Source organism: Haemaphysalis longicornis, unplaced genomic scaffold (assembly GCF_048455015.1).
Source record: "Haemaphysalis longicornis isolate Haplotype H1 unplaced genomic scaffold, Haemaphysalis longicornis Haplotype H1 scaffold_1, whole genome shotgun sequence".
In the NCBI taxonomy this organism is placed as follows: domain Eukaryota; kingdom Metazoa; phylum Arthropoda; class Arachnida; order Ixodida; family Ixodidae; genus Haemaphysalis; species Haemaphysalis longicornis.
Window position 1 is genome coordinate 106966299 of NW_027526203.1, and position 72089 is coordinate 107038387.

At 48.2% G+C, this 72089-nt stretch overlaps 1 protein-coding gene across 1 annotated transcript; it reads right to left on the minus strand.

The window, feature by feature from the left end:
- Positions 1–5788: 5788 nt before the first annotated feature.
- LOC144165204 (uncharacterized) lies at positions 5789–49928 on the minus strand. Its single transcript, XM_077695326.1, has 6 exons — positions 49871–49928; positions 44123–44225; positions 41809–41974; positions 28355–28653; positions 20666–21033; positions 5789–6111 (listed from the first exon to the last, which is right to left on the minus strand). Exons 3-6 carry the CDS (start codon positions 41953–41955, stop codon positions 5894–5896), a joined length of 1032 nt encoding a protein of 343 aa, XP_077551452.1. The 5' UTR covers positions 41956–41974; positions 44123–44225; positions 49871–49928; the 3' UTR covers positions 5789–5893.
- Positions 49929–72089: the final 22161 nt, after the last annotated feature.

A 72089-nucleotide genomic window follows, 5' to 3' on the forward strand; every position in this document is an offset into this window, starting at 1 on the left:
CTTTCCGAGGTTTTCGTGACTGCCAATCCTTATTTCTGTCTTATTTCAACGAGTCTCTCATTTCCTATTCTGATTCGCTACATGCATAGCGAGGGCCTCTGCTCTGGCAGTCTTGGTGCCATAGAGAGCTTAAGAGGGTTCAACACTGGTAGACCACTCTCGACATGCAGACACTCGAGTCACGGCCCGGAAGTTAAAAAAAAGGTCCCCTTCACCCCGAGTAGTCCTAGTTGCACAGGCTACCACCCCCAAGCGCAGGAACCAGATGTACTTTAACATAAATACCCGAGAAAGTGGAGGGGAAAAATAGCCTCGCCGGTAGCGTAGTGGTCATCGCACCAGACCGGTATTCTGGACGTCGTGGGTTTGGATCTCACCCGGCGGGCATTTTTTTCTCCTCTTTCCTTCTTTCTTTCCAAATTCTTTATCTGTTTCAATGACCTGCCACATTCTCCCATTTGGTTTCCGAGGTTTTCTGGACTGTCAATCCTTATTTCTGTCTTATTTCAACGAGTCCCTGATTTCCTATTCTGATTCGCTATATGCATAGCGAGGGCCTCTGTTCTGGCAGTCTTGGTGCCATAGGGAGCTTAAGAGGGTTCAACGCTGGTCGACCACTCTCGACATGTCGTAGACACTCGAGTCACGGCCCGGGGGTTAAAAAGAATGTCCCCTTCACCCCGAGTAGTCCGAGTGGCGCTGGCTACCACCCCGAATCACAGGAAACAAAAATACTTAAAACATAAATACCCCAGAAAGTGGAGGGGAAAATCGCCCTGCCGGTAGCGTAGTGGTCATCGCACCAAACCGGTATTCTGGAGGTCGTGGGTTCGGATCACACACCAAACTGGTATTCTGGAGGTCGTGGGTTCGGATCACACCCGGTGGGCATTTTTTCTCTCCACTTTCTTACTTTCCAAATTCTTTATTTGTTTCAATGACCTACCGCATTCCCCCCTTTGCTTTCCGAGGTTTTCTTGACTGCCAACCCTTATTTTGTCTGAATCTATCGAGCCCCTCATTTCCCATCTCTGATTCGCTACATGCATAGCGAGGGCCTCTGCTCTGGCAGTCTTGGTGCCATAGGGAGCTTAAGAGGGTTCAACGCTGGTCGACCACTCTCGACATGTCGTAGACACTCGAGTCACGGCGCGGGGGCTAAAAAGAAGGTCCCCTTCACCCCGAGTAGTCCGAGTGGTGCTGGCTACCACCCCCAATCACAGGAAACAAAAATACTTAAAACATAAATACCCCAGAAAGTGGAGGGGAAAATCGCCCCGCCGGTAGCGTAGTGGTTATCGCACCAGATTGGTATTCTGGAGGTCGTGGGTTCGGATCCCACCTGGGCATTTTTCCTCCACTTTCTTTCTTTCTTTCCAAATTCTTTATCTGTTTCAATGACCTACCACATCCTCCCCTTTGCTTTCCGAGGTTTTCTTGATTGCCAACTTTTATTGCTGTGTTATATATATATATATATATATATATATATATATATATATATATATATATATATATATATATATATATATATATATATATATATATATATATAAAGCGAAATACTTATAAAATACAATAAAAAATGTTTTGTAGTTCGAAGCGACCGAAAGAACTATATACCATTTTCTGGCTCATTCAAAATACTGCTCTATACCAATAAACGTTGGGGAATTTTAATTATAACTTAAGCAATTAAGCCACTTTCCCGCCCAGCCATTTGGTTGTCCTAGAGACTACGTAAAGCAACCACCAAGGGTCATGACTGTCTGTGGGATATATACTTTCTCCCGCTTCCCTGTTTTGTTGTTGAAATCGCAGCCCCATCTCTGAGATCGTCCATCAACCTCAACGCTATAGCCCTAGAATTAGGCCTGCACTCCCGCGAGTTACCCGTGTACATAAGGCGATGATGTGTTCGAATACCCCGGTGGTGTGTTTTTCATCAGTTGTAGCATAAGGAAAAATCCTACAGCAGCCACGTAAATGCTACTTCGATTGTTTTGCCTCCTAGGATAATTTACCAGTCACTTCCTCGAGGGTGTCAGCCACAATTTTGTTAAATGTGAGCTTTACTTAACGCAGAATCACTTACTGTTCTGATGACTGGAATGCATCTTGCGATAGCGATTACGGATGTGCGCGTCACCATGAATACCTCTCCGTTCTGTGTGACGACCTCCCTCATTCCTTTCACTAAACTGCAGAACCTTATAATGATGCGACTACAAACTGAAAGGGTGATTCGACACGTGAAGCACAATATGAAACGTTTTTCGAAAGACGTTTAATTTGTCGACAGCACTCTCCCCCTCCGGAACCAGTAGCAGTAACAGCACAGTAGCGAGCTAGACTAGACAGTGAAGCCCACAACAAAAAATAACGCAGCTCTTAAAGAGACAAAACAGCAGAACAAGCGCAGAGTATACCCGCTAGATAGATGGGGTAGGGCTGGACCGACCTATCGTTCTGCATGTGTCATCTACTTCTTATAGCTTCGTTTTTACTGCGAGGCACTGTATGTTAATCTCTGGTAATCACGTTTGCATGCAGCATAAAAAGGGTTTCCCGCCAGTTTCCCGCTCGTGACAGGCTGTAGATGTTCGAGTCACGCCCCGAGGATGTAAAGGGTCTCCTTATACCCGTATAGTCAAAGTGGTGCTGGCTAGCCTCAAGCGTCAGATACTGCTGTAGTAAATATAAGTACCCCAGAAAGTGAAGGAAAACACAGTCGCCCAGATGGCCTAATTGGTAAGGCATTCGGGGTCAAATCGATTATAACACCGACGCAGGCATAAGGGACGTTGCTCGAAACTTTTTGTGTGGAAATAAGACTTGTGCAACGTCTGGAAGGAAGTGGTGAGAAGCGTGGTCCTCACATGTCTAAGCGTATCCTTGCGTGAGTTTGCAACCGGGTGTATGTGTGTCTGCGTTTATCTACAAATATTGCTTCCCACAACGTCCACTCTACCCGATGCCGGAGGCGTTTATCGTGATTGTCACCCTGCCGTGGTTGTTGAACACCATAAAGTTCATTCCCTGTCTGGAACACGCTCTTTCCTTTGGTTCATTCGATGCTTTCACTTTTGGAAATGGTTCCAAGTAGAAGGAGGAAACGGTGGCACCTTCCGCAATTTCCCATTTGATCAGAACACCATCTGCCGTAGTCAATCTAACTTGCTTCCTTGCCCTCAAAAGGTCAAATGCCTAGCTGCTGGGAACTAGTCCACTCGTCACAAGCCCGCTCATCACCGGAGAACTCTTCAGAGGCGAACTCGTCACACCGGCCTTTTGGTACAATGCCATCTCGATATAGGAACTGTCGGGCAAGGCGCCTTGTCGTGGAATGGATTTCGTTGCACCCGGACCGTGTGAACAAAAGTCTTGAAGCGCTGACCAGAAATTGACATTTAAAGGGTGTCTGAGGATGGTTTCAACAATGGTGAACTCGTTACAGATGTTGTTTAGGAGTGTGTTGGGAGCCCCGTGCGACCTACACCCATGTATACGGCCTGAAGCGCTGGTGTTTTTTTTTATTTTGGGAAAGGGTAGAGAAGTGAGCTTGACCTGCACTTCTTTGAGAGGCTGATCATACAGAGGCGTTGAGGTGGGATACTTATCTTGTACGGACACTGGTACTCTAGTTACAGCCGTAGTTCGGGAGGGTGGCGGAGAGGTCTGTGTGACAACGTGTTGGTGTGACCTGCACATGTGTTTGAACCCTTTAAACGCAGCTGAAGTGCTGCTCAGGGGGAAGGGAGAGGGTAACGGCCAGAAACACCGCGCCCCACACTTGTGTTTTGAAAAGGCGGCTGATACCAGAGCAATTTCGCCATTAATATATGGGCAGAGAAAATATGACCAGGAAGAGTGCCTTTTCGTCGCTTGGACTTCGTTGCTCCGGGGACATTTTAAACAAAGCACTGGCTTAAAAAGGCCAGGAAGAATGGTTTACGTTCAAATCACGTGACCCCAAACAAAATAATATCAGGCTATGAAAGCATGCCATGTAATACAAATTTGATTCCAGTTATCATTTCAATATAATTAGCGTGGTGGGTCGGAATATTAACGAAACCTCCTCCGCAAAAAACCGACGCACATGCGCCTATATGTACCTGTTTTTAAAAGGCGGCCCCCCATAGCAGGCGGAAACATCACTCTGACGTTCCAAAACAAGCTTTTAATGCTCGTTGTCCGTGTGGCGAATATTCCGCTACCACCAGCAATCCTCGCAAGAAATTCCGTATGAAAAGTTGGCATTCCTGACCAGTTTGCCTGGGACGAGTGCCCTTGTGACGAGTGGGCCTAGACCCCTAGCTGCTCAACTCCGCATGCTAAAGTAGTTTTACAGTTGGTATTTGATTTAGGCCATCGCTTTTGGACACATCGTTACGTAGATGCGGTCGCGTCAAAATGCGAAAAACCGATATAAGATCAATATTATGCTTGCGATTAAAAGCATCCGCAAAGAAATTAAGGACAGAAAGTTGGGCTACTTACTTGGTTTAATGATACTGGGTGCATTGTACTAGCGCAAGGGCGAAACACAAGAGGGTGGATCGTTCTTTAGCATTCGTCCTGTGGTTTTCTTCCTCTTGTGTTCTGCCCTTGCACTAGTACAATGTACCCAGTAACGTAAAGGAGTACTCACGATGTTTACCACTGAAACTGCCACAAGGAGCAGAAGCGTTGCTGCCCTTCAATAATTATGATGGCGGTGTTCTGTTGCACTAACCTGCTTTATTCTTTCTTGCCGGAAGAGCTGAGCGACAAGTGCGACAGCCAGTTCTGTGTGAGCGCATGCCAGAGCACGGGGAAGGCATCTGGCAGCTGCGGAAATGGAGACATGTGCACTTGCACATGACCAGACCTCATGTTTTCGGGGTGCTGATTGCGACTGGATGCATCAACGCCAACAGAGTACACAACTCCTGAAACCTGCCACCATTCGTGTTTGCTAAAGATTACGGATGTACCAACAGCTGAATAAAATGTCACTTGTGCAGGGCCACGGTCAACTGGATGACTAAACGTGATAAAGCACAAAATTCTGCTTACATCCACTACTTCCTTTGGGTTAGTTTTAGAGCAGCGATATTGTCTTGCACTTCTGTCGCTTCAGATCAACTAGAAAACAAAAAATTACAAAATATTCCAACACGTTTAAGTAGAACCACGTGCTTTCGGGAAAGGACCTTAAGTGATAAGACAAGTGCCAAAATACTTAGCCGAGGGATGTAAACGACAAAGACATGCGCTACTTCCAACTGGAATTTTATTTTTAAAACGGCGCGAATACAGGCAACAGCACTGCCCAAAACTAAACAAAGTAACGGCGCAGTGTACAGGCGCGAACTCTTTCCTCATCTCCTATGTGAAGGCAACCCCTTTAGTGGTCAAAGATAAATTAGTCATTGTGACGCAATCTTCGACGTCGCGATGCAATTCTGCGGCTTCTACAATCTCCCGAAGATTGCGTCAGCATGACCTCCTTATTTCTGACAGCCAAGCAGCTGGCCTTCCTGGGTGCAGGCGCGAAATAGAGGGGGTGAGGAATGAGTGCGCGCATCTACACTGCGCAGCTACTTTTCTTAGTTCTTGTTAGTGTTGTTGCCTATGTGTGTGTCACTTTGAAAATGAGAATGCAGTTGGAAGTAGCGTATACGTCTCTGTCCTTTACGTCCTTCGTATACATATTTTGGGGCTTGGAAGTCTTATCACGGTATACCAGCTAGCTCGTACCCACACGTTGTGAATTATTCACGTTTTATTGAAAGAACCTGAGACAAAATCGACAAAAAGGAGAGGTGTTGGTACGAAAAACTTGAAGGTCACTGGTGCCGTATTTCGTTGAAACGGTGAAACGGCGAAAGGCGACAGTTGCCCTCATTCACGGCATCTTCGATGATTCTGGAAGCGACTTGCTCCCCGTGTCGGCACAGATTCCACCTGAGTTAGGTTGGTTGGGTCGTGGTGTGCGCCGAAGAATGTTTGGCAGGAAGATTATTACAGGCGGCCGGGGCTGCCGAGCTGCAGGGGTGCTTCCCCGGCCAGCACCTACGAGCACCGACGGCTGCACAGCAGCGGGAGTCATTCCTCGGCCAGCACCTGCGAGCAGCGACGCAAGAACCGCATGCAGGTTAAACTCAGAAACGGAAACTCAGAAAAGGAAATATTGTATCCTAGCACGAAATACCATCAACAGTGCTGGAAGAGAGCAAAGAAGAGGAGAAAATGAAACGGTTAGAACGGTGACCCTTCAGATTTTTAATCACGTTACACACAGGATGAATTGATTGATTGATTGTAGGGTTTAACGCGCCGACGCAACGCAGGCGATGAGGCGTTTTGTAGTGGAGGGCTCCGGATTAATTTTGACCACCTGGGGATCTTTAGCGTGCGCCGAAGTCTCCTACACACGGCGTTTTTGCTTTTCGCCTATATCAGAAAAGCGGCAGCGGCGGCCGGGAATCGAACCCACGTCCTCGTGCTCAGCAGCACAACGCTTTAGCCACTGAGCCACCGCGGCGGGTACATTGAATGAATCAACACTGTTCGCCAACAAAGCAGCTAACTCCACTAAAGCTAGGCCAACTGCAACGAAATTTTGTGCACCCTAAATGTACCGTTTCCTGGTAGTATTGCTTTAAAAGGTGCTACGTGCAAACTTTTGAGGCCCAAATTTGCGTCGCTGCATTGTAAACCAAGGTAAAAAATGCTCTTTTACCGAAACCGAAAGAAAGGGTGGCCATTACTGCCGGCCAGAAGTGACGTTACACTCAGGAATCGTGCGGGCGAGGCCGGCGGATTTGCCCAGGGCTGCCTGGGAGAAGAGCACGCGCATTCGATGTGTTTCGGGCCGTCCGTTTCTTCAAAAACTCAAAACATGCGCAAAAAAATTCCCCCGCATTTCCCCGAGGGGGAGAATGTGAAAGTGCGAATGCACGGTTGTCGGCCCGCTTGCGGCGCTTGCGCTCGGCCCCCGCAGCCCACCGCCTCGCCGCCTTCTCTTCCATCTCTTCCATCGGGTTTGTAGTATCACGTGTACACCACGCAGTTATCAAGCCGCTATAACGCCGCTGAGTCGCCAACGCACGCCCCTGACGACGTAGTTTGAATGCGTTAAAGATATAAGGCGCGTCACTGACAATGATATCAGCGTCGCGTCCGTGGCTTGGTCGGTAGAGCGTCGCGCTGCGGCCGCAAAGTCCTCGGATCGAAACCTGGCGCCGGATGCTGTTTCTTTTTTAAATATAGAGGAGCACTGCGGACGCCGCCGCCGCCGCCGCCGGCGGTGGTGGATGGTTTGGGGTCGCTTATAAAGTGCATTCGCACTTAAAAGGAATTGGAAAGTTCCTGCAACCATTATTTCTTCGCTGTGTGCGGCTGAGACGCGCCTATAGTCCTCCGGTAAAAGGTAAACACAGGCATCCCGAGGCGTCGTGGTGAAGCTATGAGCTTAGGAAATAGGTACGCAAAAGGCAGTATTGAGCGCTAGATGGGCGATGGCCCAGGGAATATTCGCTCTGCTACTCGAACCACCCTGCGTTTGTGAGAGAAGTAAACAAAAATAGCTATCTCGGGCGAAAAGCGCCGAAACATGCCGGCTGCAGCGTGTAAGAACTCGGTATCAGCGCATATAATCACAGTTCAAATCCAGAATTTTGTTATTATTTTTGTTTACACGGGCAGTCAGGAGGATGGCCGCACTAAATATTTAGATAATGATGCCCGCCGGCATAAAAAAACCATGCAGCGAGGAAAGCACACCAGTGTCTTCACTGCCGTCGTGAAAAAAACCTCCTTACCGGAGACTGGGTGTTGCCAACCTTGGAATTGCCCATTCCGCCATGTGGCAAGCCTTTTTTCTTTAGTATTCTGATCGGTGAGCAAAATGTTGCCAACAGCGGCTCGTTTTCATTTATTTTTTGACGAAGTTGTTTGAACTGAATCGATTCCGCACACTGCACCGCGAAGCTGCTGTACTTCTTCGTGCCACGATCGGCCGTGACAACGGCATAAGCGTATCGCCAGTATCGCCTCGCGTCGGCCGAACTCGCACATCGCGCTCTGGTATAGTCGGTAGGGCCGACCGGCCGCGATCGTGCAGTGCGTCGAACAGGTGCCGTACCCGTTCGCGCCCCCACCAGCCGCGACAATAGCGTATTGTCTCGTGCCGGCCGTTCGTAGAGCCGCCCGGCCACGAGTACGGCAGTGGGTAGCACACCTGCCGTACTCGCTGGCGCGCCGACGCACCGAACAGCCGTGCAAACAGCGTATCGTCTCGCATACGGTGTAGTCGGCGCTCCCGGGTTTGTAGTGTCGACCGGGAGCGTGCTGCCCCCGTAGCGACCACGAAATCAGCCGTTGTGCAACCGCCGCACTCGCTCGCCGACGGCGTATCGCCTCGCGTCGACCGTCATCGCACTCTTCGAATTTGCTATTTTTGCCTCGGCAACCCAGTGCTTCTGCAGCTTCTGGCATTAGGAAACGCGTGAAAGTAATTAATCATGCAAGAGGCTCGAATTACGCTGCGCACTCGCGTGAGGCCGCACGTAAGAGAGCTACTGAGGAGAGACGACGGCAGCACGGTAGTCTTGAGTGAAGCGTCACAGCAGGAAGTTCGCCGCATATGGCGGTCAGCTGGGGCGAGGTGCTGAAGTTGCGTGTTCTTAAACGGTATTAATAAATACACTTCGCGCGTGTGGAATTTAAAATTAAAATCACAAGATACTTTAGTGGTGTATACCACACGTTGAGACAGCATTTGGGGCAGGTAAATTTTTATTCCAGTCGGCCTTCAAGGTTGTGCGCATAAAACTACCCACACAGTTTAGGAAGATGTCAAAATGATCTGTTAGAAAAAATTGAAGAGAAAGAGTGGTATTTTTAACAGCGATGGTGTTTAAGCTGGTGGTTGGGCCGGCGAACCGGCGCAGAAAAACCTCGCCGAGCGATGACGTAATCGCGCGCGCCGGCACCACTGTAGATTTGCCTCGCTGCGCTCAGGCGGGACTCATGTCGCCACTTGTCGACGGCGCCACACAACTGGTACATGCACAGCTTTGGAAAGGTGTCAAGGGGACACGCGATACAGCTGGTATACAAGCATGGCTTTCGAAAGGCATCACGGAGTGGCTCGCTTTACCGCTTGTTGCGACGAGAGGTGCAGTTTTGATGGTAAAAAGAGAATTGATGCCAAAATGAAATAAGCCAAAAGGTAGAGAACCGATAACCTTAATCAACTTTTTAATAAGCGTCCCACATGCCAGACCTGGCCACCGAATGAGTTCAAAAACTTTAAGCAAACGCTCGTCCCGCTGCGCCCTCCGCTACTCTTGGAGATGCACCGAAAAGCCAGTGGGCACGCGTACCTTGTACACCCGGCAGCAAAATAAATCGTGGAATGCGAGCGCGTGGCAAAATGAACCACCCCGTTACCTGACGTTGCACTTCTCGTATCGAGACACCGCTGTGCGCGTCTCGAAAGTAGCGAATGACAGCCCGTAACACGACTTTTCACCACAATGTGTCCCCCTCTCTCGAATGTGGATCTTTGTATCCACGGTAATTGCTATTTAAGCGGTCGACGATCACGATACCTGCCACGGCCTCTGCCTATTCTTACGCGCAGGTACCGCCATCCTTCGGCCACCGCGTTAATGTAGACCCCGGCAGTATCTGAGCAAAGCTTTGAAAACCACAGGTGATGAAAGTACCAAATACAATTTTTAACCACACAAACATGCACTTTCGCGAATGTGGAACTTGGTTTCCGTGATCAGTGGGAATTTAAACAGCGGCGACAAAGTGCTGCTGTCGTTACAAGCCGCTTCGTGAGCCGTGCGGGCAAGCACGGCGGGCCTGTGTGCGGAGCGTTTCAGCGAGCAGCAAATGCTTCCTGATTTGCTGCTTTACCCATTTCTTGCGAACGACAAGCCAAATCTAGAAATTTAGCTCGGAGATCGTCATAGCACACAATTTTGATGGGGGAACCAAGCCGAAGCTTACACTTATTCCAGGTTCGGTCGCATACGTCCGCATACGCCACCATGCTCAAGTTATTTTCGGCACTGTATACAAGTGACGTCAAAACGATCGCAGCGCCGGCCTTCCCAGTGGTGGCCTTCGCGGTAAATACCGGTTCGGTTAGGGTTCGGTTACGGTTAGGGTTCCGGAGAATTCATTTCGTTCCGGCTCAGTTCCGGTTCGGCAAAATCACAGCCCGAACCGCTTCGGGAACCGGTTCGGTGATTCCAATTAGTATCGGATTGCGAAAAAATGTTTGTAGTTTGAAGCAACCATGACTAAATAAAATTTTGGTGCATTCAAAATTTTGCTTTTTCTGGATACAAGCTACAAAACCTTAAAGGGAAAAGTTACTAATTAAGCCAGATGTCAAGGAAAAGAGATGAAGTAGTGAAGATTTACCAGCTAGTATCCCACCCAACCCATATGTTCTCCTGCAGGTACTACTTAATGTAGCCAACAAGGATCAACAAGGATCAGGAAAACGCTTCGTTTTTGTTGTTGTTGTTGTTTTTGTTGTTGAAAAAGCAATCTTGTCTCTGGAATCACCAACCCCCGTGAACATTCAACCCCTAGAGTTAGGCCTGCGTGCCCGCTAGTCCTTCCGTACATTAGCAAGAGACTATAAATACGAGCGGTGTACTATTTCTCATCATTTGTAGCATAAGAAACAAATCCTACCGCGACCACATAAATGCTGTCTCTGACGGTTTGGTCACTTAGGGCAATTTGTTAGCAGCCACCTTCCCCAGGGTGTGAGCTAAAATCTTGTTAAAAGTGAGCTGTAGTTAACGCTCATTCACTGTACATTTCTCTGATCATTCGAATGTCTTTTGAGGTATCTATTACGGATTTGTGCGTCACCCTGAATACGTTCCCGTTATGTCTGACCAGCGCCCTCATTCCATCTGTTAATTTCAGGAATCTTACATTACATTATGCGATTGCAAATTGAAAAACTGATTGGACGCATAAATCACGAAATAAAACTCTTGGAAAGACGCTCTCTAATTTGCGGCAGCAGTACCCCTCCCCTCGCCTCCTTTGGAACATGTAGCAGAAACAGAAGAGTAGCAAGTTAGACCAGCAAGTGAAAGTGTATCCTAAAAAAACAAAGCAGCCTGAAAGAGACGCATAGAAAGCAGAAAGTATAAGCGCTGAGCCAATGGGACTGAACGGGACGGGCATCTACTTTAGTGCTGTATTTTCTTCCAAGACAAAGTACGTAGTGCCTGCAAGGTTGGCGGATACAGTTTTTTGCAAAAGTGTCTACGATGCGCTAACAGTTTTCTTTGTTATATCTATTATGTTTATTTGGATATGTTAAACATACGCGAACTTGTCCGCTCTACTGCAGTGTGCAGCAGTCTGCCCATTACGGGTGTTGACCCCAACCATTGAGCAGTGCAGCTATCTTGCCGCACTATTGTCCTTACGCAGTCTCGTCGAGGGAAGGGCAAAGACGATGTTTCATATCGCCTGGCAGGTTTCCGAGAGTTCGACATTTCGTTTGCTCAGCTGTGCATACTGCTCGCGACAGCAGCAGTAGTATGCCATTGCAACATTGGCGCGCATACCTTTCGTCATGTTATGACGACGAACAAAGCGTTGATAGTGTTGACCGATCCGAAGGGGAAAGTGTCTGAGAAGTTACTAAACCGATGGTTCGAAAGAAAAGCACCAAATAGCGTTGACTACGCATTATCGACGGCTGATGGTCGAACCATTTCGTCGTGAACCAGTAGCCGTTATTTCTTTTTTCGGTTCCGCTCCGGTCCGGATTCAGCGGGCTCAAAAACTAACGGTTGGGAGTCGGGTTCAGTTCCCGCAAAAATACCGGTTCGATTCCGGTTTTCGGTTGGACACCCTTGTCGTAACTGCCGTGTAGTAGATCACCAAGGCAGCAATTTTCGTGAACCTTAAGCGGTACACACTTTAGTGCGAAAGCAATAAGTGGCCCATTCAGCAGAACAGGAACAGCCATCGGCGTCTGTAGCAGCTAAATGGCCCCTCAAATGACCGACGGACCTAAGAGAACAAAACAAAGTCATTAAGTCTGAACGTAATTAGAAAAAATTTGAGACTGCATGGGCGTCGGGCCCAAAGCCCCCAGAAAGAGAGTTAAGCTTGCATCCAAGCCATCACTGAGGCTTTTTGATTTCTTTCCCAAAACCGCACCGCAAGGATTTACCAGACTAAAGGTTACCTCATTGAATACGTTCTGGTTTTCCGATTAGGAGTACACAAGGATACAGGAAGAAAGACGAGTAATGAGTTTCACGTTCTAAGCCCGCCTTAACCTCCAACATTAAGGCATCGAAGCGTTGAGGCTAAATACCGACATAACAACATCCCAATTAACTCATGAGAATTCACCAGTGGCAGTGACAGCAGTAGTCAGAAGCTCACGTCCCAATTTAGGCACTTGAGAAGCCCCCTGTAACGTTTTTCTTTAAGGTAATTTTCTGGCAGCGCGCCTGTTCGTCCTGTCGTGCAGAGATGGGCACAAAAAGGATGATCAAGATCACGGATTTGCTCAGTAAAAATTGTGGGTCATCCTCGCATGGCCCACAATGCTCCCTGAAAGTGTTTTTTTCCAAAAACGTTTTGTTCTTTTTCTAGCGCCCCTTTTACCTCCAGGGTTCAGAGCAAACTTACGTCTGTGAAAACATTAATGAAAAAGTAACTTCTCTTACAATGGCCACCATTTTTTGTGAACATCATGTTGAGGCCCTCGGCTGCTCTATGCCACATTTTAAAATATTTTTCCTTTTTTTCGCTGTGATTACGCCATTCAGAAAATACACGATGTGGAGCATTTTCAAACATTTTTAAGCAAATACGACCACATTCTCTCAGCCAATGAAGCATTTGTACCTGTATCTCAGCATTATGGAAAATTGGTGAAAACTATACTTACACTGAAAAAAGGTGAAATGTGCGACAAAACGTTTCTAAAACTTGGAAAAATCTCCTGTCTGGCCCATATTCACCTTGAAATTGCGCGTTGTTGTGCTCGTAGTAAAAATTTCAAATACAAGCCATTCACTAGTACAAATGATCGCAGTTTGTTTGAGGAAGTTTAATGAGAACAGTTTTGGTTTTAGCAGAGAAAAAAAAACTTTTCTATTTGTACAGCGACACTACTTCACCCCGTTGTTCCACAGAGCGTCTTCTCTGCACGGCCTGCACCTGCCTGCATGAAAGAGCCGCGAGCCAGCGGGTTTGCGCTACGAGAATACCTTTCGCCGCAATTGTATTTGTAACGTCAGTACATGAAAGAGGAATAATTTGCGTGTTAGTGGGAAAAGTACAACTTGGAGCTAGCGGTGGTGCGCCCATTCCATGAGTACGGGTAACTCAACGGCTGGACATCAGATGTGCATTTAAAGCATCGGGTTATGCAATTCGCGCTAACGCATACAAATAAATCCGTTTAACTCGATGACTCCACCGCTGTTCCTTTCGTAATTTTCGGCATACTTAAAAGATACCACGTATAACATACCCTTCTTCTTTAAATGCACGTCCATGTCCAGCCAGCCGTTGAGTTACCCGTTCACATGGAATGGGCGCGCCTCCGCTAGCTCGACGTTGTACTTTTCCCACTCACACGCGAATTATTCCTCTTTCCTGTACTGACGCTACAAATACCATTGCGGCGAAAGGTATTCTTGTAGCGCGAACCCGGCCTGTTTCATGCAGGCAGGTGCATGCCGTGCAGAGAAGACGCTCTGTGGAACAACGGGGTGAAGTAGCGTGACTGTACAAATTGAACAATTTTTTTCTTTGCTAAAACAAAAACTGTTCTGATTAAACTTTCTGAAATAAACTGCGATCATTTGTAGAAGTGAATGGCTTGTATTTGATATTTTTACTACGAGCACAACAATGCGCAATTTCAAGATGAATATGGGCCAGAAAGGAGATTTTTTCAAGTTTGACAAACATTTTATCGCACATTTCGCCTTTTTTCAGTGTAAATATAGTTTTTACCAATTTTCCACAATGCTGAGATACAGGTAGAAATGCTTCATTGGCTGAGAGAATGTGGTCGTATTTGCTAAAAATGTTTGAAATTGGCTGAGAGAATGTGGTCGTATTTGCTAAAAATGTTTGAAAATGCTCGACATTGCGTACTTTATGAATGGCGTAATCACAGCAAAGAAAAGGAAAAATATTTTAAAAATGCGGCATACAGCAGCCCAGGGCTTCAACGCGATGTTCACAAAAAATGGTTGCCATTGTAAGAGAAGTTACTTTTTATGAATTTTTTCACAGACGTAAGTTTGATTTAAACCCTGGAGGTAAAGGGGCCGCTAGAAAAAGAAATTTTTTTCGGACCAAAACACTTTCAGGGAGCATTGTGGGTCATGCGAGGATGACCCACAATTATTACTGAGCAAATCCGTGATGGTGGATTTTACGGCTCCGACATTTGGCATGGAATGACCCAAGAGTTATTCAATATTCCAGGGTGTCGAACCAAAACCGAACCGAACCGAAAACAGGAACGGAACCGGTATTTTTTCCGGAACTGAACCCGAACCCAAACCGTTATTTTTTGAGCACGCTGAACCCGAACCGGAACTGAACCGCAAAAAGAAATAACGGCTACCGGTTGATGCCGAAACGGTTCGACCCTCCGTTGTTGATATAGCACAGTCAATGTAATTCAGGCCTTTTTTTCTTTCACGTACCCTCAACGTCGTACCCGCTCGCGCACTTTCCCCTCCAGATAATTGAACACTATTACGCTCCATGATTGACTGATTGATTGTAGGGATTAACGCGCCGACGCAACGCAGGCGATGAGGCGCGGCGTAGTGGAGGGCTACGGATTAATTTTGACTACCCGGGGATCTCTAACGTGCGCCGAAATCTCGTACACACGGGCGTTTTTGCTTTTCGCCTCCATTAAAAAAAGTGGCCACCGCGGCCAGGAATCGAACCCGCGACCTCGTGCTCAGTAGCGCAACGCCTTAGCCACTGAGCCACCGCGGCGAACATCACGCTCTATGTAACAACAGGGGAAAATGAATGAGCACCAATGTAGCAATGGTCTGTTTCTGCTGGAAGCGCGAGCGTAGTGCAAGCTGACCAAACGAAATGCATTCTCGGCAGCATTCAGGGGGTATAAAACGACTTTGCCCTTCCCTAGCTGCGACTTTATTGGAGCAATCAGGCTGCAGGAGTGGTCCACTGCACAACAGCGAAAGCGCAAGACCACTCCGCCCTCTATCGGTCGGTGTGGGATTCAGTCTCTCCGAGGTTACCTTCGTGACGCACGAACTACAGCAGACTTACGAAACAGCTTGACTTACAAGAGCTCCGCTTAAAAGCTCCTCCTGGGTTGGAACTACCGACCTTCACGGTAACTTTCCCGTATGTTTACCAGTCACCCGTTTCAGCAACGAAAGAGGCTCCAAAAGATCGTTGTACAAAGCCATAGTGTCAACGAGTATCTTTATGTGCGCCCAATGTTTGTCGTATTTAAATAATTCTGGCACTGATAACACCTGTTTTCACAAACCAAGTTGCGGCAGGCGTGCCGCAACTTGGCGGGAAAGGTGCCGCTGAGTCTGTTCTCCCTTTCCCATCGCGACCCAGCAAACACGCAGAGAGTAGCGCCTGGAGACGGCGCCGCTGAGTCGCCTTCCCTTTCCTTGTCGGGCGGCTCGGCAGACGCAATCGCTTCGCCTCCATTCACCGGATTCAAACTGCTGCCAGTGATAGTCCCGATTGGAGGGATTCGAACTGCAGGCGGCTGCAACGGTACCCCGGGGGTATAACACCAACCCCGAAGCAGCGGTGGTGCGTCGGCATATCATCGGAGGCACTGAGTTGAGAAGTGCTATCGCATTTGTCCGAGCAATGTAACGCTCTTGCTACCTTTGTGTATATTGTATATAAGTCCAGCTTCAAATCACCGTCGGCTCGACTACTTCGGCGCTCTGCTCTGCGCCGCGTCGATAGCGGACTGAGCAGGGTAACGTCGCAACAGTGGTGACAGCTGAAATGGCCCAGTCCCAACAGTGCGTGCGTATATATATATATATATATATATATATATATATATATATATATATATATATATATATATATATATATATATATATATATATATATATAAGGTTAGTAGAGACAGAGACACACGAGAAGGACATTGAAAATAAAAATAAAAGTTTACTGACGTTTCAGGGAGAGGACTCCCTTTCTTTGACTCTGAAGAAAGGGAGTCCTCTCCCTGAAACGTCAGTAAACTTTTATTTTTATTTTCAATGTCCTTCTCGTGTGTCTCTGTCTCTACTAACCTTATTTTTTCGCGCTCTTTGCGAGTTTTTGATTCGAGGGCCGCAGTGCACCCAGTTGCTGCCGGTGCTTGGCAACCGTTGAAGCACTGTCCAACTGTTTCCCCGTGCTTTGTGAACTCGAAAACAAAGTTTGCAGACGCGTTTTTCGGAGGCATGATAGCATACAGTGACGTCGCTTTATTGCCGTGTTGGTGCGTGGGTTGCACAGTGGAAATATGCAGCTCTTGTCTCGCGCACCGCTGACGAAGCTGACAGCTATCGATCAAAAAGTGCGGTGGCGTCGTTATGGCCAGGCAACATGGTTTACGAGACGTTCCAAGACGCGAGCTTAAGCTAAAAACCCAACGTCTGGCGTTGCCGTTCATCATATAAAAACGGCCCCTTCACGAGGACTTCCACAGTACGAGCTTAAACTCAGCAGTAGTTGCTAGCGAGGGGTGGTCGCCCCGCCAGTAAATAGCAGATAAAGGCAGGGGAAGAACAACGACCGAAATTCACCATCGTGGTCAGCTTCCTCATTACACAGTGGCATAAACGAGAAGCGGCGCATCGGGTTGCAATTCAAAAGCAAAGCCATTCGAAAGCAAAACGCTCCTCCAGCGGCAAGATGACAGAGCTCTTCGACAAAATATGCAAGGCGAAACAAGGCGTCGCACGCGTTCAACTAGGCATTATGATGTCCGATTAACGACCCAGAAACGTGCTTCGGGGTTTACTCGGATATTTTATTTTCAATGAAGGGGCAAATTACACCGCCGCGCCTGCCCGGTGGGGCTATATGCTCACTTGTAAATGGACTGCACGAGACCATAGTCCTACCGAACCTAAGCACAAAGATTCTAAACGGGAGACTAATAAAACCATATTGGCGCACGTACATCAGCCAAATTATCGCTTGAATGCGCACAGCGGCATGGTGCGGACAATTTCGGTGACACAAACCATGAGGCGATTTGACGCGAATCACGTAAATTAACTGCGACTGTTGGAATGAGCGGTGTGGCTCACCAAACGACTACACAGCGTTACATGCGTCTACGGAAACTGCTGAATACCGGAAAAGAGCGACTTCGGTGAGCGTAGTGCATGCATTGTTAGCAGCCCCCCCCCCCCCCCCCCCCCCTCCCCCTTCCGCCTACCCTAAAGCAACTTGAACAGAGCCAGCGGAACGAAGCAGCTACGCGTTCCAAGGCCGCATATTTGTAAACAAAAATAACTGCGTGAATCAACACGTGCCGTAGAAACAGAGTCACTGCGGCTGCTCTTCCCACCGGGACACCGCGACCCCTTAGCGAGCGACCGCCGAAAAACGCTAACAGCGCCAAACAAGGACAGGGAAAGAAGGGGGCGCAGTTTTCGTTGTCTGATTTTACCATCCTTGAGAGTTAAGCTGCACAGCGGCACCGCTAAATGTTAGCGATTCACTCGTACACGCGCGTCCAGACTCGAGTTCGTAATAGAACTTCTTTGCACTACTGTACTCACGAGTGCAAGCACTCGAAAATACAGTATTGATGAGTATTGTACTCATGAGTACTGTACTCATGAGGACTATGTACTTATGAGTACAGCATATTCTCGAGTAGTACTCATGAGTACTGTGTACTCATGAGTAGTGCTTATGATTACTGTACTTATGAGTAGTACCAGAGTCCTTCAATGCTTTGAAGGACTCTGGTAGTACTAATGAGTAATGTGTCCTCTACCAGAGTCCTTCAATGCTTTACTGGTCACGAAACTGCTCCGTAACTCAATGGGAGAGCTTCATATGCTGTGTTTGGCCGCCGCGCGGTGGCGCCACCCTCTCACTGAGGTCACTCCTCGGGCGGCGTTGCGCTGGCTCGAACGGCGGAGCCGCGGCGAGTTGTGTTTGTTTTGTGCGGGAAAAAAAATATATCGTGCATATCGCGCTCTTGTGATGCGACTTAAGTCGTGCAACGACGATGCCGAACATCTGTTGCGTCCCGGGATGTCGTTACTTGTACAACGATACCACAGAAAATGTTTCTTTGTTCTGTTGACCGAGCGACGGGCAGCTGTGTGATAAATGGAGGGGCGCCATTCCAAGGCAAGCAACGGGAGATTTCAGCTTCGATTATAAGTGTGCCGCAGTGTGTGGAAATACACTGTGTGTGAGAATGGAAAAAGCAATGTACCCTTTTGAGAGCATCGTGGGCCTAGAACTGTACAAAGCTATATTAAAGCCGGATTTTTGCCATATCAGTCAGTTTGTAGCGGTGCTTCATTACCTGTTTGCAGACTTGTATTACCTTGCGCTCAGGCTCGCGTGTAAAAAAGCTTTGGGACGTCCTTGTGCTTTTAATTTTCATATTTCCGCGAATTATCCCTTAGGGTTCGTTTTGTTTGTTTTGTAACCGCGCGTGGCCGATTCCGGTTTCTTATCTGGCGTTTCAACCGGGGCGCCCGTTTGCTCTTTTTGTCGTACGTCCCGTCGGGCGATATTGTTTGATATGGAAAGGGTGCCACCTTGTTGCTAACTTGATATTTTGTTTCTTCGACACTGTTCTCGATCCTTTTTCCATGGATCTGAAATTAATAACGTTCCAAGAGTAATGCATGCATAGCAAACGCCGCGCAACTCACTTTATCGACGTTCATCTGTTCAAGTCACACTGCGGACTTCTTCTTCGCCGTTTGTGTTTCATTCTAGTCTTTTGTAGTGCAGGAGATCCCTAGGTCACTGCGTTCAGAAAAGCTTTGCGTCGTTCTTGGCTACGTGGCAATATTCTGTTTCCTCCATGTGCTGCACATCGCAGCGCGAAAAAATAAATTTTTGTCCGCTGGACCACGCTCTTTTGTCTCCCTTCGTAATATTGAAATTTTTTGTTGCGTGTGATAAAATCAGTTTCATTGTTCTTTTTTCGCTTCCTGTTTTTGCAAGGATTGCAAATCGTGGAAGCAGAAAGACACATGGTGCAACATATATCTCTTCGTGTTTTGACCCTTCGCGTTTCTGCAGCGTTTTTAGATATTCTCAAGTATGTACCCACTCATTGAAACGACAGCACTATTGGGCTATCTCTTTTAGCGTTCTGTGCATTCCAGAGCAATCAACGGATTCATTAAGCGTAGTATGAACGACGCGTAGTTGGTTTCTTTCAGTTTTTATATTGTATTATCGACAGGCCCGCAGCAGCCCTTGACTACACAGCTACCGTATGTGTGGTATTTACAACTTTGCTTTAAGAAAAGAAGCAATATAGATTTAAAAATCCGTAAACACGACGGCACAGCGCTTGTGCCATAGCACACAGAAGCCGTTGCCGTTCGCGGCCGAAGTCTACGGTAACTTTCTTTGAAAAATAAAACCCCATTGAAGGCAGGTGATACCACAATAACTGGACTATTCATCGCTAACTACTACGAAAAAAAAAAAAACTTAATCAGCGCGCACCACACCACAAGCAGCGAGCGTTTTCACGCCAAGAGCTGGCCAATACGCCGCACGCGCGGCGGCTGGATGACCTTCGTGCGGCGGTGGCGCCTGTAGTGGCGCGCGCGGTCCCTATATGAAGCGAGCGCCGAAGTTTCGTGACCAGTAAAGCATTGAAGGACTCTGCCTCTACTCATGAATACTCATACTCATGAGTAGTGTACTCACGAGCAGTGGACTTACCCCTGTACTCACTCGTCATCGCACTCACTTTTTTAATCTGGGTGTGTACTCACTCATAATCATACTCGTGAGTTTGAGTACAAATGAGTCTACTCACGAGTGAGTACGCCGACCTATGTTCGAAACCTCTGGGGTACGCCGCGAACAACACAGTTACCCCCGGACGCTGCCTTGGTGCTCTATATACTTGGTCGAGCGAGCGAGCTAGGACGACAAGGCGAGCGCCTAATGTGCTCTGCACTTAAAACTGGGTTTTTGAGCCTCGATGCTACAACTGGATGTAAGAACAGGCATGCCATTGTGCTGTGCATGTTCAAGAAAAATAAGGTATTACAATAGAAAGTTGGGCGAGTTGGTGATGCATTATGATAATGAGCGCGAAAATGACGACACGTAGAAAAGAACACACAGGACGGCGCGCCGTCCTGTGTGTTTTTGTCTACGTGTCGTCTTTTTGGCGCTTAAGGTATGCCTACCTTCCCCCTGCCAGCGTAGGTTTTGCTTCGGGACGTTAAGCTCCGAGCTAACATATTTACGGTAGATTTTGTGGTTCCCGTACCCCTCCCCCTTTTCTAAAATAAAGCAATTGACGTGTCGTCAATCTATTAGAAACGAGATAATCTAACCTCGTTGCATAGAGTCCTAGGCGTAGCACTGTGAAACGAGATTTCGAAACTCTCACCGGCTGGTGCACAGTACGGTCTCACTCGCACAGTCGGGACCAACTTGTGCCGATGTGGGCCACTGCCTCCAGTGGCCATTCCACCGGCTGGGGCAATGTACGGTCTCACTCGCACAGGCGAGACCAAACTGTGACGCTGTGGGCCACTGCCGCCAGTGGCCAGTCCACCGGCTGGGGCAATGTACGGTCTCACTCGCACAGCCGAGACCAAACTGTGACGCTGTGGGCCACTGCCGCCACTGGCTGCTCCGCTGTGGGGTGGAGGCTTCAAATCGGCGGGGCTACCGGCCGCTGCTGATGGCGGCTCCTTCGCCACCAGCCATGGCGACTTCGTCTGCGTGGCCAGCTCTCCCCTACGCAGGGAGCTCCTGAAACAAGAGACCAGAAAACGGGGCAATTATTGGAATCACATTGGTGCAGTTGTGGCTGTTCATGAAAGGCCCACTTAGTTCGGGTAACTTTAACAGCGATACTCGCGGGAACTGTCCTTTTACAATTGACACGCCCGCTCTCACGTGCAGCAAGACCCCTTCACCACAGAAACGGTACACAAACTCCATGAGCGGAAGCCAGGCCACGTAGCAAAATTGTTCCCATAAGTGAATGGGCACGAGCAACGAAGAGCAACCAAGGAAGTTTGACTGCAGTGCACGAACAGGCGTAACAGCAGTATTCGCCAATGCGCATGGCAGTTTGATCCAACCACTATACCACTGCACACAAGAGGGAAAAAAACGACCAGTAGCGAGGCGGTTGAGTTTAAAGTACTCGCTCCAATCATCGTGCGGAAAATGGTCTTAATGCGGAGCTTAGCACCCTCTAGCACTTCAATACAATTCCGTGAATGGTAGTCGTACGAGTGAACTCAACTATGGGTTCGCGTTAGTTTGTACTCCGTGAAGAGCGGGTTTACCCGTGAAAATTTACAAACGGATACCGCAAAGGGCAAGGACAAGGGCTATATATAAGCGCGTGCCCTCTTTACATATGCACCTGTGTGGCCGTGTGGACGAGCGAAGGGTAGGCTATACAAGTACATGCGTACTGCTTCAAACAAAACACGGGGTTAGGAACAGGTCACCGTCAACCGGTTGACGTAGATCGCTTACGGTGGAAACACGCGGCGTAGAAGGCAACGTTTTTGCGACGCTCGTACATATGCCTGGCACGGAGCCTCGCCATGATACAAAATTCGGACACAGGCGTAGGCCTTTGGGAACCTGAGATGCCGTGATACGTTTTATATATAGTTTCCTTTTCGTTTTGAAGTCGCAGTCTTCTATATGGAATCGCCCATCACGCTGACCGTTAAACCGCTAGAGTTAAGTCTGCGTACCGGCGCGTCATCCCCGTACATTATCAGGGGACATTTCAAAACATCAGCATATTTTTTATCAGTTGTAGAATAAGAAAAACACCTTACAACAGCCTCGTAAATGCTACCTATCAATTCCATTGTTTGTTCACCTCGGATAACTTCGTAGCAGTCACTTGCTGGAGGGTGTAAGCCAATATTTTGTTAAAAGTAAGCTTTAGTTAACGCTTAGTCAATGCCTTACTTTAATCATTGGAATGCTCTTTGATATAGCCATCCCGAATGGGTGCGTCGCTATGAGCACACCTCCTTGATGCCTGACACCAGCCATTCTTCCTTCTGCTATGTTGTGGAGTCTCATTGCAGATTACGCGATTACAAACTTAAAGTATAATTTCACATGTAAAGCAAAAGATGTAACTCTTTCGGTGAGACTCTCTTTAATTTGTAGACAGCAGAAATCCCCCTCCGGAAAGACCAGCAGTAGCAGCAAAACGGCGACTTGGAATAGTCAATAAAAGCGCATCTCCAGAAAAGCAGCGATAAAATACACAAAAGAGCAGAACAAACCGAAAGTATGAGCGCAAATAAGACAATGTGGGACCGGACTGCCTTTCCGCGTGAGTCATCTATTTCCCTGATGCAAGGTCAGGGGATACAGCTTCTTGCAGAATGATAAAATGAGTAGCATACCCTATCTTATTTCTGGGTTTGTCTATAATAACTATTTGGATCCATTAAAAACGCCCGCTTGTAAGCTCTGCGGTCTTGAAAGACTGACGATTATGCCCGGCACCACGGCGCTCGCTAACTTCACAATGATGACACGTTCGGTTCTAAGCGGTGAAACAATGGAAGGGAGGTTTAGTGTGAAATGTACCTGCTGGTTTTGGGCTTATTCGATGCAAAAATGAGCGCAAATTGTTCGCGTGTGAACTTTGGGCTTTGGGCGAAATAATTTGAAGCCCCGAGATGGCTCTTCTACTTTTAAAAGCGAAGCTGTTTAGCAAATCGTAATTTTCCATGCCCGCATTTAACAATACCAAGGAATTGCCGAGCGCGCGCATGTGAGCGCGAGCCTCGCCGCGACCGCCCAGTGTCCCCTTCGCACGTTTGTCAAGCCAAGAAAACCCACTTAGGGAGCTTGGCAAAGATTGCGACGACCGCCCGGCAGTAAAAACCAAGAAAATGCCGAGCGCTCGCGTGTGCCAGCCTCGCGGCGACTGCCCAGCGCCCCGGTGCACGTTTCTCAGGCCAAGCATGTCCACTTCGAGAGACTGGACAAGGCCCAAGACTGGCCAAAAAAAAAAACTCTCCTGCGTTCAGCTGGAGCGATGAACTGACGCATCACACCAGACGCCTATTCTGGATGTCGTGGGTTCGGATCCCATCCGGCGGGCATACTTCTCCACTTTCTTTCTTTCTTTCTTTCTTTCTTTCTTTCTTTCTTTCTTTCTTTCCTTCTTTCTTTCTTTCAAAAAACTGTCTGTGCTCCAATGATCATAAAATGACCTACAACATTTTCCTCCTCGCTTTCCATGGCTTTTTCGACTGCCTACCCTTACTTCTGTCCTAATTCAACTAGCCCTTCATTTCCGATTATGACTCACTATATATATTTATATATATTAAAATGAGGTGTTTTGCTCAAAGCTGAAGTATCAGAGGAGATGCAGGAATCGCGATTCAATACGGAGCCGGTTTAATCTAGTGCACTCGTCGCTAGCGATGCTGCAGACTGACGCCCATCGTCGTCTTCAACGCTGGTAGTTCAACTGGCACTCGCGATGCCACTTACGCAGCCACAGCTTATGGCGCACAGCCGTTCGGCTGTGACTACACTGTACCCCGTTCGTCCTCATTACATATATATATATATATATATATATATATATATATATATATATATATATATATATATATATATATATATATATATATATATATATATATATATCAAGGTTGCAGTCGTCATTGCCAGTGCTATTCGGCTTTTTTCGAAATATTTAATAGGGCCGAATGACGTGTGCTTGTCACGTTTCTTTGATACATTCATAAATAAGCGAAAATATAAGTCGACAAACAATCCGCCGTTTTTCCGGGAGCGATGTCCCGCTCCCGGAAAAACGGCGGATTTTTTGCGATTCCGATTCCGATTCCGATTCACTTTCGTGAATCGGAATCCCTGCGGCCCGGTTTTCTGCGTCAAGATGCAGTGCTCTTTTCTCTTGTTTCAAATTAGGGTAAAGTCAATTTTTCGGCGCTTAAGGAAAATCATAATGCATGTAGTGCCCACGAACATTTTGTACTTATTGTATACGTGATGATTTTGTGCACTGTGATAAATTTGTTTTATGTTTATCCTGGAATAAAATTCAAATGTCTTGATTATAGCATGACTATGCGTTATTTCTACTCTTAGAACAGAAGTACACAAACTGAGCAAGCATTATATAACCTTGATCTATACTTAAGGCACCCACGCAACCTGCGTATGTGCGACGCAATTAAGCCCAGCAGTGGCGTTGGTAGAAATTGGTATCGGGGTTAGGAGTGGGCACGTTTTTTATATGAAAGGGGGGCCGGGGAGAGTGGTCAAGTGTCATTTTGTGCTCTGTATCCCAAGGCAGAAAAAAATTCCGGCCAGGGGGGGGGGGGGGGGGGGGGTACGTTCGCCACCCACTGCAATCAAAATAAACAACTGATTGCTTTTATACAGCAGTGGAAGCATGAATACAGAATAAAGGTTCAGAGAAGATGCACGATTTTTTTATAAACACCGAGGCGAATCCTACGACAGTATACTAAAGTACGTTTCTCTAGTCACGAGTATAAGCTGGCTTTGACTTGAAGCGCACACGCCAAGGGCTCGCCAACTTGCGTCAGATGGCAATGACATGAGCCCTCAGCGATCAGAAGCCTGCTAAGGCTATTTTGAAGTCAAATTTTCCCGCTAATGCCACCAGAATGACGTCACCTTCTGACCGGCTCTTGCGTCACATCCTGTTTATTTTTTGTTCCGCCGGAAGTGTTCCCTACTCACAGAGATGGCGCTAAGCCCCATAAGCAGCTCAAGAGCCGCCATTTTCTGAACGTATGGGCTTCTATGGAAGCTTCGCTACCAGTTATATTTACCTTGGCAGTGCGCTGCGAGTCTGGAGCGCAGCAGCGCGTTTGTGCGCCGGTGGTAGCCGCCCGGCGGTGTGCAATTTCGCGGCATTGTCGGCTCGCGCGTTCTTGTTACGCGTGCCCTTCCGATGCGACACAGATAATGTGCATGGAAGGCACGGTCACGCTTATCTTAATAAAACGAGCGTCTGTACGAAGGAACAGCCAACTTTATTCCATGATATAAACTAAAAAAAGAGGACAGCCGACGAAGTACTAAGGCACCGCACCACACCCGAACGTGCCTGCAAAGACGTCCTTCCTTTTTTTTTTAGTTTACATCCTGGAATAAAGTTTGCTGTTCCTTCGTGCAGAAGTTTCTTTTATTCACATGAGGGTGACTGAGCATTACATGCACATTATATGAGCCGCATCGGAAGGGCACGCGTAACAAGAGCGCGCACAGGATGTCGCGAAATCGGCTGCGCGCACAGCCGGGCGGCTACCGTCGGCGCACAAACGCGTTCCAGCGCTCCAGGCTCGCAGCACCCCGCTGTCGCTGCGGGAAACCACAGTCCTGCTCATTGGCAACCGGAAGCAGTAAGCCTACGGTCAACACGCTCTCATCCTCGCGGTATACCACAATGCAACACCTAGCTTCCGCGGGCGTCCACGGGCGTCGCTGGATGTACCGCAGGCCACGCGCTCGCAGTGTCGCGTTTCAATCCGTGAGCACTGTACATCACATTGGAAGAGTCGCAGTCGAGTGTCGCGTTAATTAGAGGTTTGAAATGGGAGTTGGTCTTTCTGCCACCGTGGTTGTCTGCATGGTATTACATACGCGGCACCATGCCTTTCCGCATGGTTGACACCCACCTTTGGGTGCCCTCTCAGTTTTGGCGTGTACAAGGTAGTCTTTAAAGGGACACTGAAGTGAATTTGTCAAGCTCCCGGTTTTGCTTGCACTGCGTAGACTGGCTCAAATTACCACACTTTTCATCGTTTATACGGTTGATAAGTCGGTAATTATTTTATAAAGCGGGAAAGAAGAAAAAATACCATGCGCGGTCTGTGGCGGCCGCACCAAGTAAATGCTGTGACGTCGGGAGGAGGTGGCACCGTGATTGGACGATGTCCAAGGTTAGCATTCAAACAAGTTTCGGTTTCGGCTCCACAAATCCCTCCTCTCTCTTTTTTAGGGGTCGTTGAAAGACGAGCGTATAAATAAGTGTAGAGAAATACGACATGTTGTCTTGATAAAGGTCGGCATCCGACCGAAACGTCGACGAATAAACAGTTTTGTTAGAAGCTATACCAATTTTTTACTCCTTTTTGCGGCAACCTAAGACAGCCCTTTTTGCAATCAAAGTATATATATATATATATATATATATATATATATATATATATATATATATATATATATATATATATATATATATATATATATATTTATTTATACATATATATATATAGGTCGTGGGTTCGGATCCCACCCGGCGGGCATTTTTTCACCACTTTCTTTTCGACTCAAAAAATTCATCTATGACCCACCACAACCTCCCATTTGCTTTCCGAGGTTTTCTTGACTGCCAACCCTTATTTTCTGTCTTATTTCACGGAGCCCCTCATTTCCCATTTTCTGATTCGCTACATGCTTAGCGAGGGCCTCTGTTCTGGCAGTCTTGGTGCCAAAGGGAGCTTAAGTCGACCACTCTCGACATGTCGTAGACACTCGAGTCACGGCCCGGGGGTTAAAAAGAAGGTCACCTTCACCCCGAGTAGTCCTAGTGGCGCTGGCTAACACCCCCAAGTGCAGGAAACAAAAATAACTTAACATAAATACCCGAGAAAGTGCTGGGGAAACAGCCCCGCCGGTAGCGTAGTGGTTATCGCACCAGACCGGTATTCTGGAGGTCGTGGGTTCGGATCCCACCCGGCGGGCATTTTTTCACCACTTTCTTTTCGACTCAAAAAATTCTTCATCTCTTTCTATGACCCACCACAACCTCCCCTTTGCTTTCCGAAGTTTTCTTGACTGCCAACCCTTATTTTCTGTCTTATTTCACGGAGCCCCTCATTTCCCATTTTCTGATTCGCTATATCTATCTATCTATCTATATATATATATATAAGGACTCTACTTCACGACTATATATCTATATAGATATATATACAGGGTGATCAAAGTTAAGTCGACAGGTTTTTTTTAAAAATAGGCGCTTAGATTTACGCGATGACGACCTCTATCGTGAGGTTATGCGCCCAGGGGGACACATAAATAGGAGGTAATTATTGATTTCGGAGGCTTAATTAACTAAAGATCGTTAATTAACTTTTTAGTGGCTACAGTAACCAGGCATGTTTGTATTGGAAAGTTAGACGCAATCATGTTTCTACGCAGTTTCAATTGGCAGAATTATTCTAGCGCATCCGTAGTCTCAGATATCAAGAGGCGAAGTTTAATAGCCGTTCGCATGATTACGCATGCTAGACAGTCTGCACCGGCGCAAAGCTCCTCCCTTCTGTGACTTGCCTGCTGTGTACGGTGTTTAGTTCGACGAAGGGGTAGAGGAACAAGAAAAGGTGATAACTGGCACCCATTCATTCTTGGCTGGCGTTGTCGCAATCTGCAGTACTCGGAACCGCTATCAAAACACAGAACAAAAGGGAGGAGCTATGCGCCGGTCTTAGTTCTAGCATGCGTAATCATGCGAGCAGCAATTAAACTTCGCCGTTTGATATCTCGGACTAAGGATGCGCTAGAAGTATTCTGCCAATTGAAACTGCGTAGAAACACGATTGCGTCTAGCTTTCCCATACAAACATGCCTGGTTACTGCAGCTGCTACAAAGTTAAGTAATCAATTTTAGTTAATTAAGCTACCTACATCAATATTTACCTCCTAATTATGTGTCTCCCTGGGCGCATAACCTCACTGAAGAGGTGGTCTTCGCGTAATTGTAAGCGCCTATTTAAAAAAAAACCTGTCGGCTTAACTTTGATCGGCTTAAAATTTACACACACACACACACACACACACACACACACACACACACACACACACACACACACACACACACACACACACACACACACACACACACACACACACACACACACACACACACGCACGCACGCGCACGCACGCACGCACACGCACGCGCACGCACACGCACGCACGCACGCACGCACGCACACACACACACACACCGCACACAAGCATTCTTAAGTGAACTCCTACTTGAAGCGTCGAAAACGCTTACGTTGACGTTGGAGACACCGACGTAGAGCTTGCACCGCGCTGTTCCAGCGAACGTCCGCGTCGGGTAATCGGTCTTCGCCACCAGTTGGGGGAGTCTAAATCCGCTAAGCCGTAAAACCAGGGATGGGGCTTTTCGTCACGTTCGTACAAAGCCTGCTCTGGTGGTTTCCGTTTGGGCAGCATTTCCAACGGATCAACTTCTTCGATCACGTGTTGCCCCAGCGCAAACCTCGAAGAGAAAGTACGCTTGCAGTGAGCGCACGTGAGCGGTCGGACCGGGAGGACCTCCGGGGGAGCCTCCTGGAAGCAGAAATGCACGGCAGGGATGAGATTCGGCGTCATCAGTTGTCACAAATGGCTACAGAACAGCTAACAATACAACATCTTATGTGTCTCGTTTACGGTTACAGACCCCTCTGTTTCCAATTGTATGGTGCATACGGTGCTTATACATGGACATACCTTTCAAATTATTCTACGCACAGCGTTTTCAAACCGCTGCGCAAATAACCCAAATTACGATTTGCCAGTAGTCTCTAGTGCCAGGTGGACATTATATGCAAGCCATTATATGCTGCAAGCAACATAACAAATTAAAGCGGATATTGTGGTTTATTTGACCTCACCGAAGGCACACGAATAGATTGTCACATTGAAGGCAGGCGAGGAATAAAGCCATCGAATTTCCAAATGTGTCTAAACAGAGGAAAGGATTGATAAAGCAGCGCTGATTCAACACCGGGCACCACTGCAAGCCACGGTTGTTATTTATAACATGTAATCTTCTTAATCCATCTCTTGGCTTTGGTACAGATATGCCTGCAAAGTTGTCGTTCGAGCGGGATGCATTTCTTATCGTAACACGCCGTGGATGATGATGCAGAGATATGTTGGTTATGACATGGTGTCGGGAAGTGGCGCTGAAGCAGCGAAAGCCGTCTCGCTAAAGGTGGTGGCCAAGTAGCCGCAGCACTGGAAAACCCCGGCGGCGTGACTTAATACGACAACGACGTGGAGATCTCCGCTGTCACCAATCGAAAAGGTTTTTGGCGGTCAAAAAGCTTGCGCAAAGCACTGCGTTGATGTTAACGGAATGCAAGTCACTTTTGAGTTCTGTGACGCCGCCCCCGCTGACGCAGCCGCCTGCCTTTGTCGAGGAGATAACACACAGAAGAACACATAGCCGACGATCCACCCCTCTTTCCGCTGCGCAGTGCACCTTCTAGACTGAACACTCTTCCTGAAACCAGCCCAGCCTTTGGTGGGCTCCCCGAAGGTCACCATAGAGGTGCTGGGGCTCTTCGATTTACAGTCTCGGACTCACCGCGGATAGTCCGCGGGTAGTCCGAAGATTCCCCTGGGCCATAGGGATACATGGGAAAATCGAATGCCGGACTGCTTCTCGGGGAGTCCGCGGTGAGTCCGAGACTGTAAATCGAAGAGCCCCACTGTACGCGGGCGTTTTCCTCAGACAGCACTGTGTTTGACTTAGCACTTTCTGGTTGAGCAGCCGGATACAGTGCAAAGGGCTGCTGGTATGTTCGAACGCACTTTGCTGCATGTCTTTCCTTGAAGATGCGAATGAATACCTAGTACGAAAGGGTAAGTACGTAGAATAGCCCCTCACACTAAACTTTTTAAGTGAAAAAGGGTGTTGTGAGGCCTTTACACCCTTTTTCTTGAATCTGAACCCCCTTTTCCTAGCTCTACACCCTTTTTGTGGGTAAAAAAGGGTGTTGATCAACACCCTTGGTTTTTCTTAGGGCGTTGAAAGGGTGTGGAAAAGGTGTTCAGCTGTTCTTTGAATAAGGCCATGCTTGGATGCGTAATAGCACTGTAAAGAAGAAGACATCGCCTCATATACTCCTCTACTCGCAAGAAATTTTCAAACACAAAAAAAAATTGCTCGTATGCAATGATCGCTCGTTTCTATATGCGGCGCACCTAATGCCCTAAGTTTAGCTTTGGCACGTGAAACACCAATTTGAACCTTCAAAATTAAAAAAGACTATAGTCGTGTGGCGAAAAGGGTGTTTGCCGACTGCAACACGCTTGGCTTTTTGTATGTTGTTGAAACGGTGTGAAATAGGTGTTCAGTTGCACAAAAGTGCTACGAGTTGTGCCGCGCCTCCGCCAGATGGCGCCACGGGTCCCGCGACCGAGAAAGACGCAGTGAAACATCTCCCTCGCGAGGGGCACGATCAAATGCAGAGCATTTCCGGGGGCGCACGACGTTAAGTAGTTTGCGTTACGTTAATGTTGTTGCACTTGTGGCAGCTGCTGACGAGAGAGCGCTCGTCAGCAGTAATTTGAATGAGTCAACGATATAAGGCGCGTTCGGAGCGTCCCATTCTGTGTCGGCTTTGTGGCGCAGTGGGTAGAGTACCATGTACATTGCGTTCCGCCCGCAGGGTCGAGGGATCGAAACCGGGCGCCGGATAGTATTTTTTTTATATAGTAGGGAGGGGTGCGGTGCGGACTCCGGACGTCAACGCGGGTGACATTGTGAGTTACTGAAATGCTCTGCATTTAAAAAAGAACAGCGGAACTGGGGGTCGACCTAGTTTCTTCCGGTGTTGTTGCTAAGCTTTGCAATGTTCTTGCTAAGCTAGGATGACCGCTGAGGGGTGAGGCCAAGTTTAACCGGATTTTACGAGGCTGTTCCAGTTTGTTCAAGCTTAAAGAGCTTCACTGGTAATAAATTATGCCAATTCATGTTGCTTTAAACATTGTGAGGTACAAAACACCCCCTACTGGTAGAAAATGTTCAGTCCACCAATTTAAACAAATACAAAATGCCTCCCAAGTTGGAGGTCTCTTCACCTTTTTTCTTAGTTGGCGGTTTTTTCTTACACGCTTTTTCTTACACCCATTTTCTTTACGCCCTTTTGCTTAGTTTCGAACACCCTAATTTGTAGCTTGACGCCCTTCTGGGAAAAAGGGTGTTGAAATAATGAACACCTTTTTTGAAGGGTGCTGAGGTGGCGGGAAAGATTTGTTTGGTATTTAATAACATTCTATTAGTTATGGAACACAAACACTTCCTCGTGATTAAAAAGCTTTTGCAAATCCGCGTTTTGTGTTGTATATTCTCACAGTAAAATCCATACTTCAAAACTTAGCGCTAAAATATCTGTTTTCTGCGACAAGCTCACCGACTCGATCGGGGGGCTTTCCTCTGCTGGACATAAAAGGAAGAACATCACATGTATTACTAAGTATGCACTCCCTGTACCCCCTGTACCGCTTGCGTCCCGTTGGTTTTCTTGCTCAATTTATTTGAGTTCCAGCAGTAACTTGTGCTTGGGTTGAATGCTGCGCGCTCCGCCGATTCACATTGCCACTGCGCATGCCATCACCTAAAAAAAAAGGGCTCACTGCGCAAGCCATCGCCATAAAAAAAGGGCTCAACACCTTTTTTTTTAGGGTGTTGAGTATCCTCAACACCCTTTTTTAAGGGTGTTGAGCTCAACACCCTTTTTCATCCCTACACCCTCTTTTTGCCAAAACACCTTTTAGGTGTGTTAGCCATGGGACAAGATTTTTACACCCTTTTTGGCCAAAAGGGGTGCAAAAAAGTTTAGTGTGCTCCTAGTGCCACAAAGGCCAAATTTCTGGACGCTCTACATCTGTGAGGATCCCTGCAAAGCGGCTAGCTTCCTTTCCTAAATTTTAAACGGGCCTTACAATGAAACGCTCGGTGGAGCCTTCCTTGGAGCGCCCTCGTCTTGAGGTAGATAGAGAGAGAGAGACAGAGAGAGAGAGAGAGAGAGCTTTTTAGTAGAAGCAAGCAGAGAGGTCTGCAGGCATGTATTCGCCTACATGCTACTCTGCGGGGTGAAGGGAATAAAGGCCCTAAAGGAAGCAGGGCAAAAGAGAGAGGAAAAAAGGAAGAGGTAAAAAATGATGTAACATGGGCTGTTCCACGGGTCACGTAAAAGTCCAGGTGGTCTCACAGGATGACGGCACATTGTCTCTGCGGCGCCGATGTCGTGTAAATAATCAAACAGTGCATCTCACACTTTTCGCTGGGATGATGGAGATGACCATGGTCCAAGAAGAGCTTTCAATGACATAAGTCCGTTGTTGAGGCACTCGATCTTCTTGGCGAGGTGGTTTCTTTCCTGGTTGTACGCCGGACACTCTAATAAAACATATGCAGCTTTCCCGCTCATGGCAGTCCTTTCAACAGTGATTACTCTGCAGTTTTCTAGCGAAATAAAAAGTTCTTTTGCACAGCTAATATTTGGGGTGAATGCTTGCTTTGTGCATAGTTTCAAGTCGCGCACGTTGCGCGACTAGGTTCCTGAGCCATGGAAACTATCCCATAGAAATGCACAGGGAGTAAGATTTGACAGCGAATTACACTAAAAATATTCAGAAACTTTGAAAGTACTTTTAGTGTTTTCATCTTCACGTTGACTTCTGGCTTTATGCCAAATATCACTTTCCTAAAGTGGTTTTGCTAGGTTCTTGAGAGGTTGGAATTTTGAGCGAGAAAGCTCGGTATGTGTGCTGAACAGTTTCTGGCAAACCACAGTTATCACAGTAAGGGTTTGTGGTTTGACCGAGGCGATGTCGGTAGGAGTTCGTAAGTGCTGCGTTGAGGCGCAACCGTTAGTAGAGCGTCTCATGTCGACGTGGGATTCGCTCTGGGATCCTCATTCTCAGGTCAGAGTCTATATGATACAGAAAGGGGTGATGAGTTTCGGGGAAATACCAGACGCGGTTTCGTTCCTCTAAGGCAAGCTGCTTCGCTAGCGCTGCAGCCTCGTGCTTTGTAAAGAAAATTTTCCTCACATTGCCCAGTTCTAGCCCTCGGCGAGCCGCCTCATCTGCTTTCTCGTTACCGAGAATGCCACAATGTGCGGGTATCCATTGCAAGGTCACACGATGCGCAGCGACGTAGGCTAGATGGTGCAGGTAGGTGACGTCGCGGGATGCATGGTCGTGAGGGCTGAAGCAACTGGCGTGCAGTAGGGTTTGCAGCGCTGTCTTCGAATCCGTGAATATAGCCCATTCTGCTTATGGCTGACGAAGAATGTAGCGGAGGGCTTGCTAAATTGCATGAAGCTCGGCTGACGTGGATGACGTTGCACGTTCAAGGCGGTAGGACAGCGCTTGGCCGGTTGACTAAACGTAGACGCCTGATGCACTACTGTGAGGTGTAGATGAACCGTCCGTAAAAATGTGGGCCATATGTGAATAACGGCTACAGATGTGGGCAAGCGCGAGTTGAAGGAGGCAGAATTCTGGGATAGTTTGCTTTGAGTTGACACCAGGTATGGTTAGTTTTATGCACATGGGTGAGAGAGTCCAGAAGGGGGGGGGGGATCAACGGCATGGTTGGTCGCGCTTGGGACGGTACAGATATGTTAATAGAGTTTATCATCTCTGCGAAGCTGGAGCTTTCGTTGCGCTGTACAACACGGGCCAAAAGATTAGTTGTGCACGATCAATACCGCAGATATATTCAGAATGTCTCCTGCGGCCGAAGAAAATCTAAGGGCAAGCAGCCAGCCTCCGCAACGGTACCTGCGCAGGAAGAGCCCCTAGGAAGGCCAAGGCAGGTGCGCAGACAATGATTTCTCGCCCCATCAAGCTGCTTTTTGCTTGTGGCTGACAGCCGCTGCAAAACAGGCGGGCTGTAACGCAGCAAGCCATAAACATAAGCCTTGGAGAGAAGCACCATCGATCGACAGTCACTGGCCCATTGACTTCCAGCAAGGTATCCAATGACTTGCGCCGCCACGGAAATGCGAGTACGTAGTCTCCGAACCTCAGGGGCCCAGGAGAGGTTTCGATCCATGGTTATCCTGAGGTATCTTTGAGTGCGCACATAACGCACGCAACGACCCCCAAAGATTAATGGGTACTGAGTCATCCGCTTGCGGGTGAATGCCATGACAACACTCTTCTCAGGTGAGAGGCGGTGGCCCTTGGGTGCAAGGTATTCAGAGATATTTTAGAGCTTTCTGGAGCCTCTGCTGTGAAGTTAGACGTGACCTTGCTGCACTCCAAATGCAGATGTCGTCGGCGTAAATGGTGAACTTTACGCAAGGAGGGAGCACACGCGTTAGGTCGACTAGTGTAAGGTTGAATAACAGAGGGCTCAAAACCGCTCTTTGAGGTACCCCTTTCTTTATACTGTAACATGACGTAGGACCACCCAGTGTGCTCATAAAAAGCTCTGGTCGTTCCACGTAGCTCGAAATCCATGCATACAGTCTCCCACCAAGTCCAAGAGCAGCAAGGGACTCTAGAATGGCTGATTGAGAGACTTAATCAAATGCCGATATCTCTTTATAAACCACTGTTGGTATGTGTCCGTGGTGTAATCCCTCTTCTAGGGACGCCACGAGAGCAAGGATGTTGACGATGGCACACCGGTTTTCTCGAAACCCCTCCATTTCCGGTGGATTAAGATTCCTGCTTTCCATGTACCAAGTCATTCTTTTAAAGATCATTTTTTCCATGATTTTGAAAATACAGGTAAGTAGAGCTATGGGACAAAGAGTCATACCGTGTTGGTTGTTTTCCAGGTTTTAGAATTGCTGTAATTTTGGCTGTTTTCCATTCTGCAGGCACAGTACTCCGCAGCCACGTCGTTATAATACTCCAGAAGGCGTAAGCGAGAGTGATGAGCGAGGTGGGAAATCGCCTGATATATTATGCCGTCGCAACCCGGAGAAGAGCGTTTCTTGACGTTTGATATTGCCGCATTCAGCTCGCCTATCGAAAATGATGATGAAACAACATTTATTGAGCCCAAAAGATTTGGTGGTGCCCACAGGCACCAGACGGGGGTGGTTCCCTATTCACGGGACCCATATGTCGCCAACAACTCCTGGCCTCTGGCCACCGGAAGGTCCATGGCAGGTACGGAGGCTGGTGGCACTGTGTCAGAAACACGTAGAGAGACCACTTGAGGCGTAGAACTCGTAGACAGGAGCCTACAGTACTCTTCAGACGCTTCTTTTTGGGTAATTCCCTCGTGGAATGACAGTGCCCCGAATGGATTGAGCTGCGGGTAGTTGTTGCGCATGCCCTTTATGACTCGCCATACCCGATAGAGGCTTTCGGATATCCAATTTAGTACAGAAGTCACGCCACCGTTATCGACCCAACTTTTCCAAATAGCGTCTCACATGCCTTTGAGTTTGGGGGCCTCCCTCAAATCCTCTAAATCTTTAGTACGGCGAGCCTTCCGCTCAGCGCGCAGCCTTTCGTAATCTGCATCAGTTTTCATAGCGTGGCGCTCCCGTACGACCCTCGAGGACTCCTGTATACAACGAGCCATGATTGGTATTAGGTCGTCGTTGGAAGTGGCGGCGGTTATCTCCACGTCGACACGATTTCTGAAAGCTTCACAGTCTGTGCGCCTGAATTTGATTACGCGCCGTGACGCAGACACATCTTGGTATGATATTAAAATTGGGAAGTGATCAGTGCCTCTCGTCTCAAGGTCAGTACACCAAGTAAACTTTTGGATCAAGCTGTTTGAGACAAACGAAGGATCGATGCAGCTGCTGACTGTTGGATTTTTTTAGGTAAGTAATGCTGCCATCATTCAATGGTTCAATACCACGTTTTATGAGCAGTTCGGCAAGCTTTGCTCCGCGATGATTGGTGCGTGCACTTCCCCAAATTTCGTTGCGTGCGTTGTCGTCTCCGCAAATTATGTGAGGTGGAGATGTGCTACCGAGGACATTTTCAAGCCTGGTATTATCGAAGGTAGATCCTGGTTCCAGGTAAGCGCCAATAAACGTAAACCGCTGAGTCCCAATCACAGTGTTGGCACACACATATTCCTCATTGTCATGAGGAGGAACGGGAACTGCTGCAGCCTGTATGTCTTTGCGAAAAGCAGTCAATAGCCGACGGACTTCGGTAAGCCGGTCCGAATGAAGAAATAATAATTTTTGAGACGGAAGTGGTCGCCAACGCGGGACTCGGAGATTACGATGAACGGGAATTTATATGTCTGTACGAGTTGGCGAAAATCAGCAAGTTTTGAGCGTAAGCCGCGGGCGTTCCATATTGTGCAGTTCTTGAGATTGGAGTTAAAGACGCTGTTGGAGGGGCGGTCGCCAATTTAGTCATAATTGTTGAACCTCACAACCACGCAGCGATGCCTTCAAGGATGATGAAACCAGGGGCTACAAAACCAAGACGGCCTCGACTTCAGGATAACTTTTAAAGGAGGGGTTGGCTCGCAGCAGGGCTTTGATAGCCGCAAACAGCATAGGAATGAGAAAACTCACAACATCTGGTTGGGTGGGCTGGTGTGCCGTCTTATGTTCAATACGAGGACGTCGCTGCGGCTGGAGGGTGCTCCGTCAGGGTCATCTGACGTGTTTTGAGAAATTGCAGATGGTGTCCGTTTTTGGACGGCTCTTGCATAGGACTTGTCCGGTAGCAAACTGTGAAGCGGTGGGTCATTTGATGAGGACGTCACCGGTGTAAACACAACATCAGGGTTTTGCGGCGGTTCACGTCGGCTGAGAGCTTTTCCCTGGATTTGCTCGACGCTGTGAGCAAGAGTAGCAGCCTTTTTCTTGGGACAAGCTCCATACGACGCGGGATGCGCGCCTCCGCAATTCGCGCAGTGAGGTTGGGTCTTAGAGGTTCAATCCGGGTGCGAATAAGATCCAGCGCATCTTTTGCAACGCAGTGGTCCTCGGCAATTCTTGGCGATATGTCCATGTCTCTGACATTTAAAACATTGTGTTGCTGATGCTATGTTTTCCGTCACCGGGAAACTGCAAAAGCCGAGAAACACTCGTTCGGGCAGTGACAGATTTAAACTCTAGAATCACAGATCACCGGCGCGATTAAGTCACAACACTGTCGTCATTACGGGCATAGGAAACTTGCCTGCGGGCAGATATCACACCTTGACTGCTGAGGTAGCGTCCGAGGTCTTCGTCCGTGTACTCGAGGGGCATGCATTGGATTCTCCCGTAAGTCGCCACGTAGGAGTGAGCTACACGAGCTTCAGTGGTTATGCCGGCAAGGCTGGAGGTCTGGAGAAGACGGTTCGCAGCAGCAAGAGTCGATACGATGACCGTAAGGCTGCCGTCTTTGTTCAACCGATGCGTTAGGACTTTTTCCTGTGCGGTTGCCACGCCCTCTGAGGCCAAGATGTTGGGGTTGACTTTCTAGAATGAGCATCCTGCTGCTGTCGGTTGAAACACAACCGGAATTCCGGCGGTCCGCTTTTTCTTGTACGTAACAGGAGTGAATGCCACCTGGTCCATTTCAACCACGTCCTCACGAGAACTGGCAGTGTCCTCTGGAGCTTGGCCGACGGCAAGCTTTTTCGGGGCTGGCGGGCACTGTAGGTCCGCAGCGGGGTCGCATGGTACAGCACGTGGAGGCTGCTGCGCCACGCTTCTGTCGAGGTTTTCCATTATGGCGGCATGGAGCGGAGGCGATGGGAGTATCCCGCTATACCGCAGGGACCGAGCACTGCTCCAGGTAAGCCGCTTGATGCGGTGGGCCCGCCTCCTGGTGATCGCCGCAAGGTTAGGAGGAGACAGCGCGAAGGAGGACGGCACAGAAACCGTAACAAATACAAAAATGCGAAGAATTTGCAGAACGGATATGGCAACTAGCCGGCCGAACCGATCTTCGTCTTCTTCCTCTTTAGGTAGGGTAGCGTGAAGGTAGCGTTGTGCCTTGAGGTAGGCACAACGCTACCTTGACGCTACCTTACCTCGCTCCTTCAGCTGAAGGCATCTGTTTCACTGCACTGCTTCTCACTGCGAGCGCGCACAGTAGGGCCGCCACAGGAGCTACGTGGGCGCCTGTAGCCCGTGTGCGGCGTGCATAGAGATCCAACGACATGGTCGGTGTCACCGTGGGACTGGCAGCAACAGACAAAGCCGAGATGCAGCTTGGTTCACGCTAGACATAGTATTCGGCGTCCGGACGCAGCCTTTGCGAATTTCCTTCCTTTTTGTCTTGGTGGGTGGTAAGGTGGTGTGTTGCACCTGAAAGTACAGCTGGCATTTGATGCACGCCGTATAGTGATGGGTTGCGGAATAATTCATACCGCTTAGGGCATTTTGCGAGCGCCAATTACTCGGCACGCTGCCGTTTTCGTTTTTCGCTTCCATTAGAGAAACAACCGACGCGGCGAAGTTCGAGCGCGCATTCTTGGGTTCAGGAGCAGAGCGCCCGCCCTAGCCACTCACCCACCGCGGCAGGAACAATTTTTCCTGCCCTGGAGGCTGAGTGCCCACCTTGCGATGTTCACGAATACTGATCTCCGGCAGCTATGTGTTTCCGGGACAGGAGCACCCCCATGGAACAGAAGAGGGACTGGGCGTTCTTATTTCGATTTTGAATCTTGAAGGAGCCGGTGGGGGAAACACTGAAAAACAGGCACTCCGATCGCAACATCCACAACCGCCAGCAGGCGGCCCTCCGTTGCTCAAGCTGCTCGTTGTGCTACGGCTCTACAGAACGGGCGCAGTGCTGACACCAGGGATTGGCGTAGATGGAAGGCCCGAAAACCGAGCGAGCATTCGTTACCGCTGCACTTCGGTTGCACTGTCAATGATGGAAGTTGCCAGGCCAACTTTGCTTTCTTGCCAAGCCAGTTGGGTGTTGAAAGAATATGCGCAAAACGCAAAAAAGAAAATGTGCACAGGCACACGCACTTAAACTATGAGTTTCCGTTTTTCTTGGGCTAATGTGTTTGTATTATTACACTCGACACTATGCATGAAGCTCGTCGTCTCTGCGTGTCTCCTTACTCAAGGAAGGGCTAGGGATGACTTCAAAGTGAGACGTCTCACGTCAATGGCACTGTAATTAAGGAAGCATGAAGGTCTCATACGAACAGTTACTGGCTCCGAAAGTGGGCTCATATCGCGTAATTCTTCAGAAATGACGATGGTCAAATTGCTCACACGTCTCAAACACACGCTTCCAAAGACACAACACATTAGTGCAACAACAGCATTTACTAACACTCTCACTGGCCCTTGGCACCTTCGCATTTTCAGGGGTGAGACAGCTGACTCAGATTTAGGAGCAGTTTTTGGAGCAGCGAAATCTCGATTTTGGAAAAGAAGAACCTTGATTTGGAGCAAAAGAACAACATTTATTATGTCACCATAAGAGCTTAAAAAATCAAATTTGTGACAACTCACAGAGGAAAAGTGCACTTTTTAGTCGGTTTTGAACGTTCATAACACTGAAACAGCCTTTGAAAAAAGTATTCTTTTTTCTACTAGAGTATCACAACGTACTAACTGGACTACCTTTTTACAAACCCTGTTTAAATTCTTAAGCTTAGATAGTGTGAAGCGCCGTTTAAAATATCAAATTGAAAAACTAAGCAATCGTAAGGCATTTTTATTCTCATGCGGATGCCGAAATTATTATTTTTGTATTCCAAGACTCCGCATTATCCACAAGTGTAGAGCCACGGCAAAAGTTGCGCAAACCGAGGTGACAGTAGCCGCAACCCGCCAGCTTTCCCATTTCAATCCCCAAGGTGCACGATCGCAATTTGAGTATTATTGGTATGTTTAGCCACCTGTGCTTTGGCATTTAATTTCACTTCAGATAGATGAACCATTATTACTAGCGTGCAATAATAGCCCGTCCCACAATCGGTCGATGTAGCCTGCGCCGCCCTTTCTGCAGTGTCGAATGTCCCATTCTCGCCACTCGCGAGGTCGCTGTCAAATGCAGCAATAACTCAGGGCTTTATAACACCGCAATGAGTCCGAAATTTCACTTCAAGCACGCACCGCACCTCACAATCAATGCCGTAACACGGCGAATTCGCGGGCACCGCGTTGTTTTTGACGAACACCGTCTTTCGAGTCGCGCAACTTGCACTAACAAATCAAACGAATAAATGGAAACCTAGCCTCCACCATAACAAAAAAAGCACGCTAAAAATCTGCGAAGAGCGCTCTGCCTGAACCACGAGCAAGTGCTTCACCCGACGGCCATGTTTTCCAATCTTCACCACACCAAGATGGCGGCGGCCAGTAATTTCGTTCCGGAGATACAGCGCTCCGGAAATTGCCGTTTTTTTCATCAACTTGAACAAATAGTTTGTCGCCTCAGTAAACATTAGTAATTTTTCTACAGGACTTCGCATTGGTTTTCGATGGGAAAACTTCAAAAAACGCACAGATTATAACATGTGCAACCCGACATTGTGACTTTGGGAAAAACTATTTCCGGGAAAATTTTATGCGGGCTTTGTATTGAATGATCAATCAGTTAAACCTTTACAAACAGCATCACCTTGAGGGTGCTAGAAAATTATGCCGTTAGTACGCATTCCCCCCCTCCCCCCCCCCTCCCCTGAAAACCGCCGCGGGAGCCAAAAATCCTTGGCTCTCAGACTGTTTTGGAGCAGTTCGGCGCAATTTTTGCAATTTTCAAGCTTTTGGAGCAGCCTGGCGCAGGAAACCAAATTTGTATCAAAACTGCGCAATATGCGCAGCTGTCTCACCCCTGCATTTTGCAGTGTATTAAGGAAGCAATACAGTCTGCCATAAAAGTGTATAACAGCTGCATCTTACCGGTACTCACCTACGGGGAAGAAACTGGGAGGCTCACTAAAAGGGTTCAATTTAAATTGAGGACGACTCAGGGAGCAATGGAACGGATGATGATAGGTGTAACATTAAGGGACAAAACGAGAGCGGAGTCGGTCAGGGAACAAACGGGTGTTAAGGACACATTAGTAGAAATTGATTGATTGATTGGTTTATTGATTGATTGATTGATTGACTGATTGATTGATTGATTGATTGATTGATTGATTGATTGATTGATTGATTGACGCGCTTAACGCGCCGACGCAACGCAGGCGACGAGGCGAGCCGTAGTGCAGGGCTCCGGATTAATTTTGACCACCTCGGGATAATTTTCACCGCCTAGGGACGTGCGCCGAAATCTCGTACACACGGGCGTTTTTGCTTATCGCCTCCATCAGAAAAGCGGCTGCCAGGGCCGGGAATCAAACCCGTGTCCTCGTGCTCAGCAGCGCAACTTAAGAAGAACACATGGGCGTGGACAGGCCATGTAATGCGAAGGCAAGATAAGCGTTAGTCAGTAAGGGTAGCAGAGTGGATCCCTAGAGAAAGCAAGCGTGGCAGGGGGCGGCAGAAAGTTAGGTAGGTAGATGAGATGAAGAAGTTTGCTGGGATAAATTGCTCACAGTTAGCATAGGATCGGAATAATTGGAGATCTATGGGAGAGCCCTTTGTCCTGCAGTGGGCGTAAACAGGATGATGATGATGATGATGATGATGATGATGGTGGTGGTGGTGGTGGTGGTGGTGATGATGATGATGACGACGACGACGATGACAGTGTGGCAATATTTAGACCCCCTAAACACCAGAAACATTTCGTCCGGAAAGTGGCACTGTCAGTGGGGCTTCATGAGAAGAGACTCGAGGAATTGGAACTTGCCTGAGGGGTCGGATGACTTGTAGTCGAGGAGCTCCCACTCTCAGTTGCACTGGAGACGACTATTTCAGCGGCGTAAGAATACAGAGGGGATCCGGGACTTTCCTGGTGGGGATCCGGTGACGCCGGAGAATCGCTTACAGGGTCCATGCTGGTTCGCTTGGTCCACCTGCACTTTCGTTTAATTTAAAACACATATTTTGAGCACCCAGGAATGTTTGTGTTTTTTACCGAAACAGCGCATTTCAAGACGCATAACGTACCCCCTAGAAATTCAACGCAATTAAAGCGCTGAAAAAACTCCCCCAAAAATTCGAGGCTAATAACAATCATGCGATCAGTCTCCACCGCTTACCCGGCATCTGGCACCCCATGGAATTATATTACGTTCATATTACTGATAATTTAGGATTTCTGCGTGAAGTTTCAAGGTTATTCGGAATTTAGCAGCCCCGTTTGAGCTGTTTTGGATTATTACTTTTATCAAAGCGTATCTCTTCCAGCAAGATCACTGGTATCTAAACACTCGTATATACGTTTCCCTACACATTTTATTTTGTGCCTAAGCTGAAAGCGAGGCTAATCTTTACTCCTCTGCCAGAGTATTCCCAATCTGAGCAGCAGGTTCCAGACGTAACTCTTAAACGCCGCGCCACATAATCATATCGGGAGCGTAGCTTATCAGTCGTTTCAGAAAGTGAGAGAGGTTTATATCTTCTTCCCACATGTAAACCTAGGACCCACGCGAGGTTAGAGCCAGTTCGTTTAGTGATAACGCCCTTAGGGCCATTGAGTTTGGTATTGCCGGCATGCTCTGCAGACATTTTTGTAGTAAAAATGTTCTCGTAGCTCTATTCTACGCATTGTTTTCGTAAAGAACGGCCTTTTCATATCTTTAAAGGGGTCATGCCGAAAGAAATACAAGTTTGTTTTATTTTAAAGAGTTCGTGTTTTATAGTGCCCCTAGCGCTTGTCCGGCAGCAAAGCATAGCGTATTCACTGAGAAATTAATCAATTTAGGTTGGATTCTCACACCAAATCGTGTGTTTTCGTGACGTCTGCCATGAAGACACAAGGGCGGGTATTCAAACAAACTTCCAGTGCGTCATTAGGCTGGCGCTACCATACTGAGCCACGTAGGGTGCTTTGGCACTCTAGAGCCGCAGAACGGTGTCCGCAATTTTGTTTTTGACGGTATTTTCACCTGAATTGTTTTTGTTACGGTAGAAAGTAATCGCTTCGTGAAACATCGGGTATGCTCGACAAACAAGGGTCACGTAAGACGACGTCGCTTACTCCAATCGGCCAGTGTCGTGTAAGACAACTCCACAGCGGCGGACTGCTGTGCAGCTAAAACAAGCGTAGTGCGCCCCGTACCAATAGCAGTGCGCATCGGTACTTATATGTTCACGTATATTTTCGTAACTTTAATTGTTTACCCCACCATTGTTACTGCTTTAAAATTATTATCATTACATTTCAGCGCCAATAGCTCGTTCCGCAAGCTTATAAGCGCTGCCTAATTTGCTTTTGGTTGCGCCGGCTTCAGCCAATCGCACAGCTGGGCTCGTATGACATCATAGGCTCTGTTCCGCGAAATGAGCTTGCGGGTAGCATGGCCATTCCCTTTTTCCGCAACTATATAGCTTATTTGAGGAAAGTGAACGTTAAAAGTGGGGTCAGTATAATTCTAACGAGGTAACCTTTCGAATGAACCAAACTTGTGTTTTGTCTGCATGGCCCCTTTAAGCTCGGCTTAGAAGCGGGGCGCGGCACGTCAACGCGTTCACTCAACGTTCCGCATCGCACCAAAAGTGCCAGGCGTGTACTTGTCTCGGAACTGAATATCGCTTTCGGCGTTTCCACGCGGCAGTGTGTCGGTGTGGAAGCGGGCCGAAGGCTTGTTACAGTTTTCCCAGATTCGCATAGGTAGGCATTGTGGGCTGGGATTACAAGAGGTAAACGAAGGAAGCGCGCCCGCTGCCACAAGAATAAATTACCGCACCAGGACGCTGCTGCATTCTGGGGCTGGTTTCTCCGCGCGCTTTTGCGAAACAGCGACGCGATTGCGTATAGGTGCCAAGCTGCGTGCGTTTTGACGCGTTATCTGAAGGGCGCACACGCAGAAACGGAATCACGAGAAAACCACTCAAATATTCTCACCTCCTTTTGCCCTGAATAGGCGCAGGTCGCAATCATGTTTGTTCAGAGCGGGCAAAAGTGCGCGCAAATACCGAAGCGAGCAGGCTCGGGTGCGGACAACTTCTTTTAACAACCAATTAGCTTGCCATACCAACATAATGCATGATGCACTTACGAGAATACGCTCCAATCAGTTGCAGGGACTGTGCGGCGAGCAGAAGGAGCGAGGACCGGAGGCAGGCGCGGCGGGCGCCCTCGAATTTCAGTCGTGTGGTCAGCTGAAAATATAAAGAACATTAGTCCAGTCATGAGCATGGCGAAAAACCTGCAGGACAAAAAATACGATTTTTTTATTGTGATTCGAATGTCATATATTACAGTTTGCTAACTGCAACTTGCTACTATACTGATTTCTTTGCTGAAAAAAACTTTTTCAAACGCACATTGAAGACCCGTTGTTACCATCGTCCTCAATTTCTAGAATTGCAAATGCACGTGTGGAAATACAGCCATTATGTCATTCACTTCAAACAAGGCTTTGGAATTGAACTTGACATATATGACTGTTGGAACTTTCGACGACGATAAGGATGACGCAAGCAGCGCGCGCAACAGACCCAGAGATGAAGAGGAAGACGACCAGGCGCGGCGATGAGATGGGCGCTTTTTAGACGGTTCCCTGTACATAATGTAAATATATTTGCATTTTTCTAGACGACGGCCTCCTCCTTTGCCTCCCTGGACGTTTTCCACATGGTGCCAAAACCACGGACGTCAAGAGACACGACGAGGTGAGCTATGCAGCGGAATTCAATTCTTCGACCGCCATGCTCACCCCGAAGCCAGGAGGAGGCGTCGAGACAGCGGAACCGACTCCGGATTGCCCAGAACAGCCTTCTAGAATTCCATCGAAAGCTTATCGATGAACTGACGCCCACTCTTGAGAAGGCCAGATACGTCGAGGCTGCTGTTTCGATTGCGAGGCTCCAGCAGCGCGTCGACCGACTTGCTGCTGTCAGCGAGAAGCTGGATGCCCTTGCTTCCGAAACCACAATTGACGGCCAACACAACGATGCCTTACAGTCTGTTAAAGAAGCATACATAATTATCCGCTACCTAGAACAAAGACTTTACGGACGAATAGCACATACCCCTCACGATCCACGTCTCGTAAAAGAAAAAAAGGCAATACCTACTAAAGTACGAGTCGAGTCCTACAAGTGAGAGTACAGAGCTTGAGGAAGATACCGGAACCACCATGAAGCCGACGACTTCAACGACATCGATGGGTGTTCCAGTAACCAGTCATCGACCACGAGAGTGTTCAAACGTCCCTGCATCAACAACCCCAACGACACCGTGTGTTCCAAGGAATTACGACTCGGCTAAGACAGCGCTTGAGGTACGCCAAGCCACTGTGTATCCCTCTCTCAGAATTGAAAATACGACGATACTGGAAACGGTACACCAGGAGCTGAAAGCAGATCACAAGGGGCGCACGCAATATTCTTCCGCCAGATCAGCACCAAATGAAAACATCCTTGATGGTGGGGTAGTTTTCGAAGTTGCCGCCACTGAAATCTACATACCTCAAGTTATTGAGTGTACCCATGCTTTTGAGTATCCAGCCGTGAGCCTCCCTGCAGACCTTATGCGAAAGGTGATTCATGAGAGGGAAGATGTGGAACAAGATAGCGATGGGTTAATCAAAACCATCGAGACACATTCCACAGACGACAACATGAAGTCATCATCCCGAGAGAAGCCTGACAATGCCTCGGAAAGGTGCGGCTGTAGTCGTACATCGTAAGGCGTACGGCCGATACAACGAAAGTGAAGCCGCTACCCTACTACGCGGACAGGGCCGCACGAAGCAAAGCACTTAAGTGCAATGACCAGAAAACAACGGAACCCACAACCGCGGCACGGCAGCGTCACGTCAAGCTGGTGAGAACTGAAAAACGTTGCACATCGTCTCCTAGAAAGAGAGCAACAAGGGACACTCGCACCAACATAAGAACATCGAGTATCAACCAAGCCACCAAAGGTTTTCAGAAATCAATGAAGGGGGGAGGAGTATGTGTAGCCACCGAACGTTACAGAGCCCAGAACGTAAATAGTCAAGATTCAAGCCGGCATGTCAACCGCAAACACAGGACATCGATGAAGCGACTACCTCGGAAATTGGTCTGCACACAAAACTATGTTGTAAGACATGTCTGTGACTCATCCCCTGGCGTGCTCATCATGAAGAAAGCCAGACAGAAAGCGAGGCGAAAGGCGAAGTCTAGGCGAGAGAGGAGGCCGAAAATAAGAAAAAAAAAAAAGATCGGACACGGACTGGACACGAACAGCAAACTGACTAGACACCACCACCGCTCGTACGAACCCTTGTGGGCCGGGAAGATGGGCCGGGAAGACCCAGAGATGAAGAGGAAGACGACCAGGCGCGGCGATGAGATGGGCGCTTTTTAGATGCGGCGCATCTCTTGCTCTGAGGCATGTCCCTCCTGCGTCATCGTCGGCGGCGGCGGCGTCCGTCCGCAGCCCTCCTCCGTTCGGCTCTCCCACAGCTGTGTGCAACACTCTCACTCCGGCGCATTAGCATAACGACAGCTGGCGCGCTTGGTTGGCGCGCGCTTCGCTGCGTTAACACTGCGTTAACAGCTGCTCCGGTGCGCATGTGCGCGCATGCGCGACTCTCCTCCGCGGTCTCGTCTCCTTCAAGCGCTGTGAATATAAAGCGGGTATCGCGGGTGGTGGCCGCTAAAACACGTGTACTCTCTCATTTCGCGTATGCATGTGCATGAAAATGTAAAATTGCCTCCATCGTCCCGTGTATGAGAACATCGGTATGTGATGGAAGGCATCCTACACGTTCACAATACGTTTCACGCGATGTAGAGAATCAACCCAATGGAAACGCCAATTGAACCCCCAGATGCGCCGCATCACACGAGGGTTCCCTCGCGGGGAGATGGAGGCAATTTTTAGACGGTTCCCTGTACATAATGTAAATATATTTGCATTTTCCTAGACGACGGCCTCCTCCTTTGCCTCCCTGGACGTTTTCCACAATGACCTTTTTCTCACCAGCGCAATAGAAAAAAATTACCTGTGGCTTAGCTCGGCTATGCCAAGATACACGTAGCGTGAGCTAAGATTAAACTGGTTATTCTTACGGTTTCCTGGTTGTCTAAGATTAGCTAATTATCATGCTACTGCTGCTAAAACGATTTCCAATCCAATCCAATTCAATCCAATTTAATCCAATCCAATCCAATCTAATCGCGGGGGCGGCGCTCCCGCGCGCCAGCTGTGCGCAGTGAGACATCACAGCTCTACGCAAATGCGCAGCACGGCTCTCCAGGAGCTACGCGAAACTGCTCAACCTCTGCCAGTGTAGCTCACGCTACAAAAGCTTCTTTTAGACATGGTATATTCCACAGTAACATAAGGTAAGAATGCAGGAGCTGTGTCCCTTGCGCGCACCATGCTATTTAGAAGAAAAATGTATCTAATAATGCAGAAAGTCCCTAGGAAGTGTGCGTGCGTGCGTGCGTGCGTGCGTGTGTGCTGTGTGTGTGAGAGAGAGAGAGATAATGGGTACGTGAACAAGCTTACACTTAAGACAGCTATTACGCCTCGAGCCGAGTAAGACTCACACCGAACCGAACTCATTCGTGTCTTTTATGCTGTTCCTGCAAGCCTTTGTGGTCTGTTTTCGCATACGACCCGACAACTTCGAACTCAAGCCCGTCAAATATAGGTTAGATTATCTTTGGCAGTGACGAACAGTTCACGCACGTTCGGTTAGAGTCAGGTAGGTATGGACGCGGGCGTGTCCAAATTGATCGCAGTGCCAGGTGCATACCAACCAAGCTATTCTTATGTTACGCACACCAAAGTACCTAGCCGTTGCGGATGCATCAATGGATAATCTCAGTTCTATACGAGCCAACAAGGGTACGGCAGTTGTGGAAACATAAAATGGGTATTCAGGTTGGAAGAAAACAAACTTAGGAGAGGCCCCGCTAGCCATCGAAAAAAGAAGTGTGGAGGAAGTAATGTGGTTCTTGCCGCCCTCTGGAGGCCACTGGCAACGACGGCGAAAGATCGGCCCACCAATGCCAACGTCATGGCAGGACCCATTCGGCAGCCAATGCTATAAAAGCGCAGATAAGAGCAGACGACAGGGAAGCGAGCGAAGACCAAGGAGGGGGGGTGAATGTCGAAAAACAAGAAAAAAAAGTCCTCCAAAAATTACGTTTCCGGCTTCACTTACCAATTCCTTACCAATTTATGTACTGTATTATTTGCAGAGTTCCTAATAAACTTCAACTTCAACTTCAACTGGACCTGCACCCCGCGGCCTGTCTCAAAGCGTTTCTATGCTTCATGGTGTGCACGAACCAGTGCAAGCAAACTCGTTCTATCCCTATCGGATGCTCGCCCATCCGACAAGCAAAACTTCCCGTACGCTTCACACGCCTTCGCAACCGTTCCTACCTTGATGTCAAACTTAGTCCCATTCGACTTAGCCTTAACATGTTGAACATGCAGCATGTTACTTATTATCTAGGGACTTATAATTGCAGTGCGGCCCTAAATTTAAATTGTTTACAGGAGTAAACCATTTAAATTTTTTTTCTTGCACTGATGAATGCGAAGAGGCATATATTTCGTGGAGGGTGACTTAAACATACGCGGTATTTCAATGCACTTGCGCCTTTAGGTAAATGAGTATGAACTTAAAGAAATTGCTTGAGTGCATTTTAATTTTCGCCAACGCCTGCAAATCGGAAGGTTTTTTTTTTCTACGCGACGAAGCTAGAATGGCCTACATTGCACGCGAAGCGACGCGGTTTAATTAAAACACCAGGCGATCATTACTATTCCTCAAAATGTCATATGCGCGGCGGGCGATTTATTTTTTAGCCTTCAAAAGAAAAAAAAGAGGCTTCAAAAAAACAATGTCGGAAATCTAACCCAGGAACGATTCCTCAATGCTTTACCTCCTCCCCTCCCCCTTCCCACACCGCCGAAGGCATGTGCCAATTTGAATGGATAATAGCAAATTATTTTGTGGACAACCACAATACACTGCTCGAACAAGTCAGACTAAATCTTTAACTGTCCGAGTTGATCGGCATCCCCAAAAGGAGTTTCGTTTTTCGCAGGCTTCACAAATGGTCCGATGGGCGCAGCCGTTGCAAGCGGCAGCAGCGACGCGAGAGCGGGGAGGATGCCGAACTTCCCCGCGATAAAAAAGGACCAACTGATATTTATGTGAACCACAACTTGACGAAATGATCTTCTCACACTCTACCGTTCTTAATTTTCACTCCGCATAACTTTAAAATAATGAAACAGCTCACGTAAACGTCAAGATCACAGCGTCTGTATAAGTAAACGCCGATACACCAGCTATTTTCGTTAGTATTTCAGGTCCCCGTTTAAATCTATACGAAACCACCACAACCTGTTTGCGCTGCCTTAGCGCTACATCAATGCATTGTCTCAAAAAACGCCTACTTAGTACGAATCTCTCGACTGTCAAGTCGTGGTTACTTTTCGTTGCGCCGAACCACTCCGGTCGAACGCTTCACCGACGCGCGCAGCCGAGAGAGTTCTTTCTAGTTAACCTGTGTGTTTATAAAACACAGCCTGATATCCTCTAACAATAACGCATTTGATCATAATTGCTAATGATCTAGGGCGTACGACATGAGATGAAAAAACAAAATGCGTTTCGAGGTCCCACGACGAGCGCGCCTCTTCGTGCATCGGCTAAGTCCCGTTAAATGTTGCTGTTTCCAGGGCCGCACAATTTGTAGAGACAAAACGAATCTTAATACCGTTACAATACATACACGAGCTACGCTGATCTCAATCGCTTTTTAGAACACGTTTTATAACTCACCTGTCGAATACGACCTGAAGTTTGAATCCAGGGTGCAGTTTTTTATTTTCGAGTATTTTTTTTTATAACGCGCTGTAACAGCCGATCCACAGTTTCACACTTACAAAGACGAAGCAGATGTAATACAACCTCCTCTCTTGTTTAAGTGGCATGGTATCTTGCTAATAATAGTTCTTCATAAAATAATATATAATATTTCGCGTTGTTGATGCTGTGTTTTATTTTTTACTACCCGCCATAGAGATAATATACCGACTCCTACCTGCCTAGCTTGCCGTTCACTTCGTGCTGCGGCTTTTCGCGTCTGATTCTTAACGGCTGATACGGCCTTTCGAAGTTCGCGACAGCGTCTGAGCGTCGCCTGGTTAAACTAGCGTCTCGCGGATTACCGTTTTTGTTGTTTGGTACGTATTTTTCTCTGCACAACTTCCTCCTTCTGTCCTAGCTTTTAGCATTCCTTAACCGAAACTAGCCGCGGTAGCATGATGTTTTTAGGACTTTGTGCGCAGCTGATGGTTTGCGTGCGTTTCAGGCCAACGTACCTTTGCACGGGCGCTGCTAACCTGCGCTGCTTTATCGTCGTTTCGACTCACGTACCTTGATTGTGGTGTAAACTTAAAAGACACCCGTTTGTTGTGACAGTTTGCTCGTAGGATATTTTTCGAAGCTTACAGAAGTCACCGCTAATACTCGTTTTTATTTTTTGTAATTATAATTTTTGAAGCAGACATAATTTTGAGACCCTCGAGCTCGATTTGTATTGCTGACGGCATGCTACACGCTTCAGGGAATTCGGTACCGATCCGAATAAGCCTTTTAAGTTATGTAGCGGCGTCTAGAATTTCGCCCCATAACCCGTCGTGGTGGCTCAATGGCAAAGGCATTGCGCTGCTGAACGCGGGTTCATTCCCCGCCCGAGGTGACCGCTTTTCTGGTACAGGCGAAAAGCAAGAACGTCTGTGAGTGGAGATTTCGGCGCGCGTTAAAGTTCCGAAGTGGTCCACATAAATCTGGAGCCTTCTACTACGACGCCCCTCACACCCTGTTTAGTTTCCGCACGTTAAATCCCATGATCAATCAGAATTTCGCACCAGCTTCAGCGGCTGCGCGCTGCATTCAGCTCTACGGCAGTCTTTGGCGTCACGTGCCTCGCCTTTGTTCTTAACCACGGTGGCGACAATGTCGTTTAGGTGGAATGCAAAATTCATGTGTGCGTGCAGTGGTGCGTATGAAAACAAAAAAAAGTGGTCAAATCTATAAGCAGTTGTAAGCATTTTTGTAACTGGCCAAATCCTCATGCTTGCCCCGATAAATATTTACTCATCGCACTCATTTCAAAGACGAGCCTGAGGATGACCAGGCGTCAAGGTAACGCGACATTCCCACTACAGACTTTCCGCTACAGACGGAAACGATTTCTACAGATCCCAATTCTGCCTTTCCGTGTTCTACGGCGGCGGTTTTGTGGTGCCACACTGCCTAGCGGAATGCATACCCACTCGTAAAAGCCACAGACGCAGTATTTATACGTTACTCCACAGTAGTCCCAGTTGACGCTAAACATGGCATAATCGTTTAATTAACACAGTTGAAGGGAAAGGGAAGTCGCACTCAGAACGCATTATCGATTGGCGTATTGAACGCTCGCCACTACACAGGGGACTATTAATGCTAACGCGGCGCCGCTGGCACATCGTAGCAGAGTTTGGTACTCAAATTGTACGGCATTATTGGTTGTTGCGCCCATCCCCTGTAACGCGTTGGACAGCCTCAATGGATATAGCCAGCACGGTGCTCTTGTTTCTGTAACACTTCCCGTCTGGCATTGCTGACCTTCCGCAAGTGTATAAGGCAGTCTTACAACCCCGTCCCGTTAACCGCTGGCTGCAGCTGCAAAAACGACGCACGCAGAAACCTGCGCCTCTCCCTTCGAGGTGTAGGGCCTTGTCGACGTATCGTGAAGGGGTATAGAGGCAACACGATACGGGTACGTATATTCTTGGAAAAGGAAATGCCAGACATTCTTGGAAAAGGAAATGCCAGTGGCGGACTAGGTGGGCGGCAGTTGAAAAATGGCGCCACTACGTAGAATACGAAGGTTTCGGAGCAAAGGCGTTGGACACGCGCCAGGAAATAAGTGGGCAGAGCTCACTTTATGCCTCTGGGGGCGGCCTACAGGCGTGCAGTTATTTTGATGTTTCTTAGTAACACCAGCAGGGATGGGAAGCCTGATTGAGCAGCGGGAGAAGGATGCCTGTCAGCGTCCTTCCAGGTGGCCCCATTCTCCGGTAGCTCACCTCGAGGGGGCAGCAGGGATGTTGCAGGCGAGGCCCCGGTAGGTGTTCCAGGACGCGCTGGTCTCGCGTAGGCGTGCATTCTGTCCACGTGAGGCAGGGGTCTAGGCGCCGGAAGATCGAGCTGCTCCCTCCCGTCGGGGAAGGCCTCGTGGGAGCCGCACACTGCGAGCTCGTCCCGTGCACATCTTCTAGATCTGCGGGTGCCCTAGTGTGAAACAATAATTAACGGTGCATAAAATGTGGCATAACCATCACTGCACATTCTGTGAGCTCTTTCTCCAGAAAACTCGTGCACCATGGACCAAGGACAGGGGGGGGGGGGGGGCTTCGAATAGAACAAAACGCAACCGATGTTTGACTTACAAAGAGATCCCCGCGCTTCGAATCCCTGTTATCCGGCACTGTCATCTAGCGACAGCAGATATTACCTTGCACCTCACAATCCTGTACAATACATAGGTGGTCACTGAGCGTGAGGTCCATTTCGTTTTTAGTTCTATCGTGATGGCTTTTCCGTCTCCACATTCAATAGCCTTATTGGCGCAAGTCAGTATTGGTTATCCTCAGGTTATTTCTCTTCGGCAATCTAACGACTATATTAAGTTTGTATTGTTCTACATATTCGAAAAAAACCCGCTGCCCCTTGACCTACTTGCTTGGCACCTGCCTCTGCTTTAAATAACGACCATCCTAATCTTCGACCGTACTTTTCTCTTTGTCATAACAAGCCTGCGGCTGGCAGTGCAGGCCCCAAGAACAGGCCTGGGAAACAGCCATTCCCACAGCTCGCCTGCCACCCCGGGAGCATCCGGTGCGACTGGCAGTTTCACAAGAGCGGAAGGAACTGAACATCTCGACGGAGTTTTGCAAGCGCAGGATTGGGTTCTGGACCAAATGGGCGTTCTCGCAATCTTTTCTGCACATTGCCGCGCTTGTTCTGATCGTCTGTTGCTCTCTTCACGACGGGGCATGCGACAGTAGGTTTGATTGATTGATTATTTATTTAATAATTATGACAAATTATTTTATTGATTGATTGATTGATTGATTGCTTGATTGATTGATTGCTTGATTGATTGATTGATTGATAGTGGTATCCCTTTTGAAACGAGGTGATGACGTGTCATCTTACCAAGAAAAAACGAGTATATCTATGTTGTCTATTAAACTCTTCTATCTATTAAACTCTTCGTTTAATACTAATGCTGCTCTCAGGGCAGGCACAAAATACTTTTTTTCCTGTTGCAGGTGGTAGCTTTCGTAGGCAATACTCCCTCTCTGATTTTTTTTCTACCAGAATGATAATCTTGTGTCGCCTCGACAGCCTTGAAGTTAACTCCTTCGGTTCTACCGCTAAATCATGGGGCTTGTGGAAGCCGAATATTGCCCTCTTGAAGATTTGAACGGACACACCCGCATTCTAAAACTATGTGCCGCATAGTTTACGCTTCTTTTCCGCAGCCCACGCATACCCCATCATTTTCTGTATACTCTTAGCTCTTAGTACTGAAGCCACATGCTCTATCCTCAAAACGCAAAGCACTGCCTTGGAATTATCGTAGAAATTTTCAACAGGATGGCAAGTTGGGCGAGTTGGTGCTGATTCATCTCGAAAACTGGCGTAGACGTAGACTAAGAAGAGAAATAAGCGCGTCGTCCTGTGTATTTCTCTTCTTAGTCTACGTCTTTCCGCGCCTGTTTTCGAGATGAGTAGAAATTTTCCTCTCTGATGTCCAATTTCTCAGCCCCGTACATCTCTAACTGTTTGGCTTCCATTTTTCCGTGCCATTTATCAGTTTACATCTGCCTTGCTTCCTTTTTGGTTACCTTGGCTGTTTTGGATTCTCCACTGCTCCTTCCCTATTTTATCGTTGGCCTCCTAGTTTTCCTTAACTACTGCTTGCCCACGTTTCTCATGCATAGGTACCTAACAACTTTAGCTGTCCACCTACGTTCATCCATTGCCCTCAAACTCTTCTCAAAACGTATTTTACTCAGAGCTTCTCGAATATCAAACGACGCCCAGCCTATATCGCCCTGCACTGCTTCGTTCGTTTTACCATGCGCTCATACGCCCAAATGGCCTACCGTTCTGTGGTTCACCCCAAGGTATGAAAGAGGGACTGATTTTAAGCAGAGTGCTGCATTCGCAAATATGAGGCCCTCCTGCCCTCCACCATTCCCGTCCTTCCTTTCCTCCTTCCCTTCCTTGCTCCTTTCTTCCTTCTATTCCTTTCTCCCTTCTTTCGGACCTCCATTGATCCCTCCCGTCCTTCCTACCAGTTTTTTCCTCATCTCTTTCTTTCCTTCTCCCTCCCCACCTCACTCCCCCTCCATTTCCTTGTTTCCCTCCCACTTTCCCTCCCTCCTTTCCGCACTTCCTTCTATCTTAGCACCCTCTCCCCTCCTCCCTTTCTTCCTTATTCCCTCCTGCCTTCCTTCCAACATTTACGTTTCATTAATTCATTTATTCATTCATTCATTTATTCATTCATTCATTCCACCTTTTTCCAAATTTTTGCCTGGTACCATGAGCAAACACTCAAACTTGGCAAGCATTTTAAGAAAAAACGTAACTCCAGAATCCGAGTGCTTACGCCTTACTTCTTAATATGTGCTTTGCCTTCCAGGAAACCCGTGCTAAATGTGGATTATCGAGAAATATAACCTTATTCAAGGTCTCCGTGCTAATGTTTTCCTTGCATTGTGCCCGTCTTTTTATTTTCACGTCATGGACCAAACAAAAGAAAGCCCTTGACCGATTGATCAAGGTGAGGCATCCAGCCATTGAAAACATTCCGCATTACAAATCGTTGCCTTTCATTATGGATCCATGGTTCGTATGGCCCATATCTGAACCTAACATCCATGTGTTACAGGAAAAAAACGCACGAATCCTACCTGTAGTTATATTTGCATGGTGCTAAAGCAGATATTTAAGGGGGGAAACTTTTCCGCTTTTCTAGGTTCACATTTAATGTTGACTTTCCAAGCCGACACGGTTCGTCTCGCCGCGATCACTGCAGCAAAGTGTATGTCACCACGTGCAATCATGATTCTTTTTTTTTTTTTTCATTTATTCATACCACGCAATGCTTCTGAGGGGAATTGTCTCCCTCTGATTTAATGACAATTCCTGATAGGGGATTGTTTCACCAGGATCTGCAATTGTAGTTATGCTGCTTGTTCCCTGTTTTTTTTTTGTTATTCACTAGGACTTATAATTGAACACATACCGTTTGTTTCCTGTTTTTTGTGTTTATATAGTCGCTGTATTCCCGAGCCTATCTACACACTAAACTTTTTTACACCCTTTTTGGCCAAAAAGGGTGAAGTATAAACGGAAAAAGGATTTTGAGAGCCCATTATTTCCTAGCTCTACACCCTTTTTCTGTGAAAAAAAGGGTGTTCCTATTTCACACCGTTTCAATACCCTACAGAAATCCAAGCGTGTTCCAGTGGGTCCACACCCTTTTCGCCACTCGTTTCAATACCCTACAGAAATCCAAGCGTGTTCCAGTGGGTCCACACCCTTTTCGCCACTCAACTTTTTTTAATTTTAGTGGTTCAAATTGATATTTTAAGTCCTACACCTGCAGACTTGAGGCATGGGGCGCACCGTATATGGAAACGAGCGATTACTGCTGAAAAACAATTTTGTTTTTTGCTTTTCAACATTTCTTACGAGAAGACGTGGGTGTGAGGGGATGCCTTTTTCTTTATAGTCCAATTATGTATGCATGCATGACCTAATTCAATGAACAGCTTAACACCTTTTCCACACCCTTTCAACACCTTAAAGGAGCCATGAAGAGAAAATGCAAGTTAGTTTTATTCGAAAGATTTCGTGTTTTATAGTGCCCCCAGCGCTTGTCCGGTGCAAACGGTGCTTTATTCACTGAGAAATTAAACAATTTAGGTTAAAATTTTGATTTTCCCGCTCAATCGTGCGTTTTCGTGGCCCCAAGTGACATCACTGGAACCGACCGCTTTGCAGCCTAGAGTACCTTCATTCACGCATCCGCCGTACAGGGTAGAGACACGTATACGCTGGCGCCGCCATTTTCGGTTGCTCGCTCGCCGCCGAAGCAAGTCATTGTGTCAAAACCGCGCTAAAATTATCGCCGCAACGCGGTTTACTGAAGAAGTTTGAATCATATTGTCTGTTTCGCGTTGCTAGGTCTCGTGGGAAACGAAAAGAATAACGCGTTGAGCCCGTTGGCCCAATTGCGGCGGCACGGGACCGTTCAAAGGTTGTCTCCACCCTGTACAGCGGTGTTGGTTTGTTGGTTTGTTCCCGCGTTTCTTTACGTTCCGTAACCTAGATGGCGCCACCATACCGTGGCAAGCGTTTGGTTTGTTTTTGCCCGCATTTAAACCTGGCTTGTTTTTGTTCTGGGAGAAAATATTCGTTCCCTGAAACAGTGCTCGCTCGACAAATGGGGTCACGTAAAACACCGTTGCTTGCGTCAATCGGCCAGTGTCGTCTGAGACAACCCCAAGCCCCGTAGTGCTGTGCAGCTAAACAAGCATGCTGTGCGCAGTACGAACAGCAGAACGCATCAGTACTTCTATGTTTACATGTGCTTTCGTAACTTCCACTGTTTGTCCCATCATTCTTATTGCTTTGTAAAGAATGTGCCCTAAATTTAAGCGCAAATCGCTCGTTCGTCTAGTTTGTAAGTTCTACCTAATTTGCGTCTGCTTCTGCCAGCCTCCGCCAATCGCAGAGCTTAGCTCATGTGACGACATAGGTTCTGTTGCGGGAAATGAGCTGGTGGGTCGCATGACCGTTCCCGTTTTTCCTAATTATGTAGCTTATTTGAGCGAAGTTTACGTTAAAAGTGGTGTCAGTATGATTCTAACGAGACAATCTTTTGAATGAACCAAACTTGTGTTTTCTCTTCATGGCTCCTTTAAGAAAAACCAAGGGTGTTGATCAACTTCAAGATCCTCTAATATTCTCGCGTAATGTTCCTCTGCACCCTGATTCCGCAATGCTTGCATGACTGCTTAGGTTTCGACCGAGTCACATGCTTTCTCATAATCTATGAAGGCTATATATATAGGGTTGAGTATACTGCCCGCAATTCTCCATCAGCTGATTGATCGTGTGAATATGGTCCATTGTTGAATAGCCTTACGAAACCCTGGTTGTTCATTAGGTTGACTGAAATCTAAGGTGGCACAAATTATGTTAGCGATTACCTTGGTAAGTACTGTGGGGATCGCGACTTCCATGCGAACCCCTTTCTGGCTAGTTTCCCATCGCGGCCGGCGTTGCACAAGGCGCCTCACTCACGCGACGGGAGCCATACGGGAGGGCGTCAGCGACCGGAGGGTTTGTTGTCGCCTGGGTGGAGGTGACCCTTTTCCCCCTGCCTTACCCGAGAACCAGTTCTTCCTCAGCACTAGCGCCACAAAATGGCGAGGTCTGGTGGGTTGTCGCATGACGAGAAGACGGTCTCTTGTCTTGGGTGATGCGGTAGCGCGCGGACGTTTCGGCGCGCTGGTCCGGACCTGGGGAACGCACCACAAAGAGACGCTTTCGAGGGAGCTCTGAGACTGCACACACGCTCGCACGCGCCGCACCCCGCTGCTTCGGTATTCCATCGGTGAGTCGAACCATCCCGATCTCTAGCACTGTTTAATGCCTCCCTCCCAATGTTACCGTTATGGCCTACGATTAGTCTGTATGCAGAGTATTTGATTTGCAATAAATGCTGCCATTGGTGTTTTGCCCTTGTCTCTCCTGCCTTTGTCTGCCTCCGCAAACAACGGACCCGTCCGCAGCCGGCGCTCGCAAGGCATGTTTGCTGAGCGCGGATGGCTGCGGGGTGGGAAATAACTAGTGTGTGAAATGTATAATCCCACAGTACCTAGCAGACCGGCCTCTAAATTTTCAAGTCCTTCATGTCCACTTTCGTATAGATTACAATCATATTTTCGTTCTTCCAAGATTCCTGTACACTTGCGGCCATTTGGCATTGGGTATACAGGTTTGCCAGTTTTTCTAGTATAATTTACCCGCCATACTTTAAGAGGTCTGCTGTTATCTGATCCTCAACAGGTGCTTTGCCCCATTGCATTTCTTTCAAAGCGTTCTTTACTTCTACTGTCGTTACTGGTGGGATGTCTATTTCCTCTGAACTGCTTCCTCGTTCGGTGTTATTCTAGATGTCGCTGCTACTGTACAGATCCCTATAGAACTCCTGGGCTAAATAACTATTTTATCCTTATTTGAGATGACATTGCCTTGCTTGACTTTAACGGAATACATCTGATTTTTCCCCATGCCTAGACGCCTCTTCACTGCTTTCAGGCTGCCTCCGTTATTTAGAGCATGCTCGATCCTCTCCCTATTATACTTGCGTGTTTCAGCTGTCTTACACTTAATAACTTCGAAAGCTCCGCTAGTTCTATTGTCAGCTGGGGTGGAGATTGTCATACTTTGCCGTTTCCTACTTAAATCTTCCGTCTCCTGGGAAGGTTTACCGGTATCCTGTCGAGCTATGGTACATCCGACTCCACTTAGAGAACTGCCCATCAGGTGCTATTCGATGTCAGCACATACTCACTAGGAAACTGTCCATCTTGTGGTGTTCATCTTCTTCGCTACAATCACCCACGGCGAGAAGAGGGAGCCATCGTGGCGGCTTATTGTGACGAAGAAACAAGCGGATCATAATAGGGCTTGAGTCGCTGCACATGTACGGTATCGCAACCGCGGCGTCCAAGATCCGATGGTGGCATAACTGGCTCGACGTTACAGTTAACTGGTTACGGGCTTTTTATAACATGGTAAGGACCGTGATATTTTGCCCCGAGCTTCAACTAGAGGCCGGGAGTGGGACAGGGCATCCAAAGTAAAAAAAGGTAGCCTAGCGAAAAACCGTGAAATGCACTGGACGTGACAGGGTGAGATTTCTGTAGCTGCTGGTGTTCAGAAGTAAATGAATGACCGAGCTGGCGGCATTCATCGGTGAAGTGCGAAACCTGCGAAACAGGTGTGTATTCGGAGGGGTCAGAGCGGTATGGAAGGACCGTGCCCAGCGTGCAGGTTGGCTCTCGTCCGTAGAGGAGGAAAAAGGGTGAAAATCCGGTAGTCGTCTGCGTTGCGGTATTGTACGCGCACGTGGAGAACGGAAGGACCTGATCCTAGTTTCGATGATCTGATGAAATATACAGAGACAGCCTGTCTCCAACAGTGTGGTTGAAACATGTTGAACCAGAGCGCAAACGACGAGACAAAGGACGATAGCAAGAGGACACATGAAGCGCTTCGTGTGTCCTCTTTCTATCGTCCTTTGTCTCGTCGTTTGCGCTATGGTTCCACATGCATCACCAAATCTCCCAAGTTTTCACGTTGCGGTTGAAGCGTTCTGTAAGCCCGTTGGTTTGCAGGTGGTAGGATGTGGTAGTGCGATGAACTGTATTGTATTCAGATAAAGCGCTTCGAAAACTTCCAAGAAAAGACACCACCTCTGCCGTTTTGTTAAGGATATCAAAGGCGAACGGAAAGCAAGAAAAGCAAACTGTATTTACAGTAATTACAGGGCACACGGAGCTTTACATGGCGACCAAGAATCTTCCTCTTTCTTTCTCTTCTTCGTCTGTCACCTCCGCGTGCTGTCTCGCCGAGGTTCCTGGTATTTTTATCAGGCGCTTGCTCCCACACGCGGGCACCAATTTCAAAACAGATAGCAGTTCATGGCAATAAGAAACATCCTCTCGGCCCCAGCACGGAGGGTTGTAATCTTCGTCTACGCTGCAGTACGCTCTATTGGGTGCAGTAACTGCACCGATAGCCGCAGTGTAGCGCCGCTAGGAAACCTCAGAATGCAGGCTAGAACGTTCTGGTCGCGTCCCATCATAACTTTTATAACCGGACCAGTCTTCCACATCTGTCGATGAGCTTTTGCTTCGTGCACAAGCACCAAATCTCCAATTTTAAGCTCGTATGTGGGCGCATTTTTTGAATGGGGGGAAAAGTGCAAGTGCAACAGATATTCCTTTTACCATCTCTTCCTGATTTTTTCCGCAACCCGTTTACGATGGAGCCACCTTCGCGTGACTGCGCTTCTTTTTGATTCCCCTGTTTGTGGTTGACCCGCAGGAATCGTAACAAGCCTCCTGCCTATTAAGAAGTGTGCGGGCGTGAGTATACCTCTCGGTCATTGAGTGCTGCAGAAAGGTACGTGAGCGGGCGGGAATTAATTACCACCTCTTCCTCTGGAAGTACAGTCGTCAGTTCTTCAGTCGTCAGTGCAGCTTTCCCCAGGGTTAGCCCTAAAGAGGATTTCACGGTTAGCACCATGCGCTGCCAAATTCTGCCCCACCACGCCGCTTTCTCTATAATAAACTTCCATTGCAAGCGTGTTCGAGCGCAGTAATCACGAAACTTCATGCAATACCTTTGGATGCCTTTTTGTTCGTGGGAACGTTCTCAGTATAGATGACAGCCGGGAGTGCACGGCGAGACGTGAATCTTCGTAGGGCTAGAAAAACGCTTCACTCTACAGCCTTGAAACGAACTCCAAATACTAGGCTCTCGTAACGGCACATGAAACAAAGGCAGTGAAAACTTTCGCAGATGAACCTTCAGTTCGAGCATAAAGGGGCCCGGCGAAATCTATTCAAACTACTACTAAGGGATCCGAACGGCGCACTCTATCACCAGGTAAAGGGGTTACAGTTGCGCTAGCTGGCCTTAGACGTGTCCTTAGGCAAGCGTTGCATCTGGCAATTACCTTATTTACTATGTATTCCGCGCTAGACCCAGAATCTGTCTTATTTGGGTCAATGTGTCTTGAGTCCCGCCATGAAGGGTTCGTTGGTGGCAATCGCGAATGACAGTAGTAGTAGTAGTAGTAATAACTTTATTTCGCCTAAAAGTTGTTGTACTTGCACCACTGAGCTGTTCACTCAGTCATCTAGACAGCGGGGCTCCCGGTGTTTTGGGAGCTCAGTGTCTTCAGCCAACTGGGCGAGGGCTTCTTGCATGTGGGGAGTTGAGCTAGAGATGGCAGCCTCCCACTCTGGTAAGGATGATGTGTTATGAAGGATAGGATGATTTCTTCTGCGTGATGCGGGTATTAGTGGACATGAACAAATGATGTGGTGAAGTGATGCTCGTTCCACAGAACAGAAGGGGCAGGCATTCTTATATTCCCCAGGATATATGATAAACATGAAGTGTGGAGTGGGGAATGATAATGTTTGAAGCAGCCTGAGAAGAACTGCATGCCTTCGACTGAGCGATGGATACGATGAAGGAAAAACTACCCAATCCTGGCGGCAATGGAAAAAGTCCTCACGGGTGTTTTCTGACAATTTGAGTACACAAACTGGCCAATTAAGTTTCTTTTTTTGCGCCATATTGCTGCTAGACTTAAGCTATACTGATCGCATGTACTATACTTTGCTCAACTAAAATGTGTTTTCCATATAAAAAAATAATACAAAAATTACGCCCATCTTCCGCGACGCATCGGGGGGTTCAATTGGTGTTTCCATTGGGTTGATTCTCTAAATCGCGTGAAACGTGTTGTGAACGTATATGATGCATTTCCATCACATGCGGGTGTTCTATACGCGGAAGATTGGCGTAATTGCTTCCATCACGTCTTCATCGGAAGAATCAAGTCAAGCACGAAGTCATCAAGCATAAAGTCACGCGGAGTCGAACGAGAGCGAGCGCTTGACTGAACCGCCGCAGCGCGATACCCGCTGTATATTCACAGCGCTTGACTGAACCGCCGCAGCGCGATACCTGCTGTATATTCACAGCGCTTGAAGAAGAGGAGACAACGGAGGAGAGTCGCGCATGCGCGCACTTGCGCACACCGCGCGCGCCGGAGCAGTTGTTAAAGCAGCGAAGCGCGCGCAAAAACAAGCGCAGCCGCTGTTGTTATGACAATGAGCCGGAGTGAGAGTGTTGCACACAGCTGTCGGAGAGGTCCGAGAGACGAACGAAGGAGGGATGCGGACGGACGGCGCGACGACGACGTAGGAGGGACATGCCTCAGAGCAAGAGATGCGTCGCATCTAAAAACAGCGGTAAACGTTGTTACAGTTACCATCCACAGTGGTTGTGGTCGTGACCGTGTTCTGTTCAGCTAACAAAATCGAGTAGACGACTCGTTACAACCTCATTTTCCTCGAGCGATATCTGAGTTACAATCCGTTTTGTTAGCTCGAGATGGCACGAGTCAAGTGTAAGTCTTGCACTTTCAGGGCTTTTTAAAAGCTTCTATGACCGGCCAGTCCAGGATTAGGACGAGAGGGCTCCCACTAATCTAAACATTTTCCCATCCCGACCAGCGGAAGAAATTGCGCGCCTGCACACGAACGCCCAGTAGTGTCACTGTGCCGGCTAACTCCAGCACAACGTGCAGTGCTGGTTGTGGGGTTACTGGTTTGGTTTTGATGTTGGTTTTGCCAATAATGGGTATACCATATCGGCGCGCACCAGCCAAATAATGTGAGCGCGCTGGTTCCACCGGGCTCCACCAGGCGGTAGTGCGCACCTATGCATCGTTCAGACCGTTGATCTGTTGTGTCTACGGCGTTCCGCGGCATCTACAATGCCGTTTTTCTCGTCTTGGCACGAGTGTATTTATGAGAAGTTTATCTGCCACATTTGTGCACAATTCCTTCCAAAGATGCAGACTCAGAACCTCTGTTAAGGACGTGCCCTTCATTGAAAGAGGCGTGAAGTCGACTCTTTTAAGGGACCGCCCTCCAACCTGGCAGACCCCTTGATCTCCATCCGTGGATATGAGGACCCAACCCCACTACCATGGGCGTCCGGAGGGAAGGGGGTAGGGAGGGGGGGGGGGCAACTGCATCTTCGTAGTTTCTGACCTTTTAGGTGCGGAGTACCTTAGGACCGCCCAATGGCCGTCCGCGTCCGTGTGCATGGCATTCACAACCGCAAAAGTTCACACAGGCACCGGAAGGATTCGAGCCTGTGTCTGGTAGACCAGACAGAGTTAATGTCAGCCGTCTTACCCATGCGGCTACGACCCGAGAGTCAAACGGCTTCCTCCCTCGCCCGTAACGGTGCTGAGTACCTTAGGACCTCCCAATGACCGTCCGCGTCCATCCATGCGCACACCACCATCAAGCGAAAATCAAGCGAAATTCGATTTGAGCCGCGAGTTGCAGTTTCATTTAGGGAATAATCAAGGTGCAACTCACGGCTCAAATTTAATGACGGTGGGGTGCGCAAATCGGTTGTCACTAGAGCGTGTCTTGGATGCCATTTCGAGTCCCCGTACTATGCACCCTCGCCATCATCCACGGAGTGGAGATGCTGCCATTTTTTTCAGTTTTGTTTATATTGAGTGGTTGCTCTCTGCCGTAACACCCCGTCCTCCGGGGCCCATTTCTCTGTGTTAAATATCACCATCATCTATTCTGAAGAGGAAGAAGAGCAGCTCCTCGCAGCGCGAGAGCGCGATCTGTTCTGGCAACAGCTTACGTTGTAGAGTTCCGCAGCTCAACTTCTACATGCACCGCGCTGGGCTCACCTCCTCTCGTCATTGTGCTCTTTGTGATGAACCCGAAACCCTAGAGCATTTTTTCTTACATTGCCGCGGCTTCTCTTCAATGAGAAGAAAATACCTGGTGGAGCCAATTCACCACCTTGGACTTACCCTTTCAATGCCGGTCTTACTGTCGTTCGGTGCCATTTCGCTTGGGTTTCCCCACAGGAATTTGGTTACGGCCGTCCACACCTACGTCTCAGAGACTAGGCGCCTACCCTGTTAGCCGCTCTTCTGGTACTCAGACGAAATAAGAGCCTATTGCAAAATCCCTATTGCAAAATCCCGCATAGTCTTCTCTTGCAAATTCCTGCATTCTACAAATTCCTTTATTTGTTGTGCAATTATTCTGATCAACGATTTTTTATTTATTTTTTTTTCTCCAAAATTTAGTCTCCTAAATTGGGCACATTAGCCCCAATATATCTCCCGATCCTGGCCAATCCCCCAAGTGGGTACGCGCCACAATCAGAAAGGAACAACAACAACAACAACAATGGTTAAATAAAGAATGCAAACGGTTTCACGGCCTTTCTCGTGTTTACAAGTGGTGCTGTGACCAGGACTTCCACCTCTACGCAACCAACGCCAGCAGCCTGCCTTGGAGAAGCGGAGAAGACTGCGGTGTTGGAGCAGCTTATCGACCTTGTCCAGACAACGAGGGGGCCATCGTGGAAATCAAAGGGATCTGACGAGCTCACTGAAACGTGAGAGAGCTTCAGAGAACCATCTTCTAAGATGAGCAAAGAGATTGTAACGATGAAGAGGAAGGCTTTACGGTCGCAAATAACACATCTAATCAACGCAGCCGAACAGCAAATAGGACAAGGATCCGAAAGAATGGCGCTTTGTTCAACGCAAGCACACATCAAGGGGCTATAAGCGCGACTAAAAGAAGCAAACAACCAAATGGAGCAATATTTAACGGAAGGAGTTGCAGACAGTGAATTTGGGAAAATAATTGAATACGACATCAAGATGTTGGCTAGCCTATCGAAGCTTGAGATAAGCAATGCGGAGTCCATACCAAGCAGCGTTAATGCCCAAATAACATCCAGACGTTAGCACCGAGCACTTAGCACAACGCCAGGCCAGGTGACGTGGAGCTGGTCAAGTTACCGAAGCTGCAGCTTATAAAATTCGACGGAAATGACCTGGAGTCGAACAGATTTTGGACTCAATAGAAATAATCAGTTCACGACAGGCCTAACATGACTGAAGCGCAGAAGTTCAATTACTTGACCGCGTCTTAACTGACAAGGCAGCGGCTACAATAGAAGGATTGCAGTTTTCCGCTGAGAAGAAAGTATGACCACGCAATACAGTTATTGAAGGACGCATTCGGAAGGCGTGAAAGACCAGTGGATTTGCATATGAGCGAACTGCTAAAACTTCCAGAGGTAAAATCAGCAAGGGATACCGCAGAGCTAAGAAAGCTATTCCAAGCCGTACAAGTGGACATGCTCGCCCTTGATTCCCTAAATGTAAAATGTGCACCCGTCCTCATGCCAGTCATGAAGAAAGTTATTCCATCAGACTTGTTAGTGGAGTTCAAGTTGAAGGAGATGGCTCAGAATAGGCAGGACAGAGAAAGGGAAGAAGGAGAGCAAAGAGAGTCAGCAGAAAAAACAAGTGCGGAAGCCTTAACCCGACTGCTTGAATTTCTTCAACATCAAGAAAACTTGAGAGAGGAAACAGAGAAGGAGCAAGGAGCAAAGATCGTGGACTCAAAAAGAGACAAGAGAAAGTACAAGACAGTTTCCAACAACAGCGAGCCTTTACAGCTCATCGGAAAGGGCGTGCATCTTTTGCAAACAAAACAACCATGCGACAGAAGATTGTCCGCGCAGCATGCTGATGGAAGAAAAAAGGGCAGATCCCGCAGCCAGCAGGGCATGCTCAATGTCTACGCGGCCAAACCACACGGCACATGTTTGCAGAGCTATCGTGCGATGCAAACACGGAAAAGGAAGACACGCTACAGTGTGTATGACTAAACGAGAAGCAAAAGCAGAAAACTATGCTGCGATGGTTCGACCACAAGAATCGACAGCGTGCAGCATGCATGCAATTGAACGACAGGAAAAGCAATGCGTGCTCCTCCAAACTGCGGAAGCTTGGATAGAAGGACACTCCCCAGGCACCTACGCCCGACTTTTACTTGACAGCGGCAGCCAAAGATCATTAATTACAGCCGGATTGGCGGAATCAATACGAGCAAAGGTTATCAAACAAGAACGGTTGACGATTGCCTCGTTCGGCGGTAATGAAACGGTGAAGATTGTGGACGTGGTACAAGTAAAAGTAGGACCTCAAATCAAAAGAAGGAAATTGTTATTGAAGCACTAAAAGTTGATGTGATATCTCGTAATTGTCTGCCAGGACCAACCAAAGAAATAAGCAAAAAGACTAAGGAGCTACATTTGCAGATTGCCTACGAGACACACAGAACAAGAACGCCGAGATCGACGATTGGGTGACAGACAGGCTAATGGCTGCGGAGACAACGCTTGGATGGATAGTTCATGGACCAAGCCAACAAAACAAGCAGAAAGTAACAAAAGGACAGGCAGTCACGATACTTCACATTGAAGCTGATAACAAAGGAATTTCAGAGGATTGCAGGAAATTTTTAGTTCCGAGTGGGTCAGCCTAGCAACAAAGCATGGTCAACCAAGTTCCGAAGACGAAATCCTCGAACTCGACAGGCCCTCCAGGGAAAGAAAATGTAAACAAGCAAAGAAATTGCAAGTAAAATGCTACTACAGTTAACAACCAGGCTTAAGAAGAGTGATTCTCTCAAGAGATATGACGAGGGGATATCGGAACATTTCACCTCTTGTGTGGCCGACACAGTTAAAGAAGAAACAGGACAAGCGAACAATCTTTCCTACTATATGCCCCACCACGCAGTGATTCAGGAGGACCGAGCAACCACGAAAGTTAGAGTCGTTTTTGACACGCCTTCAAGCTCGATAAGAACAGATCGCTCAACGACAACTTAGAAGCAGGACCGAGTTACAACGAAGACATACTTTCCATGCTTATAAACTTCTGGAAAGGAAAGATGGCACCAGCGGAAACAAAGAAAAAGCATTTTTGCAGATAAGCATCAATGAAGAAGACCGAGAACCTTGTCGTTTCCGATTTAGGAAACACGATGACCAGGGTAGAATAAGGGGTGAAATTCAAACATGGAGAATGGGAAGAGGGACATTCGGAGCCACAGGGAGCACATTTGTACTTCTGGGCACGATCAAGCATTATCTGCAAGAAATGAATTCTTAATTCACAAGAACAATAGAAAAGCTGCAGATGGCAATTTATGTCGACGACAGTATACTCGGAGCGCTCCTAATTGGTGAATCCATCAAATTGTACAACGAGGCAAGAATGGTGTTTCAGAGTGGGGGAGGATTTTATCATCATCTTATAAGAAGCATTAAGACCTCCACGCGAAAAATCACCGGTAGGCTGACAGTCACAGTAGAAGAACTGCGAACCGTAGTGACAGAGGTGGAAGGAGAGTTAAATAATCAACCCTTAACCTACGTGTACAGCGAGCTTGGCGAGCCCATGCCAACCACGAATGCGGAAAGTATCGGAGGACGACAGCAGCTCCACGATGAACAATGGGTCATCCTCGGTCATTTCGGAGAGGTCTGGAGAAGCCGGTGTCAGATCGCACGGGTTGGTGGGTAAGATGGCATCGAGGGTACCTGAAGGAAGTTGAGCAACATTACGCACGTTGGAAGAAGGCGACATAGTTCTCCTGGATGGCACCTGACCGCGGACGTTCCGGGTAATGTGCAGAATCGAGAAGTATCCGGGACGTGGCGGTGTGAACAGAGTGTATTCTAAGGCGAAGCAACAAGGAGCTGATACGGCGCTCAACGCTATGGACGTGTGCCCCGCTTGAAAAAATTTCTGAGGACGCCCATGCCCACTGACTGCTGCTCTCTTCTTGTGTTTTTATGCAAAACTAGGGAAAGGATACCTTTGAGTATACGTTTTATGCCGTCAGGCATACAATCACAATTACAAAAAATTGCGGCCTATTTATTCTGGCTGCTTCCAGAGAGTACGTACACAAGTCAGAAATCCTACCTTTTAATGCACAGCATTATTTTCGGAGTGTGTCCCCAGGGCCCAACAATATAACACCCTGTAATTCCACAGGAATGCATATATTTCGGAGCAACATACATATATTATTCACTACAATCACCTAAATGGAGATAATTCGTCGAACCTAATTTTTAAAAATATAGAAAGATAGAAAAAATAAACGTGACATAATGAAATGAGAAACACGCATTTTATACAGCTCCTCCAACAAACAGAGAAAAATTAAAGAGCCGCGAGAAAAATGGGAGAAACGCAAAAAATGCATAATTGGCGGAGTTAACAGATTCAATTGTTATAATAGTGAAAATAGAGAATTCGTCGAATATATACTTGAAAAACATAAATACAAAACCTACAAAAAAAGCTAAATAAACGTGAAGTTACGAAATAAAAAATATGCATCGAAAACATCTATTGCCTGACACAAAGATGCACATAAAAAATCGTGAAAACAGAGAAACCGTGTAAGGCCCTGTATTTCGGCAAAAATAAATAATTTGTGGAGGTAACATATGTAATCTTTACAATAGCCCAAAAGAAGATAACTGGCCTTACTGAATCTTAAAAGAAGACAAGAAAAAGTAAAAAAACTATAACAGTGAACTTTCAAAATCTTAAATCTTACACCTCCTGCTAACACCTCCTGCAAACAAAGACTAAAATAAAAAAAAGCCCTGAAAAAGCTATGTGATCGCGAATAAAAACAGTGGAGACGACCAACCATGTCTTGCGTGATTAGCGCGCTTAAATGCTTAGTCATTAAAATAGCGTACGCAAATGGAGAAATTAATTGAACAGAACTTTGAAGCATCAAAAAATTCAAAATAAAAAAAAATACAGGAATCTTAAAAGTGATCTTACAAAATCGAAAAACAGTTGGAAAAATACAGAAATTTTAAAAGTGATTTTCCAAATAAAAAATATAGCGGAGTTACAGCAACTGGCAGCTGGTCCTTCTGCGTGCACAGGTATACAGGCAAAAAAAACATTGCAAACATTTGCAAACCAACACAAATTAGGTCACATCTCGCGTGATAATTACGAATCTTCACACTATGATATATCGTGTAGTTATTACAGACCATGATTTGTAAGCGTATGCACTGATTAGTTCGCGATGCACTTCTCAAAACATTGCAAATACTCTTGGCACTGCGTCGGACACAGGTGCTTGCAATTTTCTAAGACTGCCTTAAAAATCCACAGGAAAAAAACTGCCGTGACATGCATTCCAAGCAGAAACAATCTTGTCGATGAGCCATTTATCAAATTGTAGGCATGCAGCAGTTGTGAATTCAAGTCGCCCCCCCCTCCCCCACGTGCAAATAATGTGTTATAGGTAAGGACGAAAGAGCTTCTCAAATGCACTGCTTGTATATACACATACAAATTTGAAGAATTGAAAAGAAAACGACGCGAAACCGCAGCAGAGACCGCCAGAACGGACTTCCGTGTGATGGCTGCCTAATTTTGTACTCGCAGGCTCGCTCCTCATATTATATTAAATTTAGAGTAATAAAACTATTCGTTATTGTCTTGTCATTTTACAGCTGGCGGCTCGACTAAGTTTGAGTGCAAGGTGTTCAAACTCGCGTTTTATCGCTGGCGCCGAGCTGCTGCGGAATATTTCATGCATAGGCGGTGAGTGCTGCGGCGTTGTGAAAGGCGCGGCCACGCCCCCTTTTCAGCTTGCGCTCTCTCCGGCCGATTGGGACGGCCGGAGCAAAACGCGTGCGGGGTAATCTCGGAGACGGACGCTACCAGGGTGCCAAGCGTGGCGGCCGCGTCTCAGATGGGCTTCCACGAATTTTCCACATAATAGGGTAAATAGCGCTTCTTGCCCCCTTGAGGATACGGTATCGCAAGTAATGAAACCGGGCGACTCGCGCTCGAGCTCTCCCGAGCGTGTGAGCTCCAAGGAGAGCGGCGATGGGGGCCCCGGCTCACCAGCGAACGTGGAGCTTGACGACGAGTGACAGCGGTCTGGCGTGGTGTCCACGCTGGCCGAGATCGAGGGCTTCTCAGACGACAGGGAGGTGAGCCCGAGCCCCCCATCTGACCCACCTGACGCAATCGCTGGGCAGCTCACGGCGGGACCTGGCGTGTTGGACGTGCGTGTGAACGCGCACCGTAACGTCGTGGCGGCGGACGCGGGCACCAAGGAAGCCATGGGGGCTCTCCTAGCCATCACCCACCATCTCTGGCATCGACGTGAGGCTCCGAGAGCCGTCGTCGGGCAGCACGGCGTCATCGTGGTCGACGACCTGGCGATCACGGTCGAGGCAGTCGCCTCAGCCCCGAAGCGCCCGTGCCGGTGCAGTCGGCTGTTCGCAGAGGGACTGCAGTGTACCTGCACTTTTCGGCGTCCATCCCCCCTGCGGAGGTTACGCTGCACAATCTCCGACGGCCGGTGAGGGTGTGCGAACCCAGACCACTGCAGTGCGGCAGTAGTGGCAGGCTGGCCCACGCCACAGCGAGCTGCAATCGCAAGAGGAGGTGCTGGCGATGCCGGGGTCCTCATCTGAGCAAGGCCGCGAAGCCTTATTGCCCCAACTGCGGGGGCCCCGACGCCGTGCTCGACCACTCCTGCCCGCACTGGCACGTGGAGCGCCGTGTGTGTGCGGAATTGGTACACGCCCTGGCGCCGGCCTCGCGCATGGGCATCCATGAAGCCCTGCGAGCGGCGACGCAGCCCTAGCTGCCCCCTCTCGCACCCGCGACGAGGCGCCAGCAGCGAAGAGGCAGCAGTGATGCCGCCAGGACCAGACAGCCCAGCGACCGGCCAACAGCCAGGTAGCCCCTCAGCGGTCAACGCGATGTCGGAAGAGATCGCGCAAGCAGCCGGCTGCGCGGAGACAGCCACACCCAGAGCCCCACCATGGCTAGGAGCCGCTGCACGCAGCCACCGGTGCCCACAGTGCTGCAGTGGCACGTCAACTGACTGCTATCGCGTCGTGCGGAACTGAGTGCATTTCTGCTGCAGCACGAGCCCCATTCCGTGGCTCTATAGGAGAGCTATGTGCGAAATGGAAGGGACGACCCGGGGGATTCGCCTTCAGGGCTAAACCGGCTATCACAGCCCCACGGCGTGTGACAGTGCCCTGTGCTCGGTGGTGGTGTGTGGTGACCCGTCCCACCCCACAGGAACCTCGCGTGACTCACTGTTTATGCAGGACGATGTGCAGCATGCAGAGCTGGATACCAGTGCGGTGACGACAGTGGTGCATCAGTGCACCGCAGTGACGTTGCTGCTCAGTGCAGGCGGTGCAGACATTGCAGTGTGCAGTGTGTACGCCCGCCCCGGACAACTCTGCGACACGTGCGTCTTGGATCAGCTGGTGTCCCTATGAGCAGCCCGCCATCTCCTCTGTGGTGACTTCAACGCACACAACACTGTGTGGGGAGATGGCCCGATGGACGCTCGCGGAGGGCATCTGTGGGACGCCATGCCGCGCCTCAACCTGTCTGCGCTGAATGCTGGTTAGAGCACCTTCCGGCGTGGCAATTGCGCAGCCACAGCCATGGATCTCATCCTAGTGTCAGCCGGGGTTGAGGCCACCTGGAGGAGGAAGCCAGCACGTGGGACTCCGACCACTACCCGCTGCACATCGCACCACCCGACTGGACAGCTAAGGGAGCCGCACTGCCCCACGTCACCCACTGGGACCGGTTCTGGCGCTGCCTCCTTGCCAAGCAGAACCGGGGGAAGGAGCCGAACTGTTTCGCGGCATGGTTTGCTGCGCCAGGCAAGCCACGCAGAGCTGCACAATAGGCGAGGGGGAACCACGCCGGACCTGAAGCTCCTGCAGCTGCTGGCAGTGCGAAACCGTGCCGAGAGGAAGGCCCAGCGCTCGGGTGAGCGGGCGGACTGGACGGCGTACCGGCGCGTGAAGGCGGCTTGCCGCCGTCATGCCAACCGCCTGAGCCGGCAGCGCTGGCCCGAACTATGCATCAACTCGGAGGCTGATCCTCGCTGCCCCCACCTCTCGGGCATCTTCAACTCCATCTTGAAGCCCCAGAGCAGCCGCAACCCCCTGGCTGCCATGGCCATCTGCAAGCAGGCCAGCCTTGCGGAGTTGGCCGATTTCTTCGCTGCATACTTCCTGTCTGCGCACCACACCAGGCGGAACCAGGGCCCGCTTCTGCTGTTGCTGGGACGGCGGAGGTGCATCACCTCCTCAACAACGCCCCCATAATGTATCCTTAGCTCCGCAGTGCCCACCGCAGGTGCAAGCTTAGTCGGAG

Excerpts from the sequence above, each read along its gene's own strand:
- LOC144165204 (XM_077695326.1), bottom strand. The coding sequence starts at position 41,955 with ATGGACCCTGTAAGCGATTCTCCGGCGTCACCGGATCCCCACCAGGAA. Across the intron at positions 28,654-41,808 it reads CAAGTCATCCGACCCCTCAG|GAGGCTCCCCCGGAGGTCCT; the intron begins GCAAGTTCCAAT and ends TTCTGCTTCCAG. Across the intron at positions 21,034-28,354 it reads TCGGTGTCTCCAACGTCAAC|GAGCTCCCTGCGTAGGGGAG; the intron begins GTAAGCGTTTTC and ends CTCTTGTTTCAG.